General features: G+C 46.8%; 1 protein-coding gene across 1 annotated transcript; it reads right to left on the minus strand.

Moving 5' to 3' along the window:
* Positions 1-1,272: 1,272 nt before the first annotated feature.
* On the minus strand, positions 1,273-31,177 carry LOC147035633 (uncharacterized). The gene is made up of 5 exons (XM_085845668.1): positions 29,909-31,177; positions 28,854-28,996; positions 27,973-28,052; positions 20,955-21,090; positions 1,273-5,393 (listed from the first exon to the last, which is right to left on the minus strand). Exons 3-5 carry the CDS (start codon positions 28,006-28,008, stop codon positions 5,236-5,238), a joined length of 330 nt encoding a protein of 109 aa, XP_085701794.1. The 5' UTR covers positions 28,009-28,052; positions 28,854-28,996; positions 29,909-31,177; the 3' UTR covers positions 1,273-5,235.
* Positions 31,178-72,089: the final 40,912 nt, after the last annotated feature.

Raw genomic sequence — 72,089 nt, forward strand, 5'->3', positions numbered from 1 at the left:
GATTCTCCCACGGGAGGCTGTGTGGTGTGTTTGCTATTCATATGATCGTGTGTTTGCTTGATTGCTGGATTTGTACCATGTCTAAAAGGAAAGGGTTGGAATAGAAGTCAGAATTGAACATTGAGATGTTGTTAACGGACCGAGCTACGAGACCCATGCAATGCACTTCGTCCCATTAACTCATCGAGACATAAGGGGAAGGACTGACTGCATGAAGACAGACAAAGTAACTGCTTGGGGATCACTGTCTGTTTGGGGCTATTGCCTTTGAGGAATGCGGTTTTGCAGAACTACAACTATATATATATATATATATATATATATATATATATATATATATATATATATATATATATATATATATATATATATATATACTGTTACGGTTCTAGGAACCGCACGCATACAACATATAGGTCTCCCAAGTCAGTTATGCCGTTAAGTATATGTGTAGATAGAATCCCTCCTTGTGTGTCGTGGGAATTGAAGGGGTGCGTTGTGATGTTTTTTTAGTTAGGGTAATAAATCTTTATTTCCCATCCACCATTGTGATCCACGGAACCCGAGCGCTTGCAGCCTTCAGTTCGCTGGCAACAACGTACCACGGTCCACCTGTTGTCTCTGGAGGCTCGTTTTTCCGAGACAGATTCTTCACTGTCGGAGTTCCTATTTGGCTTCTCCAAACGCTCCAACTCTTTATTGATGAGTCCACACGCGTGGGGTGGGCAGGCCCTGCCGGTGCCTGGCCGAGGCCTCACCCATGGGAGCCCCGTCCAATCAGGGCGGACAATGACGTCAGTTTTGACCAAGGCCCCGCCCCGCTGAGGGAGGTCGATAAACCACGACACCATTCTCAGTCAAGAGTTCTTTGGGGGTCGTTTGTTCAGTTCTTTGGGGGTCATTCGTTCAGTTATTTGGGGGTCGTTCGTTGAGTTCTTTGGGGGTCGTTCGTTCTGTGCTTGGAGGCCGGAGTTGGTGGAAAACAAAGGGGTTCCGCTGCTTGGCTCCGCTCACGTCTCACCCCGACGGCCCGCCAACTGGTCCCGGCCCACTCGAGCTCCTCCACGGACCCGAACTCCACATGCGCGGCTGTGGACCTGACTGCACGACTGTTGGCTGGTGCCGCACCACGGAGCATTCCTTTCCCCAAGACTCAGGTACTCGAAAGAACTGCGACCTCAGCCCGCCTCCCTCCCTGGCTGCAAAAGTCCTTTGTGTTCAACTGGGATTATTTTGTCTGAGTGTGTGGCGCTAGTTTAATAAGTAGAAACTGCATAAGTGTTTTCGGTCATTGTAAATCTTGCCTGTATAATTCACACGTAAGTCTGCTCTGTGTCTTCTTTTGTAAATTGCTGTAAATTGTCGCACTACATTTTCTTTCTTTCCCCTGCATAACATCCAATAAACCTGTTTCTGTGCCACATAAATTTCCTCGTTTATTATAAATAAATTATTGCAGAAGTGTTCCCAGTTAGTTTTCGTCTTTTTTTTATTGGTCCAGCATGGTTCGGATTTGAGTTTTAGCCGGGTCTTTGTTCCCGTTAATCTGCTCAACCTAGCCAGCACGGCTTTGGCAGTTCTGCTCATCTGCACCAGAACTGGATTTGGCAGTCGGTAGTTGGAACTCCACCGCAGTCAGGAGAGTGACCCGGTTCGAGCAAGACGTGCCGAGGGCGTTGTTCCCCGGAAGACGACACCGCGTGGTAAATGAGGTAAATTGGTTCTAGACAAAAAGACCCTACGCTACGCGGTGGAGGTATTGGCGTCCACGGTCGGTCAAGCGACCCGCCGCCTCACGGAGTTATCCGTGAGCGACAGCCAACAATTCCGGGAGTCTGGTGGGAGACGACGTAACATCCCTCAACTAGCGGTCGTTCTCGCCACCGGTCCCCGGCCCGCAACAATACATATATACACAAGAGGAAAACAAATTAAAAATTGATTTGTTAAAAGCAGACAGGTGGCGGATTGTAAATTGTACCTAGTTCGTCAAACTTTTTCAACGCACAACGTCCACGTGTGTACATTAATTCATAATGGTGAACCAAGGATCAAATAGCCCACCTTGGGAGGTGAACAGACGGTGCTGCCAATCATGGTGAACCCAGGATCAGATAGCTCATTTTGGAAGGTGACCATATGCCACTGCCAATAATGGTGAAGCCAGGATCAGATAGCTCATGTAGGGAGGGGACTAGACAGTGCTGTTCAAAACAATGAACCTATGAGGATCAGATAGTCCATGCAGGGAGGTGACCATGATATGTTGCTCACTATAATGGTGAAACAAGAATCAGTTGCTGTCCCGAAAAAATGTTAATGAGAATCTGCAAAAAAACTTGTTTTTTTACGTTTGCCCCATCTGCGTGCTCTCAGATGATCACGGGCCACGTGGCAGAGCGATTGAAAATGTGTTCGGCAAATGTTTTGCCCGTTTGGTGTAAAAATCATCACGAGGATGTGGAGATAGTGCACTTACCGTGCTGCCTCGTCGAGGTTCAAATCTTTGTGTTTAACAACCGAAACATTTCATCAAAAAGTGTACCTTCCCTCGGAGAGACGTCTGCCAGCATCAGTTGATGGACGTTCAGTTGAGTCATCTCCAGCACCCTGAAAAAAATGTAAAATTCCTGCTCAAATCAATTTCACTCAAACATCAAGCCTGGCCAGTCGGTTCATGAAAGACTTAGGCCAAAAAATTCCTTTGTGGCTGACTCCATAAGAAGATGGCAATAAGACTGGGGTCATTAAAGAATCAATAGACAATGAAGGCACTGCTTGCCACTTTCAGGTTGAAGATTAGAATGGTCTCCATGGAAAGGTAGTGGCAGTGGAAGGGGTGGATAAGTTTAATTGGGAATTAGATAGGCACATGGATACATTGGAGATAAAGGGGTATGGGGATAGTGGCAGGACTTGGAGCTTGCTAGTGTGTGGATGGGTGATACTGGGGTTGGTGCAGCACAGGCATGATGGGACAAATGCCCTCCTCCTGCACCAGTTCCTTGTGTATCGTTATTGCTTGTATCAGAGTTGCTGGTGCTGTGGAAGAGGAAACACAGGTTGAACTGGCATCAAGTCCAATGAATCAATCATATATCAGTTCAATAATATCTCATACAAGAGCGTTTTGTGAATTAATCCAGGAATGAAATGTCAAAGCCTAAACTTGTACACTGTACGGGGGGATGAGGATCCTCAACAAAGAAAATCGACGAGCACCAAAAACAAGCGGGTATGTTGTTGGGAACAGGCCTGCAACGGCTCGGCCATCATGTGTACATGTGGTATAACCCGATGCCAGCAAGTGAGTCACCATCGCTGACACTGGAGAACACCTCAGAAGGGTTCTGCCCCATGGAATGGAATACTTTGTGGTGTGGGCAAGGCATCTTGTTGTACCGTCACACCGCTGTTTTGAGTTAGCAAGATAACCTAGCCACCCAAGAGGTACGCGCACTTGCCTCTGAGCTTCCTCACCAAGGTTCGAATCCCAAATCAGCTAAAACTGTTTGCCATGTAGGGTGATTCATCAATGTGTGTGACATCCCATAAATCGATGTCTGCTGGCATGATTGGTGGACATTAAAGACCCCACGGTGTTCTTCGCGAAGAGCGGGCAAGCTATCGCCGGACCCCCTGAATAAATTCAAAATTCCTGCTGCAGCAAACAGGAGAAATTTCATCAGAAGCACAGCCGTATCTCCCTCAGTGAATGATGCTACCCCACAGCCATGAACTGCATGAAGATGAAGCAGAAGAAGATGAAAAATAAGATGAAGAAGAAGAAGCCATGAAACTAATATGGCGATTTGGGTAAAAAAAAAAAATGCAAGACCTAATCGGTGCAGAGTTATGGAACTCTGCAGCCGAACTGGTCGTTTTGTTGAAATCCCGACAAAAGTAATTATGAATACGAGAACAGAGGTTGCACAAGGAATGATGGGTGAGGGCAAGGCAGAACCAACCCTGGCAGTCGGCCAACAGCTTTGTTCACACTGTGTTTATTGACTCTGCGTGGGGTTTGTCTTCTCCACCCTCTTCACTTCGGTTTCTAACTCACCCTCGTTTTCCTTGAACCCCCACACCACCTCTGCACACAAATGTAAAATTAGTCACACACATGTCACATGACTGATTGAATGCATGAAAGCCCTCTCATTCTCCCTTTTCCTTTGCAGCATGAGTGCTAAGACGTAGAACAGTGGACTTATTTCCAAAAGAAGGGGACATTTTTTTACGACATGTCCATGAGTACGGAAAAGCAGGATAATCCATGGTGGGGCGAGCGGGGGCTGAACTTAAAGGCCTGTCTGTCTGTACTGAGATGGTGATTCTGCAGAGAAGTCAAATGCTTTGCTGTGGGTGTGCACTGAATTCAACCAACGGGGTCGACAGGTTCATTTGCAACTCGATGCCATCATAAAATCAAATAAAGCACAAGTTTAATTATTATAATGCTTTTTCCATCACAGAACATGTTCCTGTTAGAGGGAATTGGTTTGACCAATTGTGGGTAGTCAGTTGGGGGTTAGTCCTCAACTCTAACCCACGTGTATAAATCGAGGGCACCGTCCTCGTATCAGAACCACACAAGGTGGAAATTTTCTTCCATTGAGATTTTTTAATGATGCAAGGCCGGGAAAATGTTGGGATGGCATTTCAATGACGACGTGGATTTGAACCCTCTGATAATCCCAAGTTGATGGGTATTTGAATCCATAAACAGTTGAGTAATAATGAATGAATATTATTAATGATAAAGTCGCAGGCGAGACGACTGGACCAATGGAGGAAAGGCGTGTGCCCCTAAGGTTCTCATACAAGCTCTTTCTCCTCCGCAGATGAACACAAAAGACCTTGTGGGACGATACCTGCACAGTCCCCGATAAATTGGAGACGTCAGAGCTTCACGTTCCCTGCTGGACAGTGATACCACTGTATGTAGTTTGCAGTGCCTTCAGGTTTGAATAAAACTTTTTCGATGGCAGTTGAGAGCTCGTGCTCTGATGGGAACACCAAGTACATGAAATTTTACAACTGGGGGAACGACAGCACATTTACATTTACACTATGGGTCCAAAAAACACGATGTTGGCTGAATGGTTAAAGGTGGCTGGCTTAGGATCTTGGGGTCCTGAGCATTTGAACCCCCTGTTGTGCCATTTCTAATAACACCAGGTGGGTAGATTCATCCTGTCATCCTTTAGATCATCAAAATGAGTACGTACCACCTTACTTGGAAGAATGAGCCATTTGAGTATCTTGCATCAGAGTGGAAACCCATTGAAGGTCGTGCCCCCTTGCCAAGGGAATCTGCCTCGGCTGTCCGATGCATCTGAAGACACCAAAGGAGAGGTTCTTCTTCTTCTCCTTCTTCTCCTTCTTCAACCCTAATATTGTCAGAGAATAAGCATGATATCATGAACACAATAAATGCATTGTTGCTATCAAATGCATAAAACAACACAAACATGTGAAAACAAGGAAATACAAGGAAATCTCACACAGCTGGAGACCATTCAGCCCATCAGGCCTGCGTGAACACCATTCTAATTATCTACACAAGATCCAAGGAAGAAAATGCAAAGAAAAGTTATTAATTAATGAAATCATTTTTTGTTGTTGTTGGTGTTGTTGCTTTTTTTGTTTCTTTTTTAGTTTTTGTAGCTTTTGTATTTTTGGTTTTTCTTCCCCTCAGGGGAGGAGGCATGGGTTTGGTTAAAAACACACATCAACCACACAAACCCCGTTGTCAAGACCCCCACCACAGCACTCTGTACACATGCACACAATCACCCATCAATGCTCAAACTACCTAAAAGTCCAATCAACATCTCAATACCCCTCTATTTCCAGCACTTCCAGGTACAGTCAAAGCTCGTTACTATGCCACTCTCGCTATTATACCACTTTTGCTCGGTCCCGCCAAAATTCAATACAAAATAAATTTACTATGCCACCCCCTACTCTCGCTACCATGCCACTACTGTGTGACTGTTAAAAGGCACGAGTCATGAAAAAGTCTGTATTGCGCAGTGCTCGATTATCACACTCACGTCCAAAGGCGAAGCGACGAACTACAGTCCAGCTGCGCACAAAATAACTCAATACATACGCGCATAGTCAGACTGTGTCAAAACACGCGATTCTTCTCCCCGATGCCAGCCACAACAAGCCAATCACAACACGCACAACGAGACACAAAAAAGCACGAGCACACACACAGACACGCAGGCACACGTACAACAGTGACATAATTTTTTTTCAAATTCAGCCCATAATGTCAGCTCAGAAACGCAAGCGAACCGACTTTACACTGAAGGAGAAGAAGGAGATCATTGATGCCGCGAAGAAGGAGCCGAATCAGTCCAAGTTGGCCAGGGAGATTAGCAAGAAATGGGGCGTCGAAGTTAAGAGAACCACCGTGAAGGGCATTCTCAGCAAGAAGGATGCAATCGAGGCTGCAATCAAAGCTGGATTTCCATCGAAGCGCATGAAGTTGATGCAGGCTCACGACCTGCAGCTTGATGAGGGAGTGCTCATGTGGCTGAAGCAATCAAGAGGACAGAATGTGCCTGTCAGTGGCGATCTGATCAAGGAGAAGGCGATGAAACTGGCCGAGCTGATGCACATCCCAGACTTCATGGTGAGCGACGGTTGGTTGGGCAATTTCAAGAAGCGCCACGGCATCATGTTCAAGACAGTACAGGGCAAAGCTGGAGCGGTGGATTCGCAATCCCTTCTTGAGTGGCAACAACAGGTTTTCCGGCCCTTACTCGGGCAGTTCTCCGCAGACGACGTCTTCAACCTGGACGAGACTGGACTCTTCTGGCAGCTGCTTCCGAACAAGACCATGGCTTTCAGGGGAGAGCGGTGTACTGGAGGAAAGAAAAGCAAGCAAAGGATCACTCTTCTGGTTGGGGCAAACATGAGCGGCAGCGAGAAGTTCCCTCTTCTGGTGATTGGCAATTCCAAGAAACCCCGTGCCTTCAAGAACAAAGAGATCCCGGTCAAGTACAAGGCGAACTCGAAGGCGTGGATGACGGCGGAGCTTTTCGAGGAGATGTTGCGTGCGTGGGACGGACGACTCGGCCAGCAGGGACGCAGAGTGCTGGTCTGTCTCGATAATTTCTCTGGCCACCCTCCCGAGCTCGAGCTGAACAACATCCAACTGGTCTTCTTCCCACCCAACACGACAGCCAATTCGCAACCAATGAATCAGGGAATCATAGAGAACCTCAAGCGCCACTACAAGAAGCTCCTGCTATGCCGCCAGCTTGAAGCCATAGACGAGGGAAAGGAGTTCAAGTTCACGTTGCTCGACGCTCTACACGTCGCCCGGCGTGCTTGGGAGCAGGTCGGCAAGTCGACGATCAGGAACTGTTTCGCGAAGGCCAAGTTCATCGAAGAGGAGATCCAAACTGAGCCACAGGATGCGGAGCTGCCCGCCATCTGGGAAGCTCTGCCTGCCGAGGAAAAGATGCACGAGAACGAGGAGATCGAGCTGTCTGACTTTCTCGAAGCCGACGAGCGCCTCGCGACTGGCGGGTATTTCACGCTGGAGGAGATTGCGGAGGAGATTCTGTGCAGTGAGGAGCCGGTGGAAAGCGAAGATGACGAGGTAACTGTCGAGGAGGAAATCGTTCCGTTCGAGGAAGCCCAGCGCGCTTGCAGCACCGTCCGGAAGTTCATGCAGCAGAGAAGCGGGAAGCCCGGTGTGATGCAAGCGTGCGATCAGCTAGACAACGAGATGCACGAGATCCGCCGAAAGAAGATGCGCCAGCCGACGATTCTTGAAAGCTTTGTGTGTCGTGAATTTCTCACCATGCCATATGTTAGTGTGTGAACTCTGTTAGTTTGTGTATGTTCTCCGTTCGCTTAGCTTATACAACAGTCGTGCCTTTTACTTGCTGGAATAAATTTTGTCCAAAGATTAACTACAGATGGGTAACTTGAGAAAATAAGGCCGTTTTTACAAAATCTCGTTACTATGCCACTCTCGCTACTATGCCACTTTTGCTCGGTCCCGACGGGTGGCATAGTAACGAGCTTTGACTGTACCTATCTAATTCTAATTTAAACTCATCTACTGTTTCTGCTGCCACTGCCTTTCCAGAGAGACCATTCCATGCATTAATTACTCTCTGAGTAAAAGTCCCCTGCCTTATGACCATCTTAACTCTCCTCCTCTTTGCTCTCAGGGTATGTATGGCCCCTGGTCCTTTCACTGTCGACTCTGTTGAATAATTCGGCTGTGCTTATTTTGTCCATACCTTTCATTATCTTAAACATCTCCATCATATCTCCTCGTAACCGACTCCTTTTTAGTGAATAAAGCCGTCTCCTTCAGCTGCTCCTGATAGCTGAGTCGAGCTCGACCTGGAATCAATCGTGTAGCCCTGCGCTGAACCCTCTCTCTGGCATCCATGTCCTTGCGGAACTATGTTGACCAAAACTGCACTCATTATTCTAGATATGGCCCTCATTAAATTCCTATACAATGTTGACACCACCTCTTTTGATTTATAATTGATAACCCTCCGAATAAAACCGAAAACCTTGTTTGCTTTACCGATAGCTGTCTGGAACTGTGCTACCTGTTTACCTCCAGGATCTGTTACCACCCCCAGATCCTTGTCTTGTGTAACACGCTCCAAAATTACCCCTAACTCATGTAATCTCGATTTTCATTGTTCTTCCCCATCCCCAACACCTTACACTTGTTCAGGTTAAATTACATCTGCCAATCCTTTTGCCCAATCTGTGCAAGTATCAACACTTTCCTGAATTTGATCACCACCCCCTCTGCTTTCCACCTCACCTCCAAGCTTTGTGTCATCTGCAAATTTGGAAAGCTCACTCTTCACTCCATTATCCAAATCGTTGATGTCAATCTTTATAAAATGCAGCAAGTGTATGTGTTTATGTATGTATGTATGTTTGTAAATATAGACGTATGGAAATATGTATGCATGTGTGGACCGTACCAGTGAAAAGGTTGGACATACCTATTAATTCAAAGGTTTTTCTTTATTTTTACTATTTTCTACATTGCAGAATAATTCTAAATTGTAGAATAATAGTGAAGACATCAAAACTATGAAATAACACATATGGAATTATGTGATAACCAAAAAAGTGTAAAACAAATCAAAATATATTTTACATTCTTCAAAGAAGCCACCCTTTGCTTGATGACAGCTTTGCACACTCTTGGCATTTTCTAAACCAACTTCATGAGGTAGTCACCTGGAATGATTTTCCAACAGTCTTGAAGGAGTTCCCGCATGTGCTGAGCACTTGTTGGCTGCCTTTCCTTCACTCTGCGGTCCAACTCATCCCAAAACATGTCAATTGGGTTTCGGTCGGGTGACTGTGGAGACCAGGTCATCTGATGCAGCACTCCATCACTCTCCTTCTTGGTCAAATAGCCCTTACACAGCCAGGAGGTGTGTTTTGGGTCACCGTCCTGTGAAAAACCAATGATGGTCCCACTAAGCGCAAACCAGAGGGGATGGCATATCGCTGCAGAATACTGTGGTCGCAATGCTGGTTAGTGTGTGTTTTGAATGCTAAATAAATCGCCGACGGTGTCACCAGAAGAGCACTCCCACATCATCACACCTCCTGCTCCATGCTTCATGGTGGGAACCACACATGCAGAGATCCTCCGTTCACCTTATCTGCTTCTCAGAAAGACATGGTGGTTGGAACCAAAAATCTCAAATTTGGACTCATCAGACCAAAGGACAGATTTCCACTGGTCTAACATCCATTGCTCGTGTTTCTTGGACCAAGCAAGTCTCTTATTATTATTGGTCTCCTTCAGGAGTGGGTTTTTTGCAGCAATTCTACCATGAAGGCCTGGTTCATGCAGTCTCCTCTGAACAGTTGATGTTGAGATTTGTCTGTAACTTGAACTCTGTGAAGCATTTACTTTGGCTGCAATCTTAGGTGCAGTTCATTGGTGATTTTTGAGGCTGTAACTCTAATAAACTTATTCTCTGCAGTAGAGGAAACTCTGGGTCTTCCTCTCCTGTGGCAGTTTCTCATGAGAACCAGTTTCATCATTGTGCTTGATGATTTTTGCGACTGCGCTTAAAGAAACTTTCAAAGTTCTTGAAATTTTCTGGATTGACTGACCTTCATGTCTTAAAGTAATGATGGACTGTCGTTTATCTTTGCTTAGTTGAGTGGTTCTTTCCTCCTCCAGTAGACAAAATCATGGTCTTTCACCAAATCGGATTATTTACTGAATACCAACCCCAACTCGTCACAACACAACTGATTGGCTCAAACGCATTAGGAAGGAAAGAAATTCCACAATTTTTTTTTTATCAAGGAACACCTGTTAATGGAAAAACATTCGAGGTGACAACCTCATGAAGCTAGTTGAGAGAATGCCAAGAGTGTGCAAAGCTGTCATCAAGGCAAAGGGTGGCTTCTTTGAAGAATCTAAAATATTGTTGTGGTTACCAGATTCGCAAACCACCATTCAGGTCCCTTAGGTGAGGTATCTCGGTAAGTGCATGTGTAGTTAGGCCCAAACCCGTTGTCTAGTGGGAATACATGTCATTTATGCGAGCTGCGACTCTTCAGGATAGCCGTTTTTCTTTTACTATCTTTATTTTGGACCAACCGCCATGATCACAACCACAACATCAACCACCAACCACAACCACCGCTTCACCACAACCGCCACGACCTTCCCATCACAACTCGCCACCATCGCATCACCGTCATCTCGCGCCACTCATGGGCACCGATGCTGGACTCGTGTAGGGCGCACGTTGAACAGCGTGTACAAAATCACGGATTTTGTACTTCAAAAACGGATCAAAAACGACACACGCCCACTTTTTGCCGTCCAATCGGTGAGCGAGGGGCGATTTGGCCCCGCCTCCAGAACGATCGATATATGCAAATTTGTGGATCAAAAAGCCTTCACGCCCACTTTTTCTCGGGCCAATGGGGAGCGAGGTGAAAGGTCAAAGGGAGGGGGTCAAAGGCGAAGTTACGGGGGGATAAAAGGACGGTGTTCGTCAGTCAGAGAGAGTCAGCAGAACGGGGTCGGAGAGTCAAGAAGAGGAGAGTCGGAAGCAGAGGGTCAAGACTTCGCGGGCGGTGGAGCTGCTCGTCGTGTGCGGTGGAGTCGGAACGGAGGGGACGGAGCTGTGGAAAGGCGGCGACACCAGACGAGGGGGTGCTCGCGTCGTGCAGGAAGCTGCACCCGAGGGAGGCCGACAGCGCGACCTGGCCGAGGTGGAGACGCTCGTCGCACATAATAAAGATCCTCTATACCCCGAGCATCAGCAACCCCCCTCCTGTTTCCCCCCGCGCTGAGATAGTGCGACCAAGGGGGCCCCGTTCCCACCCCCGACCAGACACCGTCCACGAGGCCCGCGGGTTGCGGGGCCATCGCCGCTCCGCGTCTCATCACCAGACGGGTAGGCCCGACCCGGTCTCGGCCTCAGGCCTGCCCCATTCTTGGGGGATTTCTTTTCCTTGGTTTTGGGTATGTGTTGTCGGCGCCGTCTGTGAAGTAGAATTGTATAAGTGTTGCCGTGTGCTCGGTAGTCGGTATTAGCTCTGCACTGTGTTTTCACTTTTATGTTTGCTTTTTGTGTAAATGGAATTGTGTTTTCTTTTTTTGTGTGCATTTGGTGGAATTGTATTTGTGTGCTTTCCGTTCGTCGCGAATAAATGTGCTTTATTGTTGAACTGTTCTCCCGCTTCGCTTCGTCTTTTCCTCCATTGAATCCCCATCTTGCTTCACGTAAAGGGTTGGTAGTGGGCTGAATACGCCCGATAATTAATCGAACCGTCGAGGTCGACGATAACACTGCTCGGTTATTCTGATAGTACGGAACGGGTCGCTTAAGTGGCCCGTGTCCGAAGTCGACCTGCGGCGAGGTGCGATCGCCCGGTCTACCCTCCGCGTGGGTACTTAGGTAGTTCGAATTTGGCGAGCAACCCTATCCCACGCGGGGGCTGATTGGCTCGATCGCGGTGAGACCGAAAGGTCCACCCATGACTGGTTCCCGGCGTTAGTCCGAGAGGGTCACGACTGGATTGTCCGTCCGGTGGGCGACGTGCCGCGATTCGAGTTACGTGGCCGTCGCACGCCGGCGGGCGCGAATCCGCAACACTGGTGTCAGGAGTGGGATACAAATTCATCGCCCTCCTCGCGGCACTGGTATTGGAGAGCGGGACAACAGGCTCTCCTGTCTCCAGCGAAATTCACGGGAATCGGTCCAGGGGTGAGAGAAGCGACCCCCGATTCCCTCCAAATTACGAGCGAGCAAATTAACCCTTCACGAGAAGCAAGATGGCGTCTCAAGGCGAGCGGGAGCCGGGGGTATTAGAAATGGATATGTGTAATAATGTAGAATCCATGGTCCAGGATGGAATCCCCGAGCAGGAAATGTTGATTGTGCAGGAACACGGACTCGCCCAACTGAACCCAGGGCCCGAGGTGGGTGCGGCAGCGGCCGCGGTGTATGACACCTCCCCCCCCTCTCCACCAAGACCCTTCCCCAACCCCTGCCGAAACGGCTCACTTGAGTGCATCCGACATGGCCCAGCTATTCACCATGCTGGCACAAATGAATGCAGAAATAAAAAGCATGAACGAAAAGATTGATGCGAGTACACAGCAAATGAGGGAAGAAACGAAAAAGCTGCGGGGTGAGACGCAGAACATGGGCCGATGCCTGCAGGCGGGCATGAAGGCCGTGAGCAGGGAACTTAAAATGGCGACTCCACGTGTCGGAACGAACGAGCTGGAAGGGGGTGCAACGGCTGACAGGCCCGCGGTGGAGGCGGGTAAGGAAAAAGTAATTCGGGAGACAAGAGACGAGGTGAAAGTAATTGCGAGGGAGAGAAAAGAACAATTAATACCAAGAGCAAGGATGAGGTACGCGGAGATCGTGAAAGAGCAAGGAGTGAAAAACAGGGAAGGACGGGAGCGACTTAAAGAGAAAGCAAGGTTGACCTACATAAAGATAAGGGAAAGACGCCAGAAAGAAGCAGAGACCAATAAACACGATGAAGACGGGGTGAGTGACGCACACACACACACGGAGGTAGTGGAGGATAATGGGGGTGAGCTCGCGGACCGTGCAGGGACCCGGTGCGAGCAGCGGGATAGCCTCCTCCAGGAACGAGGGGAGGGAGTATGCCCCCTTGAGGTGAGTCACGACCAGGTGAGTTCGGTCGTGTTTTGCGAGGTTGAGGGGACGGGTGCTGTGGACGGGTGCACGGAGAGCTTGGGGGGTATAGAGGCCCCGGAGACCCTTGTGGGGACACGAATCCCCAGTGTGGTTGTCCCTGTGTGTGTGGTGCAAGGTGTAAGTGCCCCCGCGTGTATGAGTGAGGCACGGTGTGTGGATGAGGCACCGCGGTTGAGTGCCCCCGCGTGTGTGGATGAGGCACGGAGTGCGAGTGAGGAACCGCGGGTGAGTGCCCCCGCGTGTGTGGGTGAGGCACCGCGGGTGAGTTCCCCCGCGCGAGTGAATGGAGCACCACGTGTGAGTAGTATGGTTTGTGTGAGTAGTGAGGCACCGCGGGTGAGTGCCCCCGCACGCGTGAGTGAACGGCCGTGTGCAAGGTCGCTGTGTGCAAGGGAGACCGTGTGTGTGAGAGAGCGGTATGAGAGGGAGATGTCGGTTGGCATGCGGGAGCACGCAGCCGCGTCTCCCCGTGTGAATGTGATGGAGTGGACTGTGTGCGTCGTAACACGCAGGTGTGCGTGGGTGGAATGGCGACGACGACGGCGACAGAGGAGAGAAAGCCGAGTAGCGGCTGTAGTTGTTTCGCGGACCGTGCCGGGTTCACCCAGCAGTGAGCACGCGGTTCGTGCTGTGCAACGCACGAGACCACCACGTGCTCGCTTGCGAGAGTGAAGTCCCGGTCCGGAAACGCACGCGGTGGATTTGCCGATCCCGCGGACGGACAAAGTTTAGGCAGGTAAATGGATTTGGACCGGACGGGTTCTCCACGCGATCGTGTGTGTGAAGCTCCAACGGGCAAAGCACATGTGTTCGCGTGGGGAACCCCTCGAGACGTGTGGCTTGTGTTTTTTTTTTATGCGCACGGTGACGTCATGGCTGCACGTGTGGTTGGAATCCGGCAGGAGGGGTATCTCTGCCGGATGGCACCGTCCAAGGAGGGACGAGGAACACGTGCAGCTGCATGACGTCACGGACAGGTGCAAAGTGCGCGAGCTCTGAGTTGCCGCGCAGGTGCTGCGCATGGAAAAAAAAAAAAAAAAAAAAAGCAAGCCCCACTTTCGGGTGCACAGGATTCCTGGGCAAGGGGTGAAAGACCCCCTTACCCTGGGCACAGGATGGAAACTAGTTAGGGGGAAGGGTTAGCTTAGTTAGACCGACTTCATGGGGCAGGGGTAAGTCCTCATGGAGTCCGTGGAATGGATTAGTTAGAGGGATTGTAGCCAGATTTAGGTTGGGGAATAAAATGATTTATTTGGAGACATGGACAGACTTATGAATGTGTAGAGGGGACGTAGTTTAGCTACGTAGTGTTAAAAGGAACGTGCTGTAGTTTAAGGGACGACGTGGGAGCACGAGTTAGTTAGGGGATGTAGTTAGAAGGATGGCAGAGTTCAGCGGTGAGTGTGTTGAAGAGTTGGTGAGTTGTGAGGTGAGTACATGGTGAGTGAGTGAGGCCAGCGGGTCTGTGTGAGTGGAGCGAATGGGGAATGCATGGTGCAATGAGTGATTGGGGGGAGGAGTGACTCCCGCCCAAGGGACCCCGGGGTCAGAGTAAAGTGAGTTAGCTGGGTTAGTCAAATTGAAAAATGGAGGTCGTTTTGCTGTTGGTGGGAAAGTAGGCTCGAGACCCATTTGGAGGGGTGCAGGAGCCCTGTTGACGGGCTTGGGAGCGTGGCTGCGAAAGGTGAGTATCGCTGAGTGGGTACCCCGGGCACCAGGCTAGTCGGCCGTGGTAGGCCATGGGCCCATGGGGGGCCGGGATAGAGTAGTGGGCACGGGTGCGCCTGCTTGGTGCGGGGGCCCGGGCGCCATTAGCCGCGTGGGCAGTGTTGTGGGCACGGGTGACCCTCGGAAAGGGGCCCGGGAGGCCGGCCTGCCACGTGTGCGTTTCAGGGGAGGTGCCATGGGGGGCACTCCCCGGTGTTAGGGAGCTGGTAGGCTCGGAGGCAGTGTAGTGCCCGGGGGTGCCATAGCGGGAGATTCGGCAGAGGGTCGTGCCTGCCAAAGGGAGCCACGTGTCCCAGCCAGGAGACCGTGTGAGGGCACGGAGAGAAAATTGGGGGGCGAGGCCCGAAATTGTGAGGACACCAACACAGGCGACGGGAATCTGGGTTGTTAGAACCAATAGTTTAAGCGAGAGGCGCTTGTTGAAAGCCCCGGGGTAGTTTAACAGTTAAATGGTTAGGGTAGATTAGGAGATGTACCCCTCCGCACCATCCATCCCCTCGCTGTCGTTGTGGGCCGCTGGACCCACTTGGTGTTGAGATCGCCGAACTCTGGGGAGGCCATTCTGAGGCTTCGGTGGGCCTCGACACAGGACGCTAGCTCTCCCTTATTCCCCTCCGGGAAGGGAACGTAGGGGTTGGGAGTAGGCTAGGTGACAGAATAGGTTAGCCGAACAAGGACGATAAAGGGGGTTAGGGGACGATTTATAGTGGGGAAGTAAAAATAAAAACAATAAAAAAATTAAGTTGGGGCTAAATTGGGGTTTGACAAATTAAGGGAGTGGGTATGTACAGTGACAGGCAAAGGCGATAGGTTGGGAGGGAGACAGGTAGGTAGGTCCGAGCCCGCCTTCCAAGTGGCCAGCACCACCGCACTCCCTCCACCAACCTCCATTGAACGGCAAAGGCTGGCCAACTTCATCGGCTGGCCGTGTTTTGCTTCAAGGCGGAGGCCGGCCAACTTCATCGGCAGCTGTGTGCTGCAAGGCCTGTGCCGGCCAGTTCATCTGCTGGCTGTTTTTCTTCGAGGCCTGTGCCGGCCTGGTTCTGCGGGCTGTGTTTGCCTGCAGCGGCCTTCTTCTGCGGGCTGTGTTTGCCTGCAGCGGCCTTCTTCTGCGGGCTGTGTTTGCCTGCAGCGGCCTTCTTCTGCGGGCTGTGTTGCCTGCACCTTTGCCATGCCATGCCCACTGCCCACGTTCACCAGCCCCGTTCAATTTTTGCTTTGCCCCCCCCCCCTGTTCATTTCCATGTGCGCCAGGATCCGCAAGGCAACAGTTTGCAAGCTGCGAGAACTGCCCTGTTGGCAGCTACAACACGGGCCTGCAGTGGCGGCCCGTGCACCGTGTTTGTGTTCATCCATCCATTCGTTGTGCTCATTGCGTGTGCCACTTGAGCTGGCACGGAGACTGCATTTGTGCAGCCCATGCACCGTTGTGGTTCACTGCATTCGGTCCATCCATTCATCCATCCATTCGTTGTGTTCATTGCGTGTGCCACTTGAGCTGGCACGGAGACTGCGTTTGTGCAGCCCATGCACCGTTGTGGTTCACTGCGTTCAGTTCAAAAGGGAAGGCCTTGGACTGCGTGTGAGCAGCCAGCCACGTTCCCTGTCACCTGCATTGTTTTGAGCCAGAGACTGCATGCGAGCAGCCTGGCTCCCTGCTAACTGCTTTTCTTTTGCAGAGTTCAATGATCCTGGGCCATGGTTTAGTGTAAAATTTGTAAGTTAAGGTTAAGATGTAGTGTAAATATGAGTGCGCCCCCGGCATGTCTGTCTTAGCGCCGGCAATTTTATTTAAGTCGTCCGTGTGAGTGAGTTTGTTTAGATAGTTACGCAGCCCTCAGGTTATTTATTTTTGGGGACACGAATACCATGAATGTCGCACTCAGGGATCCGTAGGTAAAATGTACTAGGGGAAAACTACACATGATGGCACACGAAAATTTGACGACTCGGGACGAGTCTGTAAAAAGGGAAGGGGGTAGTGTTGTGGTTACCAGATTCGCAAACCACCATTCAGGTCCCTTAGGTGAGGTATCTCGGTAAGTGCATGTGTAGTTAGGCCCAAACCCGTTGTCTAGTGGGAATACATGTCATTTATGCGAGCTGCGACTCTTCAGGATAGCCGTTTTTCTTTTACTATCTTTATTTTGGACCAACCGCCATGATCACAACCACAACATCAACCACCAACCACAACCACCGCTTCACCACAACCGCCACGACCTTCCCGTCACAACTCGCCACCATCGCATCACCGTCATCTCGCGCCACTCATGGGCACCGATGCTGGACTCGTGTAGGGCGCACGTTGAACAGCGTGTACAAAATCACGGATTTTGTACTTCAAAAACGGATCAAAAACGACACACGCCCACTTTTTGCCGTCCAATCGGTGAGCGAGGGGCGATTTGGCCCCGCCTCCAGAACGATCGATATATGCAAATTTGTGGATCAAAAAGCCTTCACGCCCACTTTTTCTCGGGCCAATGGGGAGCGAGGTGAAAGGTCAAAGGGAGGGGGTCAAAGGCGAAGTTACGGGGGGATAAAAGGACGGTGTTCGTCAGTCAGAGAGAGTCAGCAGAACGGGGTCGGAGAGTCAAGAAGAGGAGAGTCGGAAGCAGAGGGTCAAGACTTCGCGGGCGGTGGAGCTGCTCGTCGTGTGCGGTGGAGTCGGAACGGAGGGGACGGAGCTGTGGAAAGGCGGCGACACCAGACGAGGGGGTGCTCGCGTCGTGCAGGAAGCTGCACCCGAGGGAGGCCGACAGCGCGACCTGGCCGAGGTGGAGACGCTCGTCGCACATAATAAAGATCCTCTATACCCCGAGCATCAGCAACCCCCTCCTGTTTCCCCCCGCGCTGAGATAGTGCGACCAAGGGGGCCCCGTTCCCACCCCCGACCAGACACCGTCCACGAGGCCCGCGGGTTGCGGGGCCATCGCCGCTCCGCGTCTCATCACCAGACGGGTAGGCCCGACCCGGTCTCGGCCTCAGGCCTGCCCCATTCTTGGGGGATTTCTTTTCCTTGGTTTTGGGTATGTGTTGTCGGCGCCGTCTGTGAAGTAGAATTGTATAAGTGTTGCCGTGTGCTCGGTAGTCGGTATTAGCTCTGCACTGTGTTTTCACTTTTATGTTTGCTTTTTGTGTAAATGGAATTGTGTTTTCTTTTTTTGTGTGCATTTGGTGGAATTGTATTTGTGTGCTTTCCGTTCGTCGCGAATAAATGTGCTTTATTGTTGAACTGTTCTCCCGCTTCGCTTCGTCTTTTCCTCCATTGAATCCCCATCTTGCTTCACGTAAAGGGTTGGTAGTGGGCTGAATACGCCCGATAATTAATCGAACCGTCGAGGTCGACGATAACACCGCTCGGTTATTCTGATAGTACGGAACGGGTCGCTTAAGTGGCCCGTGTCCGAAGTCGACCTGCGGCGAGGTGCGATCGCCCGGTCTACCCTCCGCGTGGGTACTTAGGTAGTTCGAATTTGGCGAGCAACCCTATCCCACGCGGGGGCTGATTGGCTCGATCGCGGTGAGACCGAAAGGTCCACCCGTGACTGGTTCCCGGCGTTAGTCCGAGAGGGTCACGACTGGATTGTCCGTCCGGTGGGCGACGTGCCGCGATTCGAGTTACGTGGCCGTCGCACGCCGGCGGGCGCGAATCCGCAACAATATAAAATATATTTTGATTTGTTCATCACTTATTTGGTTATCACATAATTCCATGTGTTATTTCATGGTTTTGATGTCTTCACTGTCATCTACAATGTAGAAAATAGTAAAAATAAAGAAACAACCCTGAATTAATTGGAATGTCCAAACTTTTGACTGGTCCTGTATGTGTGTGTGTGTGTATTTACATTCAAATATATATATATATATATATATATATATATATATATATATACATATATATATATATATATATATATATATATATATATATATATATATATATATATATATATATATATATATATATATATATACCTGCTCTTCACCCATTGGTTGGACAGTTGACCTCACATCACCCACAATTCAAACCTGAAAGTTTTTTTTTTTGAAAATTTTGAAAAATAATTGATTGGTGGTTAAATTCAATGACCTGATATGCAAATCCTGTTGAAATTTGAAGCCAAATTGATGAAAACAGGATTTTAGAAATCTGATAAAGTCGTTGGCCTTTGGTCTATGTTGACCTTATGACGTTTTGACCTCAAAAATAATCCGCTTCGTGCTTATGATGAACTCTACCAGGTGGTGAAGTTTCATGATGATCGGTTTAATATTGTGACGTGTAGGTGATTGACACACACAAAAAAATAATAAGAATAATAACATACAAGACCAACCAACACACTTGAAAAATGTTCCATTTTTGCAAGAAATAAACCAAAAACGAACAAACGAAAAGAGATGAAGGAGAGAGGGGAAAACCACAATCACCTGGAAAAAATGGGGTGTTTAGGAATGGGGTCATTTGGGGTAAAAGAGATCATGAGTATGGATGGGAGATGACCTTAGTTAGTGGATGAACGAACAGTGTTCTTGAATCCCTGGAGGAAAGAATGGGACAGAACAGAATGGGGAAACTGATACCACAGGTGAGAGAAAAAGAGTAAAAAATGAATGGAGGTGAACAGTGAGCCTAGATTTTTGAAGTTAAACAAGAAGAGGATATGAGCAGACAATGTGCACTCTGCAGAAACCTGGGAGAGAGAATGAGAGAGAGCAGAGGGTGCCAGACCAAAATGGAGGCAGTGGAAGACAAAGGGCCCCAACCAACCTGCAATACAAAGAACTCAGGCTTCACAGAGAAGTTTCAATTTCATTCAGATTTTCAGGAAAGTACTTTCTGTGTCTGATCAAGAAATTTTCAATGAATAAACAAGGTATTCAGCAAACGTGTTTGGCTTTTAGGAGAGCAACTCGGGATGTTGTCCTGGGATTCCCACGAAACCCGGTCCAGCTTTGTTCGATGATAAAGCCATTGAACAATTCCTTGATTTTGATGTACCATCCTCTCTTACAGAGCAGCAGTGCTGCAAAATAGTTTTAATGGCAAGGTTATACTGGGTGGTTTGCCATTGCCTTTCCATCAGCAGTTTGGGCAGGAATTCGTAATTTGTTCAGGTTGCCGGTGTTGGTGTGCCTACTCTTCACAAAGGACACCGTAGGATCTTTAACTTCTACCAACAACTAATGCCGGCAGCTGGAATGCCCAGTTTAACATCCATCCGAGGGAGGACACGCACATTGATGAATCACCCTGCCTGCCTTTCAATAATCTGCCCAAAAACCCAACAAGAGATCCAATTTTCTTTCAAAATATTTGCATAACAGTTGGGAAATGGGGGGGTGGGGTGTAGGGATTGAGGGGTGGAGGGATGGAGGGGAAGAGACTGATAAAATGCCACCCTCAGCCTCTGATCGCACAGATTTCGTGCAGTTATGTCTGGAAAAATCAACCTTTTTCTTCTTCATTTAGCCATGATCATTTTTTTCCGAACAATGGGTCTTCCATTATTTGGATGTCTGGATAAAAGATGTTCTCCCGTACGAGGTATTCGCTGCACGACAGAGTTTGGTCAAGGTCCTGCCAATTAAAGTCTACAGATGTCATACTTGATCAAAATAAAACCAAATATTGAATGAAAGAGAGTGCACACACATCCTGCAAACACACTTCCTCCATCTCCATGTCACCCCCACTCCTCCCCACCCAACCCACTCCCTTTTCCACCCACACATTAGAGTTAAGCTTCGTTTAACATCCTCCTCCCCCTCCCCCCCCCCCAAGTAATGATGGAAATTGACTCCAAAACAAAACATTTTAACAACATAGAAAATGCAAGCAAGGTACAGGATTGCAAATTGATGACGAGCTTTGCATTTCCAATAATGACGATGATCAAAATGTAATCATCTGGTTTGTGTGTGGGATAGTGCACAGACATGTGGACACACACGGAGCGGCTTCAATAGGTTGAAACATACCTTTGGTCTGTGAGCTCTTGGGCTTCCTAATGGGTAGGCAAAGCATTTCTTGGTTCTTGCCATTTTCCATGACACAGGATGAGAGTGGTAACATCAAATCCATGTGCACTGGGGTGGAGTCATCAGGTTTCTCCTCCTGCAAAGGGAAAGAACAGTCCAATTAGCATTTTAGTAGGCCCTGTCACGATGTAATTCAACATTTTATCGCTTTCATCAAAATAAGAGAAACAATGTGTGACATTAAAACCAATCAACCATCAATCATTCTTTTTTTCCAACTTCAGTGCCAACTCACCCCCCTCATCCCTCACTCTCACTCTCAAAGCAACCATCCCACTCTTCTCCCTCCAAGCCTCCCTCTCCCCTCTCTCAAAAATTCCCCCCTCACCTTTCTCCCACCTTTCATCCCCCTCACTCTTCCTTCTCTAAGTTGGCCCCCCCCTCTCATCCACCAACCTGCCTCCCTCCCCAGCCCTCTCACCTCCATCTCTTCACTCCACCTCCTCTAACTCTCAACTGCCTTCTTCCTTGTCTCCTGTCCCCCCTCTCCCCCAGCACCACAGAGCCTTTTCTCCTCCTCATTCGGCCCCCTCCCCTCGCTATTCTGCAATACCCCACACTCTTTCATCAACCCTCCTTACCTCCCCCCCTCGTCCCTTGTCCTACCCTCCCCCTCCCCCTCCACCTCCTGCACCCAAAGCCTCCTCCCCTACCTCTTCATTAAATGTGTGGACCTCAAATATCCGGGGCCTTCGCTCAAACCTTTCAGATCTTTCCATACAGGTTGCCACTGACAAACCAGACATTATCTGCCTAACAGAAACTTTCCTCTCCCAAGACGTGTCTGACTCCCAAGTATCTCTCCCTGGTTACTCCCTCTTACGGTATGACAGGCCTGAGCCTCGTCCTGGTGGAGGTGTTGCTCTCTTCATCAAAGACTCTATTCCTCACTCTCCATGCACTGCTCTCACTCCCCCACATCCCCAGGAATACCTCTGGCTTCGGCTTCCCCTCCACTCCCACCTCATGTTTATATGTGTACTGTACCGTCCACCGAACAGTGATGACTCCATCTACACCTCACTATCCGAAAACATGGACCATCTTCTATCTTCTCATCCAAACTCTCTCTTCCTCTTATGTGGTGACTTCAATTGTCATCACGCCAGTTGGCTAGGTGTGGGTACCTCTCTCACCTGCCATGAAACCTCAGCAAAAAGCTTTCTGCAACTCATTGGGACTGACTCAATCGGTCAACTTCCCGACCCGGATCTCAATCAATGGTACTCCATCTCTTCTGGATCTGATATTGACAAATTTCCCTGACAATATCTGCTGCTCTTCCTTCGCTCCAATTGGTTCTTCTGACCACGTCCTTGTTAAAGTGGACATCTCTCTGGCTGTTATCAGAGAACCACCTCACCGCCGTCGAGTCTGGCATTTCACTCAAGCCAACTGGCAGGGTCTCCGAGCAGCCATCAAACTTACAGACTGGTCTCCTATCACTACTTTCTCAAACATCAACTCATCCTGGGAATTCTTTCAAAGAAACTTGCTCTCCCTCATGCACAGATTTATCCCCTCTCGTGTTCAGTTGTCTTACCCTTCCTCCCGCCCTTGGTTTAATGAAGCTTGTGGCGAGGCAGTTGTCCTGAAACAACTTGCCTTTGCCTCATGGAAAGCAAATCCAACTGAGGGCAATCTCAGTTCTTTCCACAAAGCTCGGAACAAGTGTGTATCTACCCTCAGGAGAGCCAGAAAACAACATCTTTCTCATCTCAAGTCTGAACTCTCAAACCTCTCTCCCTCCTCAAAATCCTGGTGGCGTTTAATCAAATCTGTTTCTGGTGTATGTTCCCCCTCCATCCCCTCCCTTACCTCAAATGGCCGCACTGCTGATTCCACATGTGATAAAGCTGAATGTCTAAACTCGGTGTTTGCAGCTAAATCTTGTGTCCTAAACCCATCACTATCTATACCCACTCTACCCAGTCGCACCCAACTGTCCCTGGACTCTGTATCCTTTTCTCCTGACAAGGTGGAGAGCTTGCTTTCAAACCTTGAGTCAGATTCTGCAACCGGTCCAGACGGCATCAGCCCACGTGTCCTCAAAGCTTGCTCTTCTGCTCTTGCTCACCCTCTCTCTGTTCTATTCAACCTCTCATTTTCCCAATGTCATCTGCCATCTGCTTGGAAATCTGCTAACATCACTGCCCTGCATAAAAAAGGTGCAAAAACAGATCCCTGTAACTACAGACCAATCAGCCTTCTCCCAAACATCAGCAAGGTTAGGGAATCCATCATCGCTTCAGACATGAAATCCTTCCTCTTCTCCAATGGCTTGATTTCCAATCATCAATTTGGTTTCAGACCAGGTCACTCTACCCTGGATATGCTGCTTCTGCTCTCCCATCAATGGATGGAGGTCCTCAATGCCAGACAGGAAATCCGAGCCGTATCCCTAGACATATCACGTGCTTTTGACACAGTCTGGCACCCTGCCCAACTCACCAAACTCTCTTCCCATGGTATTCAAGGCCATCTCCACTCATGGCTCGCAGACTTCCTCTCCTGTCGCAGTCAACGTGTGGCCCTAAATGGAGTTCTTTCATCCCCTCTTCCTGTGCAGGCTGGAGTTCCTCAAGGTAGCGTTCTGGGCCCTGTTCTTTTTCTGGTTTTCATCAATGATCTCTCGGACTCTCTGGAAAATCCTCTATTTCTCTTTGCCGACAACTCCACCCTCTGCCGTACCATCTGTCATCCCTCAGACCGGCAATCAGCAGCTTCTTCGCTCACTGCAGATCTGGATAAAATCACAAGCTGGTCCAACACGTGGAACATGTCTTTCAATCCAGACAAATCTCACACTCTCACTATGTCTCTTCGAAAGGACCGTTTACAAAACCCCCCCATCCACTTTCTCAACAATCCTCTGGAAGAAGTCTTTTCTTTCAAGCTTCTGGATCTCACTATCTGCCATGACCTTTCCTGGGAAAGTCACATTTCCAACCTCGCCTCAAAAGCCAGTCGCCGACTGGGAATCCTCCGTCGTGCAAAGTCCTTCCTCGGCCCTATTGAGCTCCTGACCACTTACAAAGCTTTTGTCCGTAGCTTGATGGAGTACTGCTCTCCCCTCAGGGCTGGTGCTCCTGCCTCCCACCTTTCTCGGCTTCACGCTGGCGAAACCAGGGCATTTAAGATCATCGGCATCTCCCGCAATGAAGCTGAGTCTTTGGGTCTCTCACTCAATCACCGCAGGTTGGTCGGTGGTCTTTCTGTCTTCTACCAACTCCTCTCCAGCCTTGCCCCCCCTGCTCTCTCTGCGATTTGTCCCCACCACATTTCCACAGGGCGCTCAAGGTCCGCCAACAACCCCCTTCTGGTAAAACTACCAAAATCACGAATCGCTGCTCATCTTCACTCTTTCATTCGTCTTTTTTCCCGCCTTTGGAATAAACTTCCTCACTCTATTCTTTCCCATTCTTCCCTCCAGGCTTTCAAAACAGCTGTTCACTACCACCTCTTATCTTCCCCCATCCAAATCCTCGATCTTTTCTACCCCCGATAATCCACCCAAGCCCACTTCCTTCAATTCCCCTGCTTTCCTTCCTGAAAGTCCCTGAAATGTCCATCTTCTCTTCGCCATGTTCCCCGTCCCATCCCCATCCCTCTCCCTTCCACAGTTCACCTAATGTGTCTGTTCCCCACTGTTTTGTCCCTTCCACTCCCGCCCCTCTTGTCTCATGCCTCCTTGCTGTGAGTTGTGTGTTAGCTCTCATTCGAGCCTCGACCAAGGTATACAAAAAAAAATAAAAAAACTACAGATGACTGCTGATGAACTAATCCTGGAAAAGACATTTTGACCGTCTCATGAAAACATCAAAACAGAAGGGGGATGGACGTGGATAAATGAGATCTGATTCCTCTACACTCCACGTCCATTAACTTCTCTCAATCTTGCATTTCCTTCTCAACCGAAAAAATGTACCCGGATTTCCAATTCCACATTCCCAAAATAGGGGCAATACTCCTAGATGCTCACCTGGAAGAACAATGACACTGAGGAGGAAGTCAACGGGACTATCAGCAAAATATCAGGACAACGGGACAACCGAATCAGCAAAATATACCAATGAATCAATGTCATGGCCCTGATTTTTTCAATCGCATGAAAAAATTTTTATACATCATGGGTGATGAAGGTTGTCCTCAGTTTAATCAAAATTGTGTGCATAGTTTCAGAGAAGAAAGCAAATCCCTCTTTTGTTTTTTGTTTGTTTTCGGGGGTGGGGGGGAGGGTTAGGGGAAACCCCACCATCGACCTCTCAGACCCCGATTTTTTCATTTCGTGAATAAACTTTGGTACATCATGGGTGATGAAGGTTGTCGTCAAGTTTCATCAAAATTGTATGTGTCGTTTCAGAGAAGAAGTTGCAAGTGTTTATGGATGGACGGACGGACCGACTGACAGACTGATAATGTGCCATCCCATAAGCTCCCCGGAACTACGTTCCAGTTGAACTAAAATCAGCTTACGTTGCTCTAAGGACAAGGGCATCAGTGTCATCTTGTCATTGTACACTGCCTCATTGGTGGGTAACAGCTGATTCATGACGTGCAATCATTCCATCACATACAGTGGGGAGAACAAGTATTTGATACACTGCCGATTTTGCAGGTTTTACCACTTACAAAGCACGTATAGGTCTGTAATTTTTATCATAGGTACACTTCAACTGTGAAAGATGGAATCTAAAACAAAAATCCTGAAAATCACATTGTATAATTTTTTAAATAATTAATTTGCATTTTATTGCATGAAATAAGTATTTGATCACCTCCCAACCAGTAAGAATTCCAGCTCTCACAGACCTGTTAGTTTTGTCTTTAAGAAGCCCTCCCATTCTCCATCTTTACCTGTATTAACTGCACCTGTTTGAACTCGTTATCTACATAAAAGACAGCTGTCCACACTCAATCAATCAGACTCCAACCTCTCCACAATGGGCAAGACCAGAGAGCTGTCTAAGGACATCAGGGACAAAATTGTGGACTTGCACAAGGCTGGGATGGGCTACAGGACAAAAGGCAAGCAGCTTGGTGAGAAGGCAACAACTGTTGGCGCAATTATTAGAAAATGGAAGAAGTTCAAGATAACAGTCAATCTCCCTCGGTCTGGGGCTCCATGCAAGATCTCACCTCGTGGATCCTCAATGATCATGGGAAAGGTGAGGAATCAGCCCAGAACTACACGGCAGGGCCTGGTCAATGACGTGAAGAGAGCTGGGACCACAGTATCAAAGAAAACCAAAAGTAACACACTACGCCGTCATGGATTAAAATCCTGCAGCGGACGTAAGGTCCCTCTGCTCAAGCCAGTGCATGTCCAGGCGTCTGAAGTTTGCCAATGACCATCTGGATGATCCTGAGGAGGAATGGGAGAAGGTCATCTGGTCTGATGAGACCAAAATAGAGCTTTTTGGTTTAAACTCCACTCGCCATGTTTGGAGGAAGAAGAAGGATGAGTACAACCCCAAGAACACCATCCCAACTGTGAAGCATGGAGGTGGAAACATCATTCTTTGGGGATGCTTTTCTGCAAAGGGGACAGGACGACTGCACCGTATTGAGGGGAGGATGGATGGGGCCATGTATTGTGAGATCTTGGCCAACAACCTCCTTCCCTCAACAAGAGCATTGAAGATGGGGTGTGGCTGTGTCTTCCAGCATGACAAAGACCCGAAACACACAGCCAGGGCAACTAAGGAGTGGCTCCGTAAGAAGCATCTCAAGGTCCTGGAGTGGCCTAGCCAGTCTCCAGACCTGAACCCAATAGAAAATCTTTGGAGGGAGCTGAAAGTCTGTGTTGCCCAGCGACAGCCCTGAAACCTGAAGGATCTGGAGAAGATCTGTATGGAGGAGTGGGCCAAAATCCCTGCTGCAGTCTGTGCAAACCTGGTTAAGAACTACAGGAAACGTCTGATCTCTGTAATTGCAAACAAAGGTTTCTGTACCAAATATTAAGTTCTGTTTTTCTGATGTAGCAAATACTTATTTCATGCAATAAAATACAAATTAATTACTTAAAAATTATACAATGTGATTTTCAGGATTTTTGTTTTAGATTCCGTCTTTCACAGTTGAAGTGTACCTATGATAAAAATTACAGACCTCTACATGCTTTGTAAGTGGGAAAACCTGCAAAATCGGCAGTGTATCAAATACTTGTTCTCCCCACTGTACACACACCATATGTTAAGTATGAGGAGCTCAATGTTGCCCTTCTCTCTGCTCTTCAATAAATTTTTCAGAAATATTTTATTCAGATACTCTCCAAGAAATATATTTCACAGATTGGGGAGCAGCAATAAGGAGGGGTTAAGGGTCGAGAACGAGACGAGGAGGAGGTGGTCGAGGTCGAGAACAAAAAAAGAAAAAAAAACTCTCAAACAACAAAGAAAAGCCTCGACATTTACAGAGGCAAATGTTGTTTTTCTTTAATATAAAAATAAGGAACAATTTGACCTGAGATTTGACCTTAATAACTGAGATTTGATCTCAGTCACTGAAAACTGAACTTAGAAACTGAGATTTGACCTGAGAAATTGAGATTTGACCTTAGTAACCACGTGTTCCCTGAGCCTTGGGGATACAAGCGTGTTCATAAATAATTCATCGGTCATGTGGTTTGCCAATCATATTGGAGTGAAGGAAAATATTTTTAAAATTACTTTAAATTTTAAAAATGAATCCTATCCTGGTTCCTCCTAATGACTCCATCTTTGCTTTTTGCTTGTTCAGGTTCCTTCTGATGACTCCAATGCAGGACCTATTTTATTTGGTCTTCCATTTGATTTGGATTTAATTTTTAATTTGCTGCCAGAAGAGTTGGTTCACACCAAGTCCTTCTCAAGATTGTGTGGGTTAAGTATTCCATGAATACTTTCTAGTTCCACATGTATCATCTCCTGATGAAAAATTAATGATTTAAAATAATCCAAAAATTGTAAAAACATACCTTGTGTGAGATAAAATTATCTTGTTTCTTCCGCATCCACAGACATTTCACACTTGCGGTCTCCGTCTTGTAACAGTCCGCTGTGGATCAAAAGACAAATGATAGCAGATATGTGAGATGGAATAAACAAATGAACCCTGCTGTTGGTGTCCCCCCCACCCCCACGCTGCTCTCTTCTGCCCCCACCCCCCCTCTCTCTCTCTCTCTCTGCTGTTCCTATTTTTCAGTTGCATCATGATCAATTCTGTATTCTACCTCTTCCACGAGCCTTCACTCTCTCATAAAAAAAAACAATTTGGTCTTGAAAGGGCACCAAGATTGTCCTTTCTGTGTCCACTCCTTGCCTTCCTCGGTGTTATATCCACCTGAGAGATGATGAAAATGGGCTGGAAATTTGATGATGTCACCAAATCAACAAATTGTTCCACCTGCTGGAATGAGACAGGAAAGTGTCCCACAAGAATGCTTCACTGGCCAGCTCGTTGCCCGCTTTCCTTGTGGGATGTAAGAAAGATGCTGAGATCGTGGTGATTAAGGGGATCCAGCACCTGGACCGTTCAGGGTGTGAATGAGGAGCGAGTTTCTCTTTTATTTCGTCCTTTAATTACGTTCTATCCAGGTAAGATGGCTGGTTTCTCATCATCACCGAATGGTGAACCTCGTAGGCAACTCAGATAATTTGTTTCATCTATCCAATGAACGTTGTCTGTCCCATGTATGTTTATTCATCTCCACATTAATATGCACACCTCACAGTCTGATTTTAAACTTGTCTGAACAAATAAATAAATAAATTATAAACTCAATCAGGAAATCTGTTCTAACATCGAATATCTTGTGCAAAACAATCCAAAACATTTTACTTTCTCGTGGTCCCTTACCTTGAGAACATGCCACCGGTATGCAGAACTCGTATGCAGGTCATCAAAGTATCCCCCTCCAAAGTGAGGTATCGTTTGAATGACCTCAATATATTTGGCGAAGTATTCATCTGGAAAACTTGCCTGAGCTTCGCGGTCGAGGTCTGAAGTGGGAAACAGGTAGAAATAAAGGAAGGGGAGGGACAGTAGATCATGGCACGGATGTTCTCTCAATATTGTTTTCAGCAAAACCTTCGTGCTTGTAAAGCACCAGTGAATGACAGAAACATAACCGTTGGGTATAGTAGAGAACTTAGAAAAGGTAAATAAAAACACACCACTGGGAAAATCTTAATATGATGAGGTACCCTCACAAACATGTACTGAATAGGGCTCTTATGTACACTGTTAGTCCCACCTTGTGATTGTTATATCCTATGGTGTTACACAGTGTTCCTATGGTGTGTGTTTGTGTGTGTGTATGTGTGTGTGTGTGTGTGTGTGTGTGTGTGTGTGTGTGTGTGTGTGTGTGTGTGTGTGTGTGTGTGTGTGTGTGTGTGTGTGTGTGTGTGTGTGTGCGTGCAACACTTCATTCTCAAGGGCTCCTGTTGTCAAAGAATAATAAAATTGTACCGTTGGAAAGCTAATAATCTATTCTCTTGGAAGCCCATCAGATAAGAATCTGTTATAAAAAAAAAACCGTCCTTCCAGGAATGAAGAGGAAGAAGCAGGACATGGAACTTTCACGCGGCAGTTTCAAAGGTAGGAGGGTAAGAACCCCTGAGAATTAATCGTGATGGACACGGAAGCAGCACACAAACAACAACAACCACAGCCACGATGACACCAGCAACAGCAACAATGACTATGTATTATAAAAGATCCTTTTTTCTTGTTTCACTTCATTTTACATCCTCCTTGAGATTCACAAATAAAAATGCAATATGTTTGTGAAGTACAACATGGTATCATCTGATTAAATCCGTCAGCAAAGCGACGGGGAGGCACCCTCATCATAATAAAAACGAGGAGAATATAAAAACAGCAATTGGTAATCTTCCAACCCTGATGGTTACCTCGGGAGAACATCTCTTGTTCGACGAGGCCTCGACAAAGCGCACAGTTGATGCTTCCGGAGTTGGAACGGTGCATATGTCGAAGGCAAGACACACAGAAAACGTGGTGACAGGGATGGCACCTGTGTGGTCCAACTGCGATGTCCAGGCAAATGGGACAAGTGAGTCGCTGCAGATCCTCTTCCCGCTTTTTTGTGTTTAACTCCACCTGCAATCACAAGATAAACAAATCACTCACGGTCGTTGAACACTTGTACTTCCAGAAACATTAACAATCGCAGGAGCATCAATAATTTGAATTTGTGAAACATGATGAATGATATGTCATCCTGGAAGATACCCTTCCTCGCAGGAAATAAATGCTGCAACATGGGGTGAAGATGATCCTTCAAGTACCTTTAAGCAGAGATTGGCACTGACCTTGCCTTCTTAGGGAATGAATACATCCAAACAATGCCAGGAAAATGTGCCCCACAAAATTACAGAACCATCACATCTCTTCACTGTTGGCAACAAGCACTCAGGTTTGAATAATTATTTAGGTTTGCGCCACATGTGCACTCGTCTGTTTGTTGAGAACATGGTGGAAGATGATTCATCTGACCACATCACAATTCTCCACTGCTCAGTCGTCCATTGCCTGTGCTCTTTGTACCACTGAACATGCAAACATGCATTGCCGGATGTGATGAGGGAGTTGGGCACTGCAACCAGGCTATGGTATTCCACTCTGTGGAGTTCTCAGCGGACCTTTTTTGATGACACTGGCTGCTCACGCCCCAGGTTGAAATTTACAGTCAATTGATCTGCAGCCTGCTTTGCCTTGCACTTCAAATTGATTCACGGATATCACGATCATGGAGTATGTGCTTCCACCAACTGTCGTACTTTGCTGATGATGTCTTTCCCTTAGAGTTCCGTGCCGACATCACCTCACATACGGTTGATTGTGAAACATCAGCAAATAAGTTGAGATGTCTTTCTCACTGACGCTCCTGTCAAACGCAGCTCAACAATCACCCTCTTTCAAAGTCACTGAGGTCTCCTCATGAAAGCCATAAATGAAGGCAACCAGGCCTGTGCAGCATTTATATACATGACCATAAGCGTGCTGGGATAATAAGCATTTGCATTCATAAACATGAGTTCAACACGTGATGTTGAATTGGAATACTTTGCACCACTGAACTCGGTGCAAGGTTTTCCAAATTCATAAAAGCCTTGACAATGGCCCTTGGCCTGAAAAATCAAAATTGACGTCACACAATGAGCCACTGCTGCTACCCCAAAGAAACCGTGACCACCCCCCCCCCACCCCACACACACCCACACTCATGACTTCAAGACCAAAGATACTGTGACCCCCTATTCCCACACACACACACATACACACACACACACACACACACACACACACACACACACACACACACACACACACACACACACACACACACACACACACACACACACAACTTCAACCCCAATATTCTGTGACCTTTTTATTTTTTTCAGCCTTCTCTGCTTCATCTTTTCCGTGCTTTTTTGATTTCCTCAACTTTCTGAAGAATTTCCCCAACTTTCTGAAACATTTGGGTTTATTTTTCTTCATTGGCGTGTCGTTGTGTATGTCCGCGAAAACGGCGTCCACATCGATCACTTTCGTTATTTGAAGATATCCCGGTTGTGCTCGTGTAGGGAGCAGGTCACTCCGTGAAGAGGAAGAAGATGAAGGAGTAGTTTCGATTTCCACAGCTTCATTCTACGGGATTGTTGAGGAAGACACAAAGCACACGTGGTGAGTAAATTAATTACGGAGTGAGGGGTGGGGTGTGAAAATGTTGCTCATTTGGGTCTGGATCTGTTTGGGTCTGTTTGTTTGTTTGTCTGTCATTTGGGTCTGTTTGTTTGTTTGTTTACATTACATTTGGGTCAGTGTCAGGTCAGGTTAGATCTGTGACCTGCTACAGGTACCATGTAAACCTGTACTAACCTGTTCTATGGTCGGGTTGTCGGCGACTAAACCATCTACCCCACCAGGTTTTCTGGTGAGGAGGGTGTTTGGATATGGACACCCAGCAGGATTAAAAACAAAACCTGTCAAAGGGCGGAGGAGCTCCTTGTGAGCCAACGGCCATCCATATCTAGTGCCCAACTGTGTCTGCGAACGTCCTCTTGCAGTTGGGTTACTTTTTTATTTGGAGGTTGGTGGCAGGATTTGCACTCTGGCCACCGTAAAACCCTTCATTCCGCAAAACACAAAAACGCAAAAAAAATCTGAAAACCCACTCCGTGGGAGTACCTCCTGTGCAGCTTCCCTTCGCAGGGCAGCTCACCGGATGACGAGATTGGGGCAAACCCTTCGGGACCCCCAATCTTTGATGAAAGGAGGGAAACCACAGGGTAACATCCCTGGGTCAGATTGCGGGAGAGTGTGTCGGAGTGGTGCTGAGGTGTCGTCCACCAGACGACGGTCTCCTTGGGTTAACCTGAGGCGGTCCCTTCGGGTGGGTGCCTGGAATGTCCTATCCCTAAGAGAGGATGATCACCTGTCTCTGTTATCATCTGAGCTCAAGCATTTGGACATCGGTATTGCAGCACTCTCGAGGTTCGGAGACCGGATTGCGGCGAGTTAATGGTGGGTGGTTACACCTACTATTGGTCTGGTCGCTCTGATGGTTACCATCCTCAAGGAGTTGCTGTAGCTGTTCCAATAAGCTGACCCCAATGATAATTGAGGTAACACCGGTCAACGAGCGTATTATGAGACTAAGGATTCGTCACTCCTTGGGTGTCGTTTCTCTGGTCTCTGTCTATGCTCCGACTGAGGCGAGTGACCTCACCGTGAAGGACACATTCTACGCCACGCTGGAGGCTGTGGTTGATGAGTGCACCAGACGAGATACACTTCTAGTCTTGGGGGATTTCAATGCATCGACTGGAACTGATAGGGATGGTTATGGGACATGTGTTGGTCCCCATGGGTCAGGAACTATGAACCAGAATAGCACTAAGTTCCTTGACTTTGCAAGAACTCATGGACTTAGGGTGGCTGGTTCATGGTTTCAGCGCCCACAAGCTCATCGCTGGACTTGGTATTCCAACGCTGGCGGTGTGGCAAAGGAGATTGACCATGTCCTCATTGACGGTCGTTGGAGGATGATCCAGAACTGCAGGGTCTACCGGAGTGCTCAGTTCCTCAATACTGACCACAGGCTTGTTGTAGCAACTCTAAAGCTGCACCTTAAATCCTGGAGAATGGTACCATCCCAGCCCCGGCTGGATGTTGACAAGCTCAAGGATGAGAGTAGCTGAGGAGTTTGTGAACAGGCTGAGTTACCTTGGCAGTGATATTCATGTCTCTGCTGGCTGCGAGTCAGAGGTCAATAGACGTCTGGGTCGGGCCTGGGGAGTCATGGATTCACTGGATCATGGGGTGTGGCGCTGCCGGTACCTGTGCGGGAGGACGAAAGTCCGAGTCTTCAGGTCCTTGGTACTTCCAGTCTTGCTCTATGGGTGCGAGACTTGGACTCTGACCAAGGATCTGAGACGGAGACTTAATTCCTTTGGTACCAGGTCTCTTCGGAGAATCCTTGGCTATCGCTGGTTGGATTTTGTGTCCAACGAGCGGTTGCTGAGAGAGACTCGGATGAGATTTGTTACCTGCATAGTCCGTGAGCGTCAGTTGCGGCTGTATGGACATGTGGCTCGTCTTCCTGACTCTGATCCTGCTCACCAGATTCTCTCAGCGAGGGAGTCTCATGAGTGGAGGAGGCCAGTGGGTCGACCACGTGCCTCATGGTTGCAACAGGTTGACCATCATCTCAAGGAGATGGGGATGGGCCTGGCATCTGCCTGGGGGATGGCCAGACGGAGGCCCCTGGAGTACCGGCGGAAAGTGGACGCAGCGACGTGCCGTTCTGGCACATGCTCCCATACCTGACCTGACCTGAGTGGACATTTGGGGTGTCTGGGTGTCTTGGGGGTCCAGAAGAGTTGTGGAGTGCTTTCAAGACCACCGTCCTTGATGTTGCCGGTGGATGTCTTGGAACTCACCACAGGGCAAAGAAGAATTTTGTCTCTCAAGGGACACTGGATACCATAGACCAGAGTCACAGGGCCAGGCTGAATGGCAGAGCTGAGCTGTTCAGGGAGCTGAGGCGTAAAACTGAACGTGCACTAAGGGTGGACAAGGAGGCCTATGTGCGAGGAATCTGTGAGGGGGTCGAGCATCACCTGTGGACAGGTGATTCTCATCCCGCTTACAGGGGAATTCGCACATTGCGTTCATCCAAGCCCATCCCTCGGAGCACTGCAGTGAGAGCAGAGTGGTCGGCTCTTGACAGAGGAGTCTGAAGTGAAGGCCCGCTGGGCCGGTTACTTTGAGCTGTTGTACCAGGCTGATCCCCCAGCTGTCGAGTTGGACGTCAAGGGTGTTACAATCCCTGTTGCTAACCCTCTAATCAACTGTGGTCCACCTTCGCTTGTGAAAACATGGGCTGCGGATAACCGGTTGAAACGGGGTAAAGCTCCAGGGATCTGTGGCATCCATGCCGAACTTCTCAAGGCTGGTGGAAATGCTGCATTTGTGTCGTTGCATGCAGTTTTGTGCTCTGCCTGGAACACAGGCATCATCCCAACTGATTGGAAGAGGGGCCTTGTTGTCCCTCTCTGGAAAGGGAAGGGTGATCGCCAAGACTGCAACAACTACTGAGGGGAGACCCTGCTCTAAGTGCCGGGAAAGGTCTTTGCTCGGATAATTCCCGATAGGGTTCGCCACCATCTGCTTGAGCATCAGCGTCCAGAGCAGTCAGGCTTTACACCAAAGAGGTAAACTATTGACCGTATCCTTGCTCTTCGTGTCCTCACCGAACGCAGATGAGAGTTTCGGCAGGGGCTGCTTGCAGCCTATGTTGATCTCTGTAAAGCGTTCGATTCAGTGAATCGGGATGCCCTCTGGAGGATTCTTGATCTTCATGGGGTGCCACCAAAACTGATCGATCTGATGTCTGAACTCTACTCTGGTACAGAGAGTGCTGTGAAGTGTGGTGGTACCATCTCTGACTCATTTCTATTTGGTACTCGAGTTCGTCAGGGGTGTGCACTGGCCCCCACACTTTTCAGCACTTACGTGGACTGGATTTTAGGGAGGATGTCAGAAAGATCAAGCTGCGGTGCATCGTTTGGGAATGTCAAGATCTCGGACCTTGATTTCGCAGATGATGCAGTCATCTTTGCGGAGACTTTAGATATCCTTTTGGGGGCCCTCGAGGTGCTGAATGAGGAGTCGGAGCCGCTGGGATTACGGGTTTCTTGGGTCAAAACTAAGATCCAGGCTTTCAATGACATCTTGGATGCTGCTGTCCTGTCTGTTTCTGTTTGTGGTGAAGATGTTGAGGTCGTAGAGAGATTCACTTACCTTGGCAGTGATATTCATGTCTTTGCTGGTTGTGAGTCAGAGGTCAATAGACGTCTGGGTCGGGCCTGGGGAGTCATGGATTCACTGGATCTGAGACGCAGACTTATATTAATTCCTTTGGTACCAGGTCTCTTCGGAGAATCCTTGGCTATCGCTGGTCGGATTTTGTGTCCAACGAGCGGTTGCTGAGAGAGACTCGGATGAGTTTTATTATTTGCATGGTCCATGAGCGTCAGTTGCGGCTGTATGGACATGTGGCTCGTTTTCCTGACGCTGATCCTGCTCACCAGATTCTCTCAGCGAGGGAGTCTCTTGAGTGGAGGAGGCCAATGGGCCGACCACGTGCCTCGTGGTTGCAGCAGGTTGACCAGCATCTCAAGGAGATGGGGATGGGCCTGGCGTCTGCCTGGGGGAAGGCCAGACGGAGGCCCCTGGAGTACCGGCGGAAAGTGGACGCAGCGACGTGGTGTTCTGGCACATGCTCCCATACCTGACTTGACCTGACATTTGGGTCTGTTTGTTTGTTTATTTACATTACATTTGGGTCTGTTTGTTTGTTTACATTACATTTGGGTCTGTTTGTTTGTTTACCTTACATTTGGGTCTGTTTGTTTGTTTACATTACATTTGGGTCTGTTTGTTTGTTTACATTACATTTGGGTCCGTTTGTTTACATTACATTTCGGTCTGTTCGTTTACATTACATTTGGGTCTGTTCGTTTACATTACATTTGGGTCTGTTTGTTTGTTTACATTTAGGTCTGTTTGTTTGTTTACATTTCGGTCTGTTTGCTTACATTACATATTGGTCTGTTTGTTGATTTGTTTGCATTACATTTGGGTTTGTTTGTTTCCATGACATTTGGGTCTGTTTGTTTACATTACATTTAGGTTTGTTTGCTTGTTTACATGACAGATAGGTTTGTTTGTTTGTTCATTCGCACAGAACTTTCGTGTTAATCTCCACAACTGCTTATTGGATTGAGCCCAAATTTTCAACATTCATGCGAGTACTCATGGAGAATGTTTTAATGACACTCATGATGTCATAGATCACGTGGTGTGGTAGCCATGTGAGAAAAATGGAAAACCTTTGGACCTCTATATCTCTGAAACTGTACCAAGGAACAAATTGAAACTTGTCACATAGCAAGTTCCCCTCATGGGGAATGAGGGGGTGTTTTTTTTTGATAACATCACAGGTGCCTTCATAATGACATCATAATTGCATATATAGAACACATCTGATCATGCTGAAAAATTTTGAGGATAATCTTGAGATAACATGGTGAACAAAAATTATTTGACGATGTCATCGGTCACGTGATTTGGCAGCCATATTCGTTTTTTTAAACCTTCAAAATCATTGAAATGGCTGAACCAGTCATCACTGCCAGCATTTATAAAGTGGCACTTCCAATTATGGCTCTCATTAATTATGCAACAAACCAGGACACAAACACACAAAATACACCACACAAAACCAAACAAAACACCACACAACACAGCGCACAAAACCAAACACACAACACTAAACGACACAAACACCACACAACACACCACACTAAACTACACAAACACCACACAACACATCACACTAAACTACACAAACACCACACAACACACCACACTAAACTACACAAACACCACACAACACACGACACAAAACGACACAACACAACACACTAAACTACACAAACACCACACAACACACCACACAAAATGACACAACACACCACACTAAACTACACAAACACCACACAACACATCACACTAAACTACACAAACACCACACAACACACCACACTAAACTACACAAACACCACACAACACACCACACTAAACTACACAAACACCACACAACACACGACACAAAACGACACAACACACCACACTAAACTACACAAACACCACACAACACATCACACTAAACCACACAAAACTACACAAACACCACACAACACACCACACTAAACTACACAAACAACACACAACACACTACACAAAACGACACAACACACCACACAAAACAACAAAACACCACACTAAACCACACAAAACGACACAAACACCACACAAACACCACACCACACAAAACTACACAAACACCACACCACACAAAACTACACAAACACCACACCACACAAAACTACACAAACACCACACAACACAACACACAAAAACAAACAAACACCACACAACACACCACACAAAACACAACCACCACACAAAACTACACAAACACCACACAAATGAACAAAACACACCACACAAAACAACAGAACACACCAGACAAAACTACACAAACACACACAAAATACACCACACTAAACTACACAAACACCACACAACATGCCACACTAAACTACACAAACACACACAAAATAAAGCACATCTAACTACACAAACATCACACAACACACCACACTAAACTACACAAACACCACACCACACTAAACTACACAAACACACATAAAATACACCACATCTAACTACACAAACATCACACAACACACCACACTAAACTAAACAAACACCACACAACACACCACACTAAACTACACAAACACCACACACCACACCACACTAAACGACACAAACATCACACAACACACCACACAAAACGACACAAACACCACACAACACACCGCACTAAACTACACAAACACCGCATTAAACAAGTTCTGGTGAGGGTGTGCAATCTCTGAATACTCATTTTCTTGTGTGTATGTAATATGTTGACGTCACCCAAAAGATTCACGTCACAATGTCCAGGTCAGGTGGTGTGATTTGATCTGAGTGTTCGTTCTACTGTGTCCAACCAAATCGGATACAACCATGAATAAATTAAATAAATGTGAAGGTAAATGATTGTAAAGTTTGTAAACGAACCCATCCGACATTCGATGGTTAACATTCACTGTTCTTCCGATGAAGTGAACTGATTACCATTCACTGTTGGTAAAGAGAATAAAATGTAAACATCTGATGTCATGGATCAGTGTTGGACCCTCTTTTATGGACTCATTGATGAATCTTTTAACATTCCCATCGTATTGTTACCTTCACTGTTACTGTAACTCTCATTATGAATAAACCAATTATTACCTCACGATTCTCCTCTTCATCTCTCCCTTTTCTCTTTCTCCTCCTCTTCACACAGCTCCACATTGTGCTTCCCGGGAAGTTTATAAAACGATAAAAAACCCAACAAGTCCTTCCTTGTGGAGAGGGAGCACCTTCAATGAAGATCGAGTTAAAGGTCACAACAAAATGGAGCCTCTCGGACGGTCTGCCGACTCGATGTGACCACCAAGCATTGTGATGTCACAATTACCGGAAGGGAGCGGGGCTTCATCTCCATGGTTACCTCAACAACAACGACGGGTCGAGACTCGAACAAAACCCAAAATAATTATCCTTTATAATTAGTGAATTACCTTTTATAATTCTCTTTTACCCTTTAGGATCTCGAGAATTGCAATTTAGAACCTTAAAAACAAAAAAAAACGTTCAGAATGAAACAAGGCGCGGTAGAGGGATTCTTCTTCTTCATATTTAAAGACGGATGGACGGAAGGAGAAACACAAATATTAAAACATCTTCACCGTTAAACATTTTCTACTCGGACCACACGGGATGGCTCGTTATCTCGACCTCATTACCCCGCGCAGGCGAAGCAAAAAACGTGGTTTACTATTGGTTCATGTACTTCCGTCTTATGAATTGATGATCGAGGAACAACGTATTTAAATGGAATATTATATTATGAACACGAATCGGAACATGATCAAGAAGTTTTTAAGGTTAAGTGTCGAACCCGATATCCGATCATGATGAACATTTTGAGGGTCATCTCGGGATTAAATGGTGCACAAAAATTATTTGATGATGTCATCGGTCACGTGATTTGGCAGCCATATTGTTAAAAAAAAAAAAAACCTTCAAAATCTCTGAAATGGCTGAACCAGTCATCACTGCCAGAATTTATGAAATGGCAGTTCCAATTATGTCTCTCATTAATTACGTAAAAAAACCAGGAAACAAACACACACAAAATACAACACACAAAACCACACAACACTGATTGCACAACCACCACATAACACACAAGACTAAACTACACAAACACCACACAAACACACAAAATACACCACACTAAACTCCACATTGTGGATTTTAGGGAGGATGTCAGAAAGATCAAGCTGCGGTGCGATGATGCCTTAACAGAAACACCACATAAAACGACACAAACACAAAATGCACCACAATAAACTACACAAACACACACAAAATACACCACACAAAACTACACACCACACTAAACTACACAAACACCACATAACACACCACACTAAACCACAAACCACACTAAACTACACAAAACCTCACAAACACCACACAAAATTACACAAACACCACAAAACACACCACACAAAACGACACAATCATCACATAACACTCCACACAAAACCACACAAACACCACACAAAAGTACACAAACACCACACAAAGCAACACAAACACCACACTAAACTACACAAACACAACACAACACACCACACTAAACCACACAAAACTACACAAACACCACACAAGACTACACAAACACCACAAAACACACCACACAAAACCACATAAAAACCACACAGCACCAGACAAAACTACACAAAACTACAGAAACACCACACGAAACTACACAAACACCACAAAAACACCACACAAAACTACACAACACACCACACAAAACTACACAAATACCACACGAAACTACACAAACACCACACAAACACCACACAAAACTACACAAAACACCACACAAAACTACACAAACCCCACACAAAACAACACAACCACCACACAACACACCACACAAAACTACACAACACACCACACAAAACAACAAAACACACCACACAAAACAACAAAACACACCACACAAAACAACACAACACACCACACCACACAAAACAACAAAACACAAAACAACACACCACACTAAACCACACAAACACCACACAAAACTACACAAACACCACACAACACACCACACTAAACTACACAAACACCACACAACACACAAAACCAAACAAACACCACACAACACACTGCACAACACATAAAACAACAAAACACACCACACACCACACAAAACAACACAACACACCACACAAAACAACACAAACACCACACAACACACCACACAAAACTACACAAACACCACACAACACAGGGCACTAAACTACACAAACACCACACAACACACTAAACTACACAAACAGCATGCCACACTAAACGACACAAACACACATAAAATACACCACACTAAACTACACAAACACAAAATACACCACAATAAACTACACAAACACAAAATACACCACACAAAACTACACAACACCACACAACGCAAAACAACACCAACACCGCACCACGCCACACTAAACTACACAAACACCACATAACACACCGCAGTGAACCACACAAGCACCACACTAGATGACACAAAACCACACAAACACCACACAAAATGACACAATCATCACATAACACACCACACAAAACCACACAAACCCACACAAAACCACACAACACACCACTCAAAACCACACAACACACCATTCAAAATCACACAAAACATGACAAAACAACACACTTAACTCGACAAACACCACACAAAACAACACAAAGACCACACTAAACTACACAAACACAACAGAACACACTAAACCACACAAACACCACACAACACACCAGACTAAACTACACAAACACCACAAATCACACCACACAAAACTACACAAACAGCACACAACACACCACAAAACACCACACAAAACATCACAACACAACACACTAAACTACACAAACACCACACAAAACAACACAAACACCACCCGAAACTACACAAACACAACACAACACACTAAACCACACAAACACCACACAACACACCGCACTAAACTACACAAACACCACAAAACGCACCACACAAAACGACACAAACAGCACACAACACACCACAAATCACCACACACCACACAAAGCTACACAAACATCACAAAACACACACGACACAAAACCACACAAACACCACACAAAACACTCCACACAAAACCACACAAAACTACACAAACACAAACACCACAAAAAGGTACACAAACACCACACAAAACTACACAAACACCACACAAAACTACACAACACATCACAATAAACTGCACAAACAGCACAAAACTACACAAACACCACAAAACTACACAAAAACAAAAAAACACCGCACAAAACTACACAAACCCTTTCAAACACCAAACTACACACCACACTAAATGACACAAACACCACACTAAACTACACAAACACGCCACACGAAACTACGCAAACACCACACTAAACCACACAAAACTACGCAAACAGCGCACAAAACACCACACACCACACAAAAATACACAAACACCACACAAAACTGCACACACCACACCAAACTACACAAACACCACACAACACACCACACTAAACTACACAAACACCACGTCACACACCACACAAAACCACACAAACCCCACACAAGAGTACGCAAGCACCACACAAAACAACACAAACACCACACGAAACTACACAAACACGACACAACACACCACACTAAACCACACAAAACTACACAAACACCACACAAGACTACACAAACACCACACAACACACCACACTAAACTACACAAACACCACACAACACACAAAACCAAACAAACACCACACAACACACTGCACAACACATAAAACAACAAAACACACCACACACCACACAAAACAACACAACACACCACACAAAACAACACAAACACCACACAACACACCACACAAAACTACACAAACACCACACAACACAGGGCACTAAACTACACAAACACCACACAACACACTAAACTACACAAACAGCATGCCACACTAAACGGCACAAACACACATAAAATACACCACACTAAACAACACAAACACAAAATACACCACAATAAACTACACAAACACAAAATACACCACACAAAACTACACAACACCACACAACACAAAACAACACCAACACCACACCACACCACACTAAACTACACAAACACCACATAACACACCACACTAAACCACACAACCACCACACTAAATGACACAAAACCACACAAACACCACACAAAATGACACAATCATCACATAACACACCACACAAAACCACACAAACCCACACAAAACCACACAACACACCACTCAAAACCACACAACACACCATTCAAAACCACACAAAACATCACAACACAACACACTAAACTCCACAAACACCACACAAAACAACACAAACACCACACTAAACTACACAAACACAACACAACACACTAAACCACACAAACACCACACAACACACCACACTAAACTACACAAACACCACAAATCACACCACACAAAACTACACAAACAGCACACAACACACCACAAAACACCACACAAAACATCACAACACAACACACTAAACTCCACAAACACCACACAAAACAACACAAACACCACACTAAACTACACAAACACAACACAACACACTAAACCACACAAACACCACACAACACACCACACTAAACTACACAAACACCACAAATCACACCACACAAAACTACACAAACAGCACACAACACACCACAAAACACCACACACCACACAAAGCTACACAAACATCACAAAACACACACGACACAAAACCACGCAAACACCACACAAAACACTCCACACAAAACCACACAAAACTACACAAACACAAACACCACAAAAAGGTACACAAACACCACACAAAACGACACAAACACCACACAAAACTACACAACACATCACAATAAACTGCACAAACAGCAAAAAACTACACAAACACCACAAAACTACACAAACACCACAAAACTACACAAAAACAAAAAACACCGCACAAAACTACACAAACCCTTTCAAACACCAAACTACACACCACACTAAATGACACAAACACCACACTAAACTACACAAACACACCACACGAAACTACACAAACACCACACTAAACCACACAAAACTACACAAACACCACACAAAACACCACACACCACACAAAAATACACAAACACCACACAAAACTGCACACACCACACCAAACTACACAAACACCACACAACACACCACACTAAACTACACAAACACCACGTCACACACCACACAAAACCACACAAACACCACACAAAAGTACACAAACACCACACAAAACAACACAAACACCACACTAAACTACACAAACACAACACAACACACCACACTAAACCACACAAAACTACACAAACACCACACAAGACTACACAAACACCACAAAACACACCACACAAAACCACATAAAAACCACACAACACCAGACAAAACTACACAAAACTACAGAAACACCACACGAAACTACACAAACACCACAAAAAAACACAAAAAACTACACAACACACCACACAAAACTACACAAATACCACACGAAACTACACAAACACCACACAAAACTACACAAAACACCACACAAAACTACACAAACCCCACACAAAACAACACAACCACCACACAACACACCACACAAAACTACACAACACACCACACAAAACAACAAAACACACCACACAAAACAACAAAACACACCACACAAAACAACACAACACACCACACCACACAAAACAACAAAACACAAAACAACACACCACACTAAACCACACAAACACCACACAACACACCACACTAAACTACACAAACACCACACAACACACCACACAAAACCAAACAAACACCACACAACACACCGCACAACACATAAAACAACAAAACACCACACAAAACAACACAACACACCACACAAAACAACACAACACACCACACAAAACAACACAAACACCACACAACACACCACACAAAACTACACAAACACCACACAACACAGGGCACTAACCTACACAAACACCACACAACACACTAAACTACACAAACAGCATGCCACACTAAACGACACAAACACACATAAAATACACCACACTAAACTTCACAAACACAAAATACACCACAATAAACTACACAAACACAAAATACACCACACAAAACTACACAACACCACACAACACAAAACAACACCAACACCAACACCACACCACACCACACTAAACTACACAAACACCACATAACACACCACACTAAACCACACAACCACCACACTAAATGACACAAAACCACACAAACACCACACAAAATGACACAATCATCACATAACACACCACACAAAACCACACAAACCCACACAAAACCACACAACACACCACTCAAAACCACACAACACACCATTCAAAACCACACAAAACATCACAACACAACACACTAAACTCCACAAACTCAACACAAAACAACACAAACACCACACTAAACTACACAAACACAACACAACACACTAAACCACACAAACACCACACAACACACCACACTAAACTACACAAACACCACAAGTCACACCACACAAAACTACACAAACAGCACACAACACACCACAAAACATCACACAAAACATCACAACAGAACACACTAAACTCCGCAAACAGCAGGCAAGGCCACACAAACACCACACTAAACTACACAAACACAACACAACACACTAAACCACACAAACACCACACAACACGCCTCACTAACCTACCCAAACACCACAAATCACACCACACAAAACTACACAAACAGCACACAACACACCACAAAACACCACACACCACACAAAGCTACACAAACATCACAAAACACACACGACACAAAACCACACAAACACCACACAAAACACTCCACACAAAACCACACAAAACTACACAAACACAAACACCACAAAAAGGTACACAAACACCACACAAAACTACACAAACACCACACAAAACTACACAACACATCACAATAAACTGCACAAACAGCACAAAACTACACAAACACCCCAAAACTACACAAAAACAAAAAAACACCGCACAAAACTACACAAACCCTTTCAAACACCAAACTACACACCACACTAAATGACACAAACACCACACTAAACTACACAAACACACCACACGAAACTACACAAACACCACACTAAACCACACAAAACTACACAAACACCACACAAAACACCACACACCACACAAAAATACACAAACACCACACAAAACTGCACACACCACACCAAACTACACAAACACCACACAACACACCACACTAAACTACACAAACACCACGTCACACACCACACAAAACCACACAAACACCACACAAAAGTACACAAACACCACACAAAACAACACAAACACCACACTAAACTACACAAACACAACACAACACACCACACTAAACCACACAAAACTACACAAACACCACACAAGACTACACAAACACCACAAAACACACCACACAAAAACACATAAAAACCACACAACACCAGACAAAACTACACAAAACTACAGAAACACCACACGAAACTACACAAACACCACAAAAACACCACACAAAACTACACAACACACCACACAAAACTACACAAATACCACACGAAACTACACAAACACCACACAAACACCACACAAAACTACACAAAACACCACACAAAACTACACAAACCCCACACAAAACAACACAACCACCACACAACACACCACACAAAACTACACAACACACCACACAAAACAACAAAACACACCACACAAAACAACACAACACACCACACCACACAAAACAACACAACACACCACACCACACAAAACCACACAAACACCACACAACACACCACACTAAACTACACAAACACCACACAACACACCACACAAAACCAAACAAACACCACACAACACACCGCACAACACATAAAACAACAAAACACACCACACAAAACAACACAACACACCACACAAAACAACACAACACACCACACAAAACAACACAAACACCACACAACACACCACACAAAACTACACAAACACCACACAACACAGGGCACTAAACTACACAAACACCACACAACACACTAAACTACACAAACAGCATGCCACACTAAACGACACAAACACACATAAAATACACCACACTAAACTACACAAACACAAAATACACCACATTAAACTACACAAACACAAAATACACCACACAAAACTACACAACACAACACCAACACCACACCACACCACACTAAACTACACAAACACCACATAACACACCACACTAAACCACACAACCACCACACTAAATGACACAAGACCACACAAACACCACACAAAAAGACACAGACAGCACATAACACACCACACAAACCCCACAAAGAGGTACACAAACACCACACAAAACTGCACAAACACCAGAAAACTACACAAACACCACACTAAACTACACAAACACCACACAAAACACCACACTAAAACACAAACACCACACAAAACAACACAAACACCATACAACACGCCACACTAAACGACACAAACACACAAAAATTACACCACACTAAACAACACAAACACCACACAACACATCACACTAAACAACACAAGCACCACATTAAACAAGTTCTGGTGAGGATGTGCAATCTCTGATTGCTCGTGTTCTTGTTGTGTATGTAATATGTAGACGTCACCCCAAAGACTCACGTCACGATGTCCAGGTCAGGTGGTGTGATTTGATCTGAGTGTTCGTTCTACTGTGTCCAACCAAATCGGATACAACCATGAATAAATTAAATTAATGTGAAAGTAAAGATTGTAAATTTGTAAACGAACCCATCCGACATTCGATGGTTAACATTCACTGTTCTTCAGATGAAGTGAACTTATTACCATTCACTGTTGGTAAAGAGAATAAAATGTAAACATCTGATGTCATGGATCAGTGTTGGACCCTCTTTTATGGACTCATTGATGAATCTTTTAACATTCCCATCGTATTGTTACCTTCACTGTTGCTGTAACTCTCATTATGAAGAAACCAATTATTACCTCACGATTCTCCTCTTCATCTCTCCCTTTTCTCTTTCTCCTCCTCTTCACACAGCTCCACATTGTGCTTCCCGGGAAGTTTATAAAAACTATCAAAAAGCGAACAAGTCCTTCCTTGTGGAGAGGTGGTACCTTCAATGAAGATCGAGTTAAAGGTCACAACAAAATGGAGCCTCTCGGACGGTCTGCCGACTCGATGTGACCACCAAGCATTGTGATGTCACAATGACCGGAAGGGAGCAGGGCTTCATCTCCATGGTTACCCTCAACAACAACGACGGGTCGAGACTCGAACAAAATCCAAAATAATTATCCTTTATAATTCGTGAATTACCTTTTATAATTACCTTATAACCCTTTAGGATATCGAGAATTACACTTTAGAACCTTAAAAAAAAACCTGAAGAATGAAACAAGGTGGGGTGGAGGGATTCTTCTTCTTCATATTTAAAGACTGATGGACGGAAGGAGAAACACAAATATTAAAACATCTTCACCGTTAAACATTTTCGACTCGGACCACACGGGATGGCTCGTTATCTCGACCTCATTACCCCGCGCGGGCGAAGCGAGAAACGTGGTTTACTCTTTGGTTCATGTACTTCCGTCTTATGAGTTGATGATCGAGGAACAACGTATTAAAATGGAATATTATATTATGAACACGAATCGGAACATGAACAAGAAGTTTTTAATGTTAAGTGTCGAACCCGATATCCGATCATGATGAAAATTTTGAGGGTCATCTCGGGATAAAATGGAGCACAAAAATTATTTGATGATGTCATCGGTCACGTGATTTGGGAGCCATATTGTTAAAAAAAAAATCCTTCAAAATCTCTGAAATAGCTGAACCAGTCATCACTGCCAGAATTTATGAAATGGCAGTTCCAATGATGTCTCTCATTAATGACGTAAAAAAAACGAGGAAACAAACACATACAAAACCACACAACACTGACTGCACAACCACCACATAACACACCACACTAAACTACACAAACACCACATAAAACTACACAAACACCACACAAACACACAGAATACAACACACAAAACCACACAACACTGACTGCACAACCACCACATAACACACCACACTAAACTACAGACACCACATAAAACTACACAAACACCACACAAACACACAAAATACACCACACTAAACCACACAAACACGAAATACACCACAATAAACTACACAAACACACACAAAAAACACACAAAACTACACAAACACCACACAAAACTAGACAAACACCACATAACACACCACACTAAACGACACAAACACCACACAAAACTAGACAAACACCACATAACACACCACACTAAACCACAAACCACACTAAACTACACAAAACCTCACAAACACCACACAAAATTACACAAACACACCACACGAAACTCCACAAACACCACACAAAACTACACAATCATCACATAACACACCACACAAAACCACACAAACACCACACCACTCAAAAGAACACAAACACCACACAAAAGTACACAAACACCACACTAAACTACACAAACACCACACAAAACAACACAAACACAAGACTAAATGACACAAACACAAGACAACACACCGCACTAAACCACACAAAAACCACACAAAAGCCACACAACACCAGACAAAACTACACAAAACTACAGAAACACGACACAAACCCTACACGACACACCACATGAAACTACACAAACCCCACACTGCACACCACTCAAAACCACACAAACACCACACAAAACTACACAAACACCACACTAAACGACACAACCACCACACAAAACAACACAAACACCACATTAAACTACAGAAATACAACACAACACAACACACAACACTAAACCACACAACACACAACACAGACTGCACAACCACCACATAACAAGCCACACTAAACTACACAAACACCACATAAAACTACACAAACACAAATACACCACAATAAGCTACACAAACACACACAAAATACACCACACAAAACTACACACCACACAACACACCACACTAAACGACACAAACACCACACAAAACTACACAAACACCACATAAAACACCACACTAAACCACAGACCACACTAAACGACACAAAACCTCACAAACACCACATAAAATTACACAAACACCGCAAAACACACCACACCAAACTACACAAACACCACACAAAACTACACAATCATCACATAACACACCACACAAAACCACACAAACACCACACCACTCAAAACCACACAAAAGTACGCAAACACCACACCACACTAAACTACACAAACACCACACAAAACAACAAAAACACTACACTAAACAACACAAACACAACAAAACACACCACACTAAACCACACAAACACCAAACAAAACCACACAAGACTACGCAAACACCACACAACACACCACACAAAACCACACAAAACCACACAAACACCACAAAACACACTACACAAAACCACACAACACCACACAAAACCACATAAAACTAAACAAACACTACACAAACACCACACTACACACCACACGAAACTACACAAACACCACACTTCACTGCACACAAGACTACACCAACACTACACAACACACCACACTAATCTACTCAAACACCACACTAAACTACACAAAATTACACAAACACCACATAACACACCACACTAAACTACACAAACACCACACTAAACTACACAAACACCACACAAAATTACACAAACACCACATAACACACCACACTAAACTACACAAACTCCACATAAAACACCACACTAAACTACACAAACACCACACAAAACAACACAAACACCACACTAAACTAGACAAACACAACACAACACACCACACTAAACCACACAAACACCACACAAAACTACACAAACACCACAAAACACACCACACAAAAACCACACAAAACTACACAAAAACCACACTACACACCACACGAAACTACACAAACACCACACTAAACTACACAAACACACCACACGAAACAACACAAACCCACACGAAACAACACAAACACCACACTAAACCACACAAAACTACACAAACACCACACAACACACCACACTAAACAACACAAACACCACACAAAACTACACAAATACAACACAAAACACCACACAAAACACCACACAAAACTACACAAACACCACGTCACACACTACACAAAACTACACAACACGCAAAGGTACACAAACACCACACTAAACTACACAACACAGCACACAAGGGTACACAAACACCACACAACACACCACATTAACTACACAAACACCACACAAAACTACACAACACCACACAACCACCATATAAAACTAGACAAACACTACAGAACACACCACAGAAAGCCACTCAACACAACACATGAAATACCAAACAAAACTACACATACACCACACAACACACCACACTAATCCACTCAACACACAACATGAAACACCAAACAAAACTACACAAACACCACACAAAACGACACAAACACCACACAACATACCACACAACCACACAACACAACACAACACACCACTCAAAACAACACAACCACCGCACAAAACTACACAAACACCACACTAAACTGCACAAACACCACAAAACTAGACAAACACCACAAAACACACCACACAAAACTACACAAAAACAAAAAAACACCGCACAAAACTACACAAACCCTTTCAAACACCACACTAAACGACACAAACAACACACTAAACTACACAAACCCTTTCAAACACCACACTAAACGACACAAACAACACACTAAACTACACAAACAACACAACACACAAACACCACACTCAACCACACAACACACCACAAAAAGGTACACAAACACCACACAAAATTAAACAAACACCACACAAAACGACACAACACACTGCATAAAACTACACAACACACCACACAAAACAACAAAACACAAAAGACACCACACAAAACAACACAACATACCACACAAAACTTCACAAACACCACACAACAGACCACACAAAACTACACAAACACCACACAACAAACCACACAAAACTACACAAACACCACACAAAACAACACAACCACCACACAACACACCGCACAAAACTACACAACACACCACACAAAACAACAAAACAAACCACACAAAACAACACAACACACCACACAAAACACACCAAACAAAACAACAAAACACACTACACAAAACAACACACCACAGTAAACCACAGAAACACCACACAAAATTACACAAACACCACACAACACACCACACAAAACTACACAAACACCACACAAAACAACACAACCACCACACAAAACACCACACAAAACTACACAACACACCACACAAAACAACAAAACACAACACACTAAACTACACAAACACCACAAATCACACCACACAAAACTACACAAACACCACACAACACAGCGCACGAAACTACACAAACACCACACAACACACTAAACTACACAAACACCACAAATCACACCACACAAAACTACACAAACACCACACAACACACCACACGAAACTACACAAACACCACACAACACACCACACGAAACTACACAAACACCACATTAAACAAGTTCTGGTGAGGGTGTGCAATCTCTGATTGCTCGTGTTCTTGTTGTGTATGTAATATGTAGACGTCACCCCAAAGATTCACGATGTCCAGGTCAGGTGGTGTGATTTGATCTGAGTGTTCGTTCTACTGTGTCCAACCAAATGGGATACAACCATGAATAAATTAAATATATGTGAAGGTAAAGATTGTAAAGTTTGTAAACGAACCCATCCGACATTCGATGGTTAACATTCACTGTTCTTCCGATGAAGTGAACTGATTACCATTCACTGTTGGTAAAGAGAATAAAATGTAAACATCTGATGTCATGGATCAGTGTTGGACCCTCTTTTATGGACTCATTGATGAATCTTTTAACATTCTCATCGTATTGTTACCTTCACTGTTACTGTAACTCTCATTATGAATAAACCAATTATTACCTCACGATTCTCCTCTTCATCTCTCCCTTTTCTCTTTCTCCTCCTCTTCACACAGCTCCACATTGTGCTTCCCGGGAAGTTTATAAAAACGATAAAAACCCAACAAGTTCTTCCTTGTGGAGAGGGAGCACCTTCAATGAAGATCGAGTTAAAGATCACAAGATGGAGCCACTCGGACGGTCTGCCGACTCGATGTGACCACCAAGCATTGTGATGTCACAATTACCGGAAGGGGCGGGGCTTCATCTCCATGGTTGCCCTTAACAACAACGACGTGTCGAGAAACGAACAAAACCCAAAATAATTATCCTTTATAATTAGTGAATTACCATTTATAATTACCTTAGAACCCTTTAGGATCTCGAGAATTACACTTTTGAACCTTAAAAAAAAAACTTTAAGAATGAAACAAGGTGGGGTGCAGGGATTCTTCTTCTTCATATTTATAGACGGATGGATGGAAGGAGAAACACAAATATTAAAACATCTTCACCGTTAAACATTTTCTACTCGGACCACACGGGATGGCTCGTTATCTCGACCTCATTACCCCACGCAGGCGAAGCGAGAAACGTGGTTAAACATTTGGTTCATGTACTTCCGTCTTATGAGTTGATGATCGAGGAACAACGTATTTAAATGGAATATTATATTATGAACACGAATCGGAACATGAACCAGAAGGTTTTCAGGACTCCACTCCAATTTAAATAATGGTTACGTGGGGCGGTGTATAATTGAGCAAAATGGATTTTGTTTGTTTGATGAACAACCATGACAACAACAAAGGACTCCTGTCGTGCTTGTCATGGTCGATGCCATTTTAAAGCCGCAGTGGCTGAACATGAAGAAACCTTTAATCTTCACTAACCACTGGAGAGAGAGAGAGAACAAAGGATGAATTATCACCCAGACTTCATTGAAAACAACAACACAAATTTAATAACCATCGCGTTCACACGTGCACCTGTTATTAAAAAAGATCGTTTTACTTTCCACAGGCCATGACTGAGACAGTTGGAGGAACACAGAGGGATCATTGGGATTTGTGGACCTGGAGAAGGCCGACGACAGATGGATGGCCGTGCTGGAAACACAAGTCAGCTTGGTGGAAGTGATGTACAAGGGAATGAAGGGAAGAGGTTTGGTTGGTCTTGGGCTGTCTGAGGAGATCAGCGCGAACATCGGTTTGAGGAAGGGAAGCTCTCGGCCCACTCATGTTAATCATGGTGATGGAGCTGGTGATCTTGGGGGGTAGTGTGGAGAGGATGATGTACGCAGACGATGTGGCTGTTGTGGTGGAGAGTGGGTGGAGGCATTTGGGGGAAATGGGCTGAAGATGAGTTATGAAGAAGACCAAGGCAGCAAAGAAAAGAAATTAATATCAGGTTGGGGGGGGAGGAGAGCAGGCAGGGAAATAGGTTTGAGTATCTGGGGGGAACAGTGACCGTTGATAGTGAGGTGGAGGTACGGAAGAGGATTCAGGTGTGTGTAAATGCGTGGAGGGAGTAATGGATGGCAAGCAATGGAAAGGTGTATCCATGTTCGCTCGATCAGATCACATAAGATGAGATGATTATCATGATCAAGGACCTTTATCATTTCAATAGTAGGTAATCAATAGACATACTGTTGCGGACCGGGTATCGGCAACGAGCATGACCGCTATATGGATCTGCAGAGTCGACTCCACCGAGCACCCGGAATCTAGATCGTACCTTTCGGAAAACTCCTACAAGTACGGGTCCCTTAACGGACCGTGAATCGTCAATAAATCAACCACGTGGTACAGGGTTATTTGCCAATCTTCAAAATACCGAGAAATCCACGTGATGAGTTACCGAGTATTCACACCCTTGACGGCCCTCGTACGAGTCGAGCCGTTAGCGTGCCCGACCCATGCGCAACCCGAGCGGACGGTTGCCGAAGTTCCGTCGGTCCAATCGTACATTTATCGCAGCAACAGCCTTTATAATTCACCAACACGCATCACGCTAAGCCAATGGAAGAAACACAGCAACGAACCGATACATTTAACAAATGTATTTATTTATAATGGGGCAGGGGAGCACGCAAGAAGGCAGAGTTATCACGACTAATGAGAAGCAAGTATGTACAGCAAAGAGCACTAATACAATTCCTACTTACAGACGGACCCACACACAGACGCACACTCAAAAAAAGGACCCAAAATGGTCTTTATAATCCCTTCAGCTCGGAGGGAAGTCGAGCTGAGGGACGAGAAAGTCGCAGGCTACCTCGCCGCGCCGTGCGGCTCGACATGAACCAGAGTACGCGCGGCCAGACGCAGACCACGCCAGCCAGGAGACGAGATGACCCGGGAACCAGAGCACGCCAGCACCGAGATGCCTTTCACCCAGCCTCGAGAGATGCGTTTTGAACAGGCGCGAATTCTTCCTCTCTCGCTCGAGCAGATCCACCCGATTATTTCCTCTCCGTCCCTTTTATCGCTCTCGGGCCCATCTTCAGTGGGTGGGACAAGACGCACTTCCATACTTGGCGAGCGGCCAAGCGAATCGGTTCATGACCATATTTGGGAATGGAATTCAGTCTGCTCATCGTTGGGTGGGACACGACGCCCTCCCTTACTTGGTGCGCAGCCAAGCGAATCGGTTCATCACCATATTTGGGAATGGAATTCCATCCCCAAACGAATTCCGCACACTCCCGCATTCCAGTGAGCACGCAGAGAATGCCGGGAGCAGAGGGTTGTCGCTGTGAGAGTGAAGATGGCGTTGTTGTTGTTGTAGTTGGAGATGTAGTAGCCGTTGTTGTTGTGAGTGATGTAAAAGTCCCTATTAAAAAAAAACTATTAAAATAACCCACAGCGCATGTACATTTATTCACCCATTAAACGAGGGGCGGGGACCCGAACTAAAAACACATACTTACCGATCTAACTGTTCTATAGGACCTGTATGTTGAGTGCTCATGGCTTCCAGATTCGCAACACTACCCAATCCCCTTTTTACAGACTTGTCCCGAGTCATCAAATTTTCATGTGCCCAGCATGTGTAAGTTCTCCCCGAGTACATTTTACATTCCGATCCCTGAGTGCGACATTTTTTCATACATGTCCCAAAAATAAATAATTTAATGCGCTGCGTAACTAAAGCCGCGGTCACACCTTGACGATTTAGCCAGCGTATGCCGATTTATGAAAAATTTGTCGAAAACGCTGGCACACGTCGAATACGTTATGGGTACGTTTTGTATACGTTAAGACCACGCTGAAAAACACTGCCATAAGTCGTAGCACGCTGGCTTTAAACGTTGTACTTTTGGGTTGTCCTCAAATTTTTGCATGCTTGAAATTTTACGACGTATGCCGGCGTATGACTCAAACGTTCCGCTACGCTGGCCATAAGTTGTAGGCACGTTATGCGATCGTTGACACACGTTACTTGTAAGTTACTCATAAGTTGAAACACGTCGAGGTAATGTTTAGCGTACCCGAAACTTATTTCTAACCTATGAGTAACGTTTTGTAAGCACGCTACACGAACGTTGTTCACACTTCGCAACACGTTACTTGAAAAAGACGTAGACGTATTTGACGTCTTCAGGACGACAACAGAACTTAATGAACGCGTTTCTAACTTACAGATACCGTATAATGGCATATTGGCAGCGATTAGGGGAATTGGTATATAAAAAGGGGCTTCGCAGGAGGAAGCCGTCTTTTTTTTAGGCTTAGTCGTGAGTACATGTCCATGTCATTCCGAGAGATGGAGGATACGGCAACGCTGAGACGACAATACCTACCTGTAGTCGAACATCAACATGACCTTATCGAGTTGACACTGCACCAGTTGCGTGCCAATAGAGCCGGGAGAAGAAGACGTGAACGGAGGAGAAGGAACTGGGTGAGACCATGGATATGGAGGCGACGCCATTTCGGCATATATGACCAGTTCATGATGGAACTCCAGAATGAGGACCATGCATCCTTCATCAACTTCCTGTGAATGCCCCCAGAGATGTTAGACGAGCTTCTAGCCAGAGTGGGTCCAAGGATAACCAAGCATTATTATTAAATCATTTCAATAGTCCAGTGGAAGCGATTTCACTCGTTCAATGGAAAATATTTCAATAGCCGAGCACCAGCGTCCAAAAACAATAGGCGAGTGACAGGCATTTATGAAAAGTGAAGTTGCAGCCTATGAATATAAAACCTCACGTAATCGTCGACGATACGCTGCCATGCTATGCATATGTTAGACTATCGTTGGGCATAAGTTGTGGACGCCTAAAACACGCTAATCAATCGTTGGTATAACTTATCTATAAGTTATCGAAGCGTTCTGTGTTCATTACTAGTACATTATGCATTTGTCCAAGTCGTTTTGAATACTTTTAAAATTGAAACAAAAAAATAGTTCATCGTGGGAATGAGAAAAAAAAATTCGCCGAAAAGAACATCGAACAATGGTGCAAAGTAGTCCCCTATTCGTGGATGCAACGAGGATCCATCATCACCCACACCCTCCCCATCACGCCCACCTACTACTACTGACATGGACATACTACTACTACCAATACTACTACTACTACTGACATGCTCACCTACTACTACTACTACTACTACTACTACTACTACTACTACTACTACTACTACTACTACTACTGATACTACTGACATTGACATCTACTCAACATGGAGTCTGGAACACTGACGGGTTCCTCTTGTGAAGCCCATTTATATATACTGATTCCCCTAAACGCTGCCACTACGCCATTATACGGTAGATGTAAGTTAGAAACACGTTCAGTAAGTTCTGTGGTCGTCCGGAAGATGTCAATCAAATTCGTCTAAATACGACAATGTGCGTTTGAGATACGTCACACATAGGTTCAAAGCACGCTACTCATAGGTTCAAAGCACGTTACTCATAGGTTAAAAATTAAGTTTCGGGTATGCTAAACATTACCTCGACGTGTTTTGACTTATGAGTAACTTACAAGTAACGTGTGTCCGACGTGTGTCAACGATCGCGGAGCGTGCAGAGAACTTATGCCAGCGTATGCAGAACTTGTGAGCCATACGTCGAGTACGTCGTAAAATTTTTAGCATGATTGAAATTTCACGACGTAATAGACGTACCACGGAATATGACAGCGTACTTTCTCGTTTTTCAGCGTGCTCCTAACGTATACACAACTTACCCATCCCGTATTCGACGTATGCCAGCATTTTACACACATTTTTCATAGGTCGGCATACGCTGGCTAAATCGTCAAGATATGAATGCGATGTTGATACTTCCAATTTTCAGGTGGTTATGATTTAAATCGGCGTGCGGCAGCCTTTTAACAGGCTACGCCACGAGTTCGTCAGCGATACGTGCAGCGCGCTATGCCTAAGTTAAACTATCGTTGGGCATAGGTTGTGAACGCCTACAGGCTAAGCATTCGTTGGTATAAGTTATCTATAACACAACAAAACGTTCTGTGCCCCTTACTAATAAGTTATGCATACGATCAACATGTTATGAATACGACCAAAACTTAAAAAAAAAACTCAAAACTTCAGCGTATGCCAACGTTTTACATACATTTTTATACGTTGCCATTGCTGGCTAAAACGTCAAGGTGTGACAGCGCCTAAACTCACAGACTCACACGGACAACTTTGCTGCATTGCCGGAGCGATGACAGACTTGCAGGTGGGTCAAATAACTTATTTACAACCTTAACTTATCTATTTACACTCACCATGGCCCAGGACCTACCATATGTGGGAAAAGAAAGGCACAGCAATGTCAACAGTTTGTGTGAGTGAGTGCTCAGCAGCTGAAGGTCAGTCATCCTCAGGGCCTGCTCAAAAGGTCCCCCTTGAGTATTCCTTGCAGTGAACCTTCTTCTTTCTATTTCTTTCATACGCCCAGCTGCTGGAGGCAACTCACCCTAACACGGCAGGCCATGCACCATCCCTAGGGCCATTTGAAGTGGCCTTTATGCAAGAAGAAAGACGTGGCCAGGCTGCTCAATGCAGTCTCTGGCTCATTTGAAATGGATGGAAGATGCAAAACACAAAAAATGGATGGTGGAGCTGCCTGCAGGGCAGTCCTTGCACAACACACTGATGGTCCCTGGGGCACATGGATAGTTGGTGGACACAGGGGCAAATGCAACCAGGGTAGCAGGCATGGGGGTCTGACAAAGGCAGGCGAACGAGGCATGGCAAGGCAGGTGCGAAACAGGCGATACAGCACAAGCAGGCCGGCATGTGAAGCTGGCCGGCCCCTGGTCTGGTCCCGTCAGGTTGTGTGGAGGGAGTGCGGTGGTGCCGGCCGCTCCGAAAGCGGGCTCGGACCTAACCTACGGTCTCCCCCCAACCTATCGCCTTTGCCTGTCTGTCCACACCCACTCCCTTAATTTGAAACACAAAACAACCAAATTTAGCCCCTTTTATTTATTTATTTTTTCTTATAATTCCGTCTCCCTAACCCTCTTTGTCGTCTTTGTCCGGCTAACCTATCCTGTCAACCTAGCCTACTCCCAACCCCTAAAATCCTTTCTGGAGGGGAATAAGGGAGAGGCTAGCATCCTGTCTCGAGGCCCAACAAAGCCTCAGAATGGCCTCCTACTGATCTCAGCAATCTTTCCCAAGGTGGGTCCAGCGGCCTACAGAGAGTGAAGGGATGGATGGTGCGAAGGGGTACATTGTTTCATAACTACCATAGCATTCATTACACTTTAAACTATCCTTTTCTTTTCAAAACGCCTAACTCTTTAACTATAGGTTCTAACAACCGTGATTCCCGTCGCCTGCGTTAGTGTCCATTATAAATTTGGGCCTAGCCCTCAAGTGCCCTTGCACAATTTCGTGGCTGGGCAGCATGGCTCACTTGGCAGGGATTCCCCCTCTGCAGAACTCCAACCATGGTACCCCTGGGCCTTGAGGCTGTCTCCGAGCCTACCTGCTCCTTATGAACGCGGGGGGTTGTCCTTCCTGGCATTGCCCAACTTCCATGCCCACGTGGCATCTTTGGTGCTCTGGGTCCCATTCAACGGGTCGCCCGTGCCCAGTAAAGAATCCCGGTCCCTTGGACCCTTGGCCTACTCTGGCCGACTACTTTGGTGCCCGGGGTGCCCACTACTCGGTACTCACCTTCCCAAGCCACACTCCCAGCTGGTCAATTTAACTCCTGCACCCCTCCAAATGGGTATCGTGCCTTCACTCAACACCAACAATAAAACGACCTCCTTTTTGTGAATTTAACTAACCCACTAACTAACATTACACTGACCCCGGGATCACTTGGTGGGTTTCACTCCTCCCCCACTCATTCATTCGCACCATACATTCCACAGTCACTCCAATCACACTCGGGCCCGCTGACCCATACTCATTCATTATCCACTTTTTCCATTTTCCAATTCACACCACTCCAACACCCTACTAACTAAACTCCTCTAACTCGATCGTGCTCCCTCGTCATCCCTTAAACGAATGCACGCTCATTTTAATCTACGTAACTAAGCTACGTCCCCACTACACATTCCATGTCCGTCCGTGTCTCCCAAAATCCATTTTCCATTCTAAATCTAACCTAAAATTCCCACTAACTAACCCATTCCACGGGCTCCATGGAGGAACTGCTCATGCCCCCATGAAGCCGGTCTAGCTAAACTAACCCATCCCACTAACTCGTGCTTCCTTTGCCCAACCAACGGGCTGTGTGCATGGAGCGAGGCTTTTTTTTCCTGCACCGCCACAGTGGTGGTTTACGGCTTGCCCGTTCGTCCTTATGGGTGATACCAACGTCCCCTCCAATGGCCGATTCGTGCAGCCGTGACGTTACCCTGCCAATCGCACCGAGCGCTCGCTTTCTGGGAATTCCCCACGCGGGACGACGTGCGCTCTGAACCCGGCATTCGTGCTGCGAGATCCCCACCGATGACGTCACCCGCGCACCTAACCTGCGCGGTTTGCCATGCAGGTTCGCACGAGCGCATCATCCCGGAAGCCCACTCCACGCGTTCCGCGAACAGAACACGCGGTATGCAGCACGTGATGCCCCACACACGTGCCCACGTGGGAACCTGCGCGTTCCGAATTCCATCACTCGCCTACATTTTCCTCATCCACGCGGCCGGCTCGTATCCAACATGGAGCGTTCTCGCGCCGGATCACAATCACGCAGACGCGCCCGTGCAGGCGGTGCGCGAAACACACCATGAACCAAGCACACGCCGTCGCGCGAACCCGGCGCGGTAACCAAAATAGCTCTACCGGCGCAAAAGGCTCGCCACACCAGTCTCCCGTCTGGACCGGTCCATCGTCCATTTCCTCGCATGCACTAACGCCATGACACTCGCATTCTGCACATCTTTCGACACATTCGCACCACTCATACAATTAACCACACACATCGGGACATTCACATCGGGATTCGCGCTACCACAAGCAATCCCGGGGTTTCTATACCCCACAAGCTTCGTGTGTACCCGTTCACAGCACTCATCCGCTCAACTACGTTTGGCTCAATCGGACTCACCTCGTCGCGATCTGCTTCAAGGGAGCATAGCATCTCCCTTTGTTCCTTAAGGAGGCTATCCTACTTCTCGCACCGGGTCACGAAACATTTCCCCAGCTCAACCCCATCGCCCCTCACTAACTCTATGTGTGTGTGCTCGTTTTTAGTTTCATTCAATTCGTTCCCTTCTACTTGTTCCATCTCCCGTGTCTCTGTTATTTCTTTTAATTCCTGCATTTCTGTCTCTGTTTTCATTTCCGTCGTCTCTTATTAGTTTCCGTCTCCCCAATTACCATGACGGCGTCTCTCGTCACCCCGACCTCACCCGTGTCCATTGCGGGCCCGACACAATTTGCACTCCCTCCTGTCGGTTCGGTCGTTCCGCCACGTGGTGCCGCCATTCTGCCCTTCATGCTCGCCTGCAGGTTTAACCCCATGCTCTGCATCTCCCCTCTCTGGGTTTGCATATCACCCTTTAGTGTTTGCATATCGCCCATCAGTGCCTGCGCATTTGCGTCCATCTTTTGCATCAAAATTTCCAATAGCTGGCTCATGTCAAGTGGCCCCGACGAAGCCGATCCGCCATGATCGGTCGCGGCTTCGCTGGGGACCGGGAAGGAAATTTGACGGAGGGGCGCTCTTGCGCCGCCGCTCCCACCGCGCCCATTACAACCTTTGGGTTCGGTTGTGGGGGATGGTCGACCTGCATGGTGGTATGGTGTCCTGGGCCTCTGGTTCCTCAAAACTATTAATACTATCCACCTGTTTCAGCTCATCTTGGCTTGCCGTGTCACGTGTTGGGAAGAGAATTTAAAAACGCTCACAATTTGGGGGATCCGGTGGGGGGGGGGTTGCTCCCGACACCCCCTCATCCGAATCCGTGAATTTCTCTATGGAGGCCGAGGGGTCGAATCACACTCCTGACGACCAATTTGTTGCCGGATCGAACCTGTCAATTTTGTTAATGGAGGCGGAGGGGTTCGCATCTCCACGACTGACACCAATTAGTTGCGGACCGGGTATCGGCGACGAGCACGACTGCTAGATGAAGCTGCAGAGTCGACTCCACCGAACACACGGAATCTAGATCGTACCTTTCAGAAAACTCCGACAAGTACGGGTCCCTTACCGGACCGTGAATTGTCAATAATTACACCACGTGGTGCAGGGTTATTTGCCAATCTTCAAAATATCTAGAAATCCACGTGGCGAGTATGAGAGTATTCACACCCTCGACAGCCCTCGTACGAGTCGAGCCGTTAGCGTGCCCGACCCGTGCGCAACCCGAGCGGACGGTTGCCGAAGTTCCATCGGTCCAATCGTATATTTAACGCAGCTACAGCCTTTATAAAACACCAACACGCGTCATGCTAAGCCAATGGAAGAAACACAGCAACGAATTGATACTGTTACAGTTGTGGAAATTCACAGAGCACCATATAGGTCCTTAGATCAGTTATGTCGATAAGTCTGTGTTCAGATAGATTTCCCCACCTATGTCAAAGGGATTTATTCGTGTCGCCGGGCTGTGGTCTTTGAGTTAGCCGTTTTTCTTTTACTATCTTTATTTTGGACCAACCGCCATTACTACCACCACAAAGCGCCACCAACCACAACAACCACGATCACCTCAACCACCAATCACAACAACCATGCCACCTCAGCCACACCACCATTACTACCACCACAAAGTGCTAGCCACGCCACGTTAACCACAACCTTCACAACCACACCACCACGTTTCCATCTCAGCAATGGTTACCAGAAGCCTGGTTCGTCGAGGGAAAGCAGGCAGACAACCCTTCCCCCCCCCTCCCCCGAACAAATGGCGTCTCCGCGGCCAACACGAGAGATTCCACCCTGCGAGTGGAAAAAGACAAATACAGCGGCGAGGGAGCGTCCCCGATTTGGCGGGAAAACGCTTCCTTCAAGAAGATTCCCGCGCATGCTGGAAGGAGGGGCGGGAGGTGAAAAGGGGGAGGGGCTTGGTGATAAAGAGGCGGAATGCGAGCGCGGGGGAACTTGTGCTGAGGAGAATCGCGAGAAGGAGAGGGAGCTTTGTGAGCTGAGGCGGAACGACAGCGCGAGAGGGCTTTTCTGAGCTGAGGCGGATCGAGAGATCGTGAGTGAGGTGGATCTCCGGACCGAAGGTGCTCTGGCTGGGTCGGTGGTCGTGACGGAGCCACCTTGGATCCTGTGCGAAGCCGGATAATGGAGGACACGAGCTTGGGGAGCTCACCACATGGTCATGTTTTTCCTTTTTATTTCTTTCTGGGTGTTGGTGTGTGTGTGTGTGTGTGTGTGTGTGTGTGTGTGTGTGTGTGTGTGTGTGTGTGTGTGTGTGTGTGTGTGTGTGTGTGTGTGTGTGTGTGTGTGTGTGTGTGTGTGTGTGTGTGTGTGTGTGTGTGTGTGTGTGTGTGTGTGTGTTTGTGGCGCCGTCTATAAGTAAACCCGTATAAGTGCATGTGAATAATAAATAGATACGGCTGCAGGTCTTTCGGCTAGTGTGCTGTCCCATCCCCCCATTCATTCCTTGCATACTGCTTGTATGTTTCTTCATTGCTTGGGTCGTGTGTGGAAATAAATGTGCCTGTCTCAATGTACCCGTTCGTCACGTCCTTTTCCTTCATTGAACTGCCATCATTGAGTTCAGAATATTGCTGGCTTTTTAATAGCCGATAAAGCGATCGGGTCCAACGGGGCTGCGCGATAAATACACCGCTCGGTATCCGCAGAACGGAGCGAGCTGCGTACCTGGCTCGTTTCCAAGCAGCTCCCGTTGAGGTAGAAACTCTCAGTAGCCTTCCCGCACGAATAATTAGGTAAATCGACAATTCGGCGATCGGACCCTGTAGCGTGCGGGTAGAGTACTGACAAGGCTGTGGTGTGCATTAAAAACACCCGTAGCTGGATTCCGGCGTTTGATCCGGAAGGTTGCGACTGGATTGCTCGTCTGGTGGGCGTACGGCCGTGATTCAGCTAAAAGCGGCTGTTTGCACGCCGGCGGGTGGAAATCAATAACACTGGTGTCAGCGAGCGGGAAACAGATTCATTCCCCTCCAAACTAAATTAGCGGGAATCAGACCAAGGGTGTGTAGAGCGACCCTCGATTCCAATTAAATTAAGAGCTTTTAAATTTATTCCGATACGCAAAATGGCAGTCCAAGGCGAGCGGGAGCAGGGGGTATTAGATATGCGTTTAGAAAGAGTAGAATCCATGGTCGAGGACGCCGTCGCCATACGGTTTGGACCCGTACCAGAAGGTTGGGAAATACGGCAATGCAATGTATCTGGTTCTCTTTTTTATTACAACCCCACCACTAATTGTAGTCAGTGGGAGCGGCCTGTGCAGGAACTTTTCTGGCAAATAAACTCGGAGTCGCAAGATGGCGGCGCGGCCGCACCTCAGTGCGGCACGAGGCATGAGCGGGCCGCTATTAATAGCACAACGAGCCGCACGGCACGGCGGCGGGGGAAGCGCTCCCGCCCACCGGTTCAAACCACGGGGGCATGGCAGGAGAGGCAGGGCGACGGCAGTACATTACAAATTGAATTGGACGAGGCACAGGAACGAATTTGGGGGTTGGAAAAGGACTTAGCCAACGCAGACTGGGTTCATGATTATGTGCACACAGAAGCACAATGATTGGCCGATGCACAGGAACAAGTTGAGGGGCTGGAGGAGGAATTAGCCAGCACAGTCGAGGAACTACATAGGGAAATGACACAAGTAGATTGGTTGCGTGGGTTTTTGTTACAAAAGGTGAGCGAACTGAATAAAAGAAAAGAGGAGGAGCAAATTAGTAATTCTCGGGATAGGAAGAACTTGGAGGAAGAATGGGGAAAAAAGCTATGTGAAGAAAAGAATAAAGTCGAGTGGTTTACACGTTTGTTGGAACACGAGAAGAGCGAACTAAACGAAAGAATAGAGGAAGAGCGAAATAGTAACTCCCGGAATAGAGAGAACTTGGAAGAAGAATGGAAAACAAAGCTGGAAGAGGAAAAACGGAAACACAATTTGGAATTGGAACTACTGAAGGAAGAGATAAGATCAGGCAATCAGATAAGGGAGAGCCTGGAATAGGAGATAAAAAGAGGAGAGAAATACCTGGAGCAAAGGAAGGAAGAATTGTTGGAAAAGTCAAGACAGTTCAAAGAACTAAAGGGAGAAATGAGGAAAGTAGAGGGGAGTACCCATGAGTTGGAACATGAGAAGAGCGAACTGAACGAAAGAATAGAGGAAGAGCGAATTAGTAACTCCCGGAATAGAGAGAACTTGGAAGAAGAATGGAAAACAAAGCTAAAAAAGGAAAAACGGAAACACGATTTGAAATTGCAACAACTGAAGAAAAAGATAAGATCAGGCGATCAGATAAGAGGAAGCTTAAAACAGAAGATAAAAAGAAGAGAGAAATATCTAAAAGAAACTAAAGGAATACGGGAAGACAGTGGACGAAATGAGGAAGGAAGACTGCAAAAGAGGTGCGGAGATAAGAGAGGAATTATGGGAAGAAGCAGATAGGAAACAAAAAGAACACGAATTGGAAATTGACCGACTAAAGGAGATGAGCAAAAGAATGGATGAAATGAGGAAGGAAGAATGTGAAAGAGGTGTGGAGATGAGAATGGAATTAGAAAAAAAGCTTCTGAGTTACGGAAACACCAAAACAAAGAGACAGGATTACAAAACGAACTGAGGATGTTAGAGAGAGGAAAAAAAGACAACGGAGAACGAAACGTTAAGGAACCACACTGTGCAGATCGAACAGTTAGAAGCAGAAGCAAAATTAAAGAATGAAATGCAAGAAAGAGTATTGAAAGAAACGATGAGATTTGACAAGGAAGAACAAGAGGGACAGTGGGCTAAGAAACAAAAAGAACAAGGAATGAAACAAAAAGAAAGACAAGAACAACTGAAGGAGAAAGCAAGGTTGAAGTACGCGGAGATAGTGAAAGAACGAAGAATGAAACGGGAAAAGGAGATCAGCTAATTGAAGGAAACTATGAGATTGGAGAATGAAGAGCATGAGAGACAGTGGAGGAGGAAACAAGAATAAGGACAAGAACGACTAAAGGAGAGAGCAATGTTGAAGTAGATGGAGATCGTGAAAGAACGACGAATGAAACAGGAAAAGGAGATCAGCCAATTGAAGGAAACCATGAGATTGGAGAAGGAAGAATATGAGAGACGGTGGGAGAGAAAACACAAAGAAAACGAGTTTGAAATTAACCGACTCAAGGAGAGAGCAAAATTTGAGTCCACAGAGATGGAAAAACTCCGGAAAGATAAAGAACAACTCAAAAAGCTCGGAGAGGAAGAACGACTCAAATGGAGCCAGAAAGTAGAACAGCACAATAAGGTGGGATGTGTGGTATCGCCACAGGGAGTAAGTGGTGCAGGACTTGATTGACACCACTCGTCGGATGAAGCAACAATTAGGGCAAACCCTGGTAAAGGGGACACAAATAAAAATGGAGACGAGGGAAATAACAGAGACAACGAAGGAAATAGAAGTATTGCCAGAGAGGCGGGAGATAGACCGAGTCGAGACTGAATTAAATAAAACGAAAGAGGAAACAGAGACGAAGATCCAGGATGAAACTGAGGTAATGAACGAGGTGACGGAATTAACTAATAGACACGAAGAGACAACAGAAATAAAATGTATAGAGACGCGGGAGATAGAAAAAGTAGTGGAGAGACTACACGTTAAGGACAGGGTGAAAGACACACACACACACACACACACACACACACACACACACACACACACGGAGTTAGTGAGGGACAATGAGGGGGAGCTGGCTGAATGTGTCATGACCCGGTGCAAGCAGCAGGATAGCCTTCTTCAGGAACGGAGGGAGACGCTATACTCCCTTGAAGCGGATCGCGACCAGGTGGGTCCGGTCGAGCTTTGCGAGTTAGGAGGGGCGAGTGCTGTGGACGGGTGCACGTGGAGCTTGGGGGGTGTGAAGGCCCCGGGACCCCTTGTGGTAGCGCAAATCCCCAGTGTGATTGTCCCGGTATGTGTGTTCACGAGTGTGGCGAAATGTGTGCTGAAACATGCGCATAGCGTGGGTGAAAGGCTGTGTGTAAAACAAACCACGTGTGCGAGTGAAATGGCATGCATGAGTGAATGGCCGTGTGTGAGGTCGCTGTACGTGAGGGAGATGGTGGTTGGCATGCGGGAACACGCAACCGCATGTCCAAGTGAAAGTGCCATCTCGAGGTGTGTGAGCGTCGTGGCACGTGAGAATGTGTGCTTAAGAGTGTGACAAAGACGGTGCCTAACGGTGGACAAAGGCGGAATAGCGGCCGTAGCTGTTTTGGGGACCGTGCCGGATTGGCACAGCAGCGCGAGCGAGGTCCATGCTGTGCTTCGCACGAGGCCACCACATGCACGCCTGCGCGAGTGAAATCCGGTCCGGAAACGCACGCGGTGGATGTAGCCGATCCCGCGGACGGACAAAGGTTAGGCTGGATAACGGATTTGGACTGGATGGTTTCTCCACACGGGCGTGTGTGAAGCTCCAACGGGGAGAGCACGTGTTCGCGTGGGGAACCCCTCGAAACGCGAGGTTTGCTTTGTAATGCGCAGGGTGGTGTCATGGCTGCACATATGGTTGGAATCCGGCAGGAGGGATTGAATCCCTGCCGATGGTACCGTCCAAAGAGGGACGAGGGACGCGAAGCGCGAACGGTGGCCATGACGTCACGGGAGTAAAAGAAAGTGCAGGTTGCGAGTTGCCGTGCTGGTGCGCGCGCATTAAAAAAAAGAAAAAGCAAGCATCGCTTCGGGTGAACAGGATTCCCTGGGCAAGGGGTGAAAGATCCCCTTGGCTGGGCACACGATACCACTAGTTAGGGGGAAGGGTTAGTGTTAGACTGGCTTCATGGGGCAGGGGTAAGTTCTCATGGAGCCCATGGAATGGATTAGTTAGAGGGATTTTCGTTGAGATTTAGGTTGGGAAAATGATTTTTAATGGAATTATTTGGAGACAGTGACAGACTGTGGATGTGTAGAGGGGACGTAGCTTAGCTACGTCGTGTTAAAAGGAACGTGCTGTAGTTTAAGGGACGACGTGGGAGCACGTCAATTACCATTGATGTCAGGTCAGGTTCGATCTGTGACCTGCTACAGGTACCATGTAAACCTGTACTAACCTGTTCCATGGTCGGGTTGTCGGCGACTAAACCGTCTCCCCCACCAGGTTTTCTGGTGAGGAGGGTGTTTGGATATGGACACCCAGCAGGATTAAAAACAAAACCTGTCAAAGGGCGGAGGAGCTCCTTGTGAGCCAACGGCCATCCATATCTAGTGCCCAACTGTGTCTGCGGACGTCCTCCTGCAGTTGGGTCACTTCTTATTAGGAGGTTGGTGGCAGGATTTGCACTCCGGCCACCGTAAAACCCTTCATTCCGCAAAACGCAAAAACGCAAAAAAAATCTGAAAACCCACTCCGTGGGAGTACCTCCTGTGCAGCTTCCCTTCGCAGGGCAGCTCACCGGATGACGGGATTGGGGCAAAGCCTTCGGGACCCCCAATCTTTGATAGGAGGGAAACCACGGGGTAACATCCCTGGGTCAGATTGCGGGAGAGTGCGTCGGAGTGGTGCTGAGGTGTCATCCACCAGACGGCGGTCTCCTTGGGTTAACCTGAGGCGGTCCCTTCGGGTGGGTACCTGGAATGTCCTATCCCGAAGAGAGGATGATCACCTGTCTCTGTTATCATCTGAGCTCAAGCGTTTGGACATCGGGATTGCAGCTCTCTCTGAGGTTCGGAGACCGGATTGCCGAGAGATAATGGTGGGTGGTTACACCTACTATTGGTCTGGTCGCTCTGATGGTTACCATACCCAAGGAGTTGCTGTAGCTGTGTCCAATAAGCTGACCCCAATGATAATTGAGGTAACACCGGTCAACGAGCGTATTATGAGATTAAGGATTCGTCACTCCTTAGGTGTCATTTCCCTGGTCTCTGTTTATGCTCCGACTGAGGCGAGTGATCTCACCGTGAAGGATGCATTCTACGCCACACTCGAGTCTGTGGTTGATCAGTGCCCCAGACGAGATACACTTCTAGTCTTGGGGGATTTCAATGCATCGACTGGAACTGATAGGGACGGTTATGAGGTGTGTGTTGGTCCCCATGGGTCAGGAACTATGAACCAGAATGGCACTAAGTTCCTTGACTTTGCAAGAAGTCATGGACTTAGGGTGGCTGGTTCATGGTTTCAGCGCCCACAAGCTCATCGCTGGACTTGGTATTCCAACGCTGGCGGTGTGGCAAAGGAGATTGACTATGTCCTCATTGATGGTCGTTGGAGGATGATCCAGAACTGCAGGGTCTACCGGAGTGCTCAGTTCCTCAATACTGACCACAGGCTTGTTGTAGCAACTCTAAAGCTGCACCTTAAATCCTGGAGAATGGTACCATCCCAGCCGAGGCTGGATGTTGCCAAGCTCAGGGATGAGAGAGTAGCTGAGGAGTTTGCGAACAGGCTGAGTGGACACTTGGGGGGTCTGGGTGCTTTGGGGGGTCCTGAAGAGTTGTGGAGCGCCTTCAAGACCACCGTCCTTGATGTTGCCGGTGGATGCCTTGGAGCTCACCGCAGGGCAAAGAAGAATTTTGTCTCTCAAGGGACACTGGATACCATTGACCAGAGTCGCAGGGCCAGGCTGAATGGCAGAGCTGAGCTGTTCAGGGAGCTGAGGCGTAAAACTGTACGTGCACTGAGGGTGGACAAGGAGGCCTATGTGCGAGGAATCTGTGAGGGGGTAGAGCATCACCTGTGGACAGGTGATTCTCGTCCCGCTTACAGGGGAATTCGCGCATTACGTTCATCCAAGCCCATCCCTCGGAGCACTACAGTTCGAGCAGAGAGTGGTAGGCTCTTGACAGAGGAGTCTGAAGTGAAGGCCCGCTGGGCCGGTTACTTTGAGCGGTTGTACCAGGCTGATCCCCCAACTGTCGAGTTGGACGTCAAGGGTGTTACAATCCCTGTTGCTGACCCTCGAATCAACTGTGGTCCACCTACGCTTGGGGAAACACGGGCTGCGGTGAACCAGTTGAAACGGGGCAAAGCTCCAGGGATCTGTGGCATCCATGCCGAACTTCTCAAGGCTGGTGGAAATGCTGTGCTCGTGTCGTTGCATGCAGTTTTGTGCTCTGCCTGGAACACAGGCATCATCCCAACTGACTGGAAGAGGGGCCTTGTTGTCCCTCTCTGGAAAGGGAAGGGTGATCGCCAAGACTGCAACAACTACCGAGGGGTGACGCTGCTGTCACTGCCGGGCAAGGTCTTTGCTCGGATAATTCTCGATAGGGTTCGCCACCATCTGCTTGAGCACCAGCGTCCAGAGCAGTCAGGCTTTACACCAAAGAGGTCAACGATTGACCGTATCCTTGCACTTCGTGTCCTCACCGAACGCAGACGAGAGTTTCGGCAGGGGCTGCTTGCAGCCTATGTTGATCTCTGTAAAGCGTTCGATTCAGTGAATCGGGATGTCCTCTGGAGGATTCTTGGTCTTCGTGGGGTGCCACCAAAACTGATCGATCTGATGTCTGAACTCTACTCTGGTACTGAGAGTGCTGTGAAGTGAGGTGGTACCATCTCTGACTTATTTCTAGTTGTTACTGGAGTTCGTCAGGGATGTGTACTTGCCCCCACACTTTTCAGCACTTGTATGGACTGGATTCTAGGGAGGATGTCGGAGAGATCAAGTTGCGGTGCGTCATTTGGGAATGTCAAGATCTCGGACCTTGACTTTGCAGATGATGCAGTCATCTTTGCGGAGACTTTAGACATCCTCTTGGGGGCCCTCGAGGTGCTGAATGAGGAGTCGGAGCCGTTGGGATTACGGGTTTCTTGGGTCAAAACTAAGATCCAGGCTTTCGGTGACATCTTGGATGCTGCTGTCCTGTCTGTGTCTGTTTGTGGTGAGGATGTTGAGGTCGTGGAGAGATTCACTGACCTTGGCAGTGATATTCATGTCTCTGCTGGCTGCGAGTCAGAGGTCAATAGACATCTGGGTCGGGCCTGGGGAGTCATGGATTCACTGGATCATGGGGTGTGGCGCTGCCGGTACCTGTGTGGGAGGACGAAGGTCCGAGTCTTCAGGTCCTTGGTACTTCCAGTCTTGCTCTATGGGTGCGAGACTTGGACTCTGACCAAGGATCTGAGACGGAGACTTAATTCCTTTGGTACCAGGTCTCTTCGGAGAATCCTTGGCTATCGCTGGTCCGATTTTGTGTCCAACGAGCGGTTGCTGAGAGAGACTCGGATGAGATTTGTTACCTGCATAGTCCGTGAGCGTCAGTTGCGGCTGTATGGACATGTGGCTCGTTTTCCTGACTCTGATCCTGCTCACCAGATTCTCTCAGCGAGGGAGTCTCATGAGTGGAGGAGGCCAGTGGGTCGACCACGTGCCTTATGGTTGCAACAGGTTGAACATCATCTCAAGGAGATGGGGATGGGCCTGGCATCTGCCTGGGGGATGGCCAGACGGAGGCCCCTGGAGTACCGGCGGAAAGTGGACGCAGCGACGTGCGGTTCTGGCACATGCTCCCATACCTGACCTGACCTGTGGGAGCACGAGTTCGTTGAGGGGGTTTAGTAAGAAGGATGGCAGAATTCAGCGGTGTGAGTTGAGAATTGGTGGATTGAAACATGTTGGGTGAGTGAGGCCAGCGGGCCTGAGTGTATGGAGTGAATGTGGTACGCATGGTGCGATGAGTGATTGGGGGGAGGAGTGATTCCCACCCAAGGGACCCCAGGGTCAGAATTCGGGATTGCTGTTGGTGGGAATGTCCGCTCGAAACCCCCTTGGAGGGGTGCAGGAGTCTGTTGATGGGCTGGGAGCGTGGCTGCGAAAGGTGAGTATCACTGAGTGGGTACCCCAGGCACCGGGCTAGTCGGCCGCGGAAGGCCAAGGGCCCATGGGGAGCCGGGATGGCGTAGTGGGCACAGGTGACACGCTGATGCGGGGCCTGGGGCGCCATAGGCTGTGTGGGCAGTGTACTGGGCACGGGCGACCCTCGAAAGGGGCGCGGGGTGCCAGCCTGCCACGTGATCGTTTCAGGGGAGTTGCCAGAGAGGGCACTCCCCGGTGTTTAGGGAGCTGGTAGGCTGGAAGGCAGTGTCGTGCCCAGGGGTGCCATTGTTAGAGAATCAGCAGAGTGTAGTGCCTGCCAAGGGAGCCACGCGTCCCAGCCCTGAGACCGTGTGATGGCACGGGAAGAAAATTGGGGGGCATGGC

Source organism: Eptatretus burgeri, chromosome 1, assembly GCF_056783735.1.
Source record: "Eptatretus burgeri isolate ZD-2024b chromosome 1, Ebu_testis_v1, whole genome shotgun sequence".
NCBI classification, from domain to species: Eukaryota; Metazoa; Chordata; class Myxini; order Myxiniformes; family Myxinidae; genus Eptatretus; species Eptatretus burgeri.

Excerpts from the sequence above, each read along its gene's own strand:
- LOC147035633 (XM_085845668.1), bottom strand. The coding sequence starts at position 28,008 with ATGCGGAAGAAACAAGATAATTTTATCTCACACAAG. Across the intron at positions 21,091-27,972 it reads ATAATTTTATCTCACACAAG|GAGGAGAAACCTGATGACTC; the intron begins GTATGTTTTTAC and ends TTCCCTTTGCAG. Across the intron at positions 5,394-20,954 it reads CAAGAGCTCACAGACCAAAG|GGTTGAAGAAGGAGAAGAAG; the intron begins GTATGTTTCAAC and ends TGACAATATTAG.